At 37.3% G+C, this 72,089-nt stretch overlaps 1 protein-coding gene across 8 annotated transcripts; it reads right to left on the bottom strand.

The window, feature by feature from the left end:
- Positions 1-31,641: 31,641 nt before the first annotated feature.
- On the bottom strand, positions 31,642-59,042 carry LOC135651925 (uncharacterized). Of its 8 annotated transcripts, XM_065172564.1 has the most exons (8): positions 58,690-59,042; positions 57,962-58,043; positions 57,507-57,871; positions 56,731-56,954; positions 55,616-55,762; positions 49,855-50,079; positions 32,253-32,543; positions 31,642-32,150 (listed from the first exon to the last, which is right to left on the bottom strand). In XM_065172564.1, the coding sequence occupies exons 1-7, from the start codon at positions 58,963-58,965 to the stop codon at positions 32,300-32,302; spliced, it is 1,563 nt and encodes a 520-aa protein (XP_065028636.1). In that variant the 5' UTR covers positions 58,966-59,042; the 3' UTR covers positions 31,642-32,150; positions 32,253-32,299. The 8 variants fall into 8 exon arrangements, 6 of the variants coding, with proteins under 6 accessions (XP_065028636.1, XP_065028634.1, XP_065028635.1 ...); XR_010501995.1 differs by having other exon boundaries at positions 32,250-32,543; positions 57,507-58,043; XM_065172562.1 differs by having other exon boundaries at positions 57,507-58,043.
- Between the last annotated feature and the right edge of the window lie 13,047 nt (positions 59,043-72,089).

The following is a 72,089-nucleotide window of genomic DNA, read 5'->3' as shown; positions in this document are numbered from 1 at the left end:
CGGAAAGTGTTAAACATGAGGCAGCGAAGATGAATAGAACTTCTAAAGGATTACGATTATGCCATTCATTATCACTCGGGCAAAGCCAATGTTGTAGCTGATGCACTTAATAGAAGATCTAAAAATTTTATGGCTAGTCTGGTCGTGAAGCAATGAAAGTTATTAGAAGAAAATTTTGATTTGAATGCTATGAGGAAAGAGCAAGACTTAATGATATTGATGGCCTCCATTCAAGTACAATCTGATATTAATAAATTAAGGAAGGACAATTACGAGATCCACGTTTAATCTACTTGAGGAATGAAATAGAAAGGAAATTGAAGCAAAAATTTCAAGTTTCAAATGATGGCCTATTGAGATTTGGGGATAGAGCATGTGTACCAAATGAACTAGATATCAAGAATCAAATCCTAAAGAAAAGTCATACTTCAAAGTACACCATGCATCCTGGGAGCACTAAGATGTATAGAGATCTCCAAAGTCATTATTGGTGGGAAGACATGAAGAAAGAAATTGCAATATATATTTCAAAATGTTTGACTTGTCAGCAAATCAAAGGAGAACACCAAAGACCTGGAGGGTTGTTGCAACCTTTAGATATTCTTGAATGGAAATGGGAATGTTTTACCATGAATTTTGTTTCAAGACTACCCAAAACCTCTCGAAAGCATAATGCTATTTGGGTTATCATTGATAGGTTAACAAAATCTGCACATTTCCTACCGATTAATATATACTTATTCACTTGACAGACTTGCAGATTTATATGTCAATGAAATAGTAAGACTTCATGGTATTCCAAAGGAGATCATCTCTGATAGAGACTCCAGATTTCTCTCTAGATTTTGGAGAAGATTACATGAATCTATGGGCACTAAAGTCAAGTTTAACACTGCATATCATCCTCAGACTGATGGTTAGTCAGAAAGAACAATTCAAACACTTAAGGATTTGCTTAGAGCCTATATTATGGATTAAAAAGGTGAATGAGATAAAGATATTTCACTTATTGAGTTCACTTATAATAATAGTTATCATTCAAGTATTCATATGGCTCCTTATGAAGCTTTATATGGGTGAAAGTGCATAACACCTATATGTTGGGAGGAAGTTGGTGATAGAAAGTTGTTTGCACCAGACAAAGTACAAGAAACTACCGAGAAAATTTAAGTTATAAGGAAAAGGTTGAAAACTGCTCAGAGTCATCAAAAGAGTTATGTTAACAATAGAAGATGAGATATTGAGTTTGAAATCGGAGATTTTGTATTCTTAAAAGTCTCCCCTTCCAAAGGCAATGTACGGTTTGGGAAGAAAGGAAAGTTAAGACCAAGATTTATTGGACCTTTTGAGGTCCTTGAGAGGGTTGGTTCTGTCGCTTACAAGATTGTCTTGCCACTATCGTTGTACCATATCCATAATATATTTCATGTTTCGAAGATTAGAAAGTATATACCTGATCTTTCTCATATCATTAAGTATGAGCTGATGGAGATCAATAAAGATTTATCTTATATGGAAGAGCCCACTCAGATTGTTGATAAGAAGGAAAAGATTCTAAGGAATCGGGTTATCCCTCTGGTTAAAGTAATTTGGAGACATCATTCTAGAGAGGAAACAACCTGAGAGCTAGAGGAGGAAATGAAAAAGGTTTATCCTCATCTTTTCATCGATAGAATTATGATAAATTTAGAGGACTAAAATTTTCTTTTAAGGGGGGGAGAGTGTAACATCCCTCATTTCTAAATTTTCGTATAAATTTCTAATTGTAATATAAGAATCCATTTCAAATTTGATAAAAGGGCCAAAGTATAAATCTGAGAACTTATTCATAAGATTTGGGGATCTGTTCAAAGAGAAAAAAAAAATGAGGACCTAATCGTAAATATAATAATACAAGGACTAAACTAAAAAATATACAAAATTACAAATCCCACTGCTTAAGCCTTTCTGCCTTCGTTCTGAAGGAACTAGAGAAGGCAGCTGGGTGGAAGAATAGAGGAAGAGAGAAAGAAGAAGGAAAAAAAAGGGGGGGGTGGGAAGAAGAAGAAGAGAAATTTGGGGTTTTGGGGGTTTTCTTTGCTCAAATCATCCCATTTATGGTCATAATTCTCAAAGGCAAGTGTCCTGATCTTTTCTCCTGCAAGTATTATCTTTTCTATTGCAAGTGTTATCTTTTCTATTGCAAGTGTTCTGATCATTTCTATTACAAGTGTTCTGATCCTTCCTATTGCAAGTTTTCTAATCTTTCCTATTGCAAATGGTCCTGATCTTCCCTTACTACAATTTTATCTCTACATTTGCTTTGAATATGAGGAACTTTGAATTATTCTAGCCTTGCATTTGATATATCTCTTGTTTAGACATAACGATTGGAATCTGTGAAACTTCCGAGATTCTGACCTTTCTACCTTGTTATGGTTATAAGTTTATGCACTAACGTCTGATTTGGACAAAACTTATTTGATCTGAATATAGACTCATAAATCATTCTTTTGATAGCTTATTTTTAGAATTCAGAGTAAGTTTGCCTGTCCAAACTGTTAGGATCGAAGCGACACTAAGAGGGGGGGGTGAATTATTGTAGCGGATTAAAACTCATAAGTTTGAAAACGATTTCATAAATGCATAGAGATTTCGATTCGATAATGAATAACTTGGTGAAAATAGCTCGAGTAAAGTGAGAAAATAAAAATCGAAAGCTTGCTGCTATGTAAATAATGGTTTAAAAAAGGTAAACACTCACACATTTAAGGAACACACCAATTTAAAATGGTACGGTCAAAATGACCTACATCCACTTGCGAAGCCTTCTTCGATGAGGCTCCCAACTTCCACTAGCAAATCACTTTGAAGAGGAAGAACAAATACCCCCCTTACAACATTTTACAAGTGGTTCACACTCTTACAAATTTTCAATGAGAAAAAAGGAGGTGAACACTCAAGCAATTGAAAACAAGACTTGCTAAAAACTTTGCTAAAGCTTTATCTCAAACTCTAACTTCTCAAAGGTTGTATTCTCTGCTGAGAATTGAGGGGTATTTATAGGCCCCAAGAGGAATCAAATTTGGGCTCCAAATTTTGAATTCTCTTGGGTTCCCGATGCTGGCGATGCCACCGCCTGTCAGTGTCGATGCCACCACCTATCAGTGTCTGACACTGACAGTGTACTGGCGGTGCCACCGCCCAGCCCGACGGTGCCACCACCCGACCTCTCGGGTGCTGGACGGTGCTACCGCTCAGTCCAACGGTACCACAGCCCGATCCTCGGGTTCTGGGCGATGCCACCACCCAGTCCGGTGATTCCACCACCCGACCTTTACCAATCATTGGTTAGGCTTTAAATCCGGCCCAAAACAAGTCATATTCGGGCCTAATTGACCCCTAACCAGGATATAGGATTATCCCTTAATCCTAACCCTAATTACATGCAAACTATGCAACTGAAAACATAGTCCTAAGCAAGCTTTCAACTGGTAAACGTCAAGTCTCCTTCTAGTGAGCCTTCCGACGATCTTCCGGCGGACTTCCGATACACGTTTAGATTTCTTTCGGCGGACTCCCAACAGTAGCCAAGCCTTCTCGGTGATTTCTGCGAGCCTCCGATGATCTCTTCGGCGGACTTCCGAAAACTCCAACAAGTCCCCAATTTCTTCTCGGTTGGTTCCTGCAGCATCTCTGACAAATCTTTAGACTCTCGAACACCCATGGAACTCGACTCTGGTACTTGCTTTCTGTCTTCAAGCTATCGTAGTTAATCCTACACACTTAAAATAAAACTTCGATCAAGACAATTAATCTTAAGCAATTAATCAAGTTGTCCGGCATGTCATTGGTCCCTCGACGCTTCGTCCAATTCTTCGGCACATCATCCTCTCTTGCGGCCTATTACCCAATCGGATAGTTGACTCTGTAACTCCGATATCCTTAGCACAATCTCCACTCTTCTTGGCCCGATGCCCGAATCTATGGCCCGAAGCCTTCTATCGATACGTCGACCGATCCACTAGCCCGACGTCCAATCTTCTAACATGTTCCTCCAGCGCAACATGATTTTTCTACTTTAATTGTCTCATCCTAATTGAAGTAGGATCACTCAAAACACAGATTAAATTATTAACACATATCAAGTGGTTTCATCATCAAAATACGAGATTCAACAATCTCCCTCTTTTTTATGATGACAACCACTTGATGACGGAGTTAAACTTAACTCCTAAAGTTTAAACAAACTCCCCCTATCAATATGCCATATTGATAGAACCTTGAATTCAAACCGAATTCAAGTCATTGCAAATATTCATCATGCAAGTTGTAAGCTTGAAAATTTAGCAAGTGTTATATCGTGCTTAGAACATTCAAGCTATCAAGTTGTAGATATGAAAGTTTTACAACATACAAGCTAGCAAATTTAAAGATGTGCAGGTTGGCATATTTGCTTTTCTTTGTGATGTGCAAGATAGCATTTCTTTGTAATGTTCAAGATAACAAGTTCTACGTCATGCTAGCTAGCAAATTAGAGATGTTCACGAACGCAACTCTTGCTTCTTGAAATATGCAAGTTACAAGCTAGCAAATTTTTGCTTCCTTTGCAATGTTTGAGCTAGCAATTTTCCTTCCATTGTAGAGTGCAAGTTAGCATGCTTTGTATCTTGAGATAGGCAAGATTGCACTTTTGGTATGCAAATTTATAGTATGCAAGTTATCAAGTTTTACACATAAAAAGTTAGCAAAAAGAAGTAAAAGATGGACTATTTTGCCTCTTTTCGAAATGTGTAACTTGGCACATATTACTTCTTTTGAAATTCGCAAGATAGCATTTTTGCTTCTTGTTGAAGTATGCAAGCTAGCTAGCAAGCTAGCAAAATTTGCTCCCCCTATGTCATTGTCAAATAGAAGGGAATAACAATACAATCATGTAATTCATTTCCCTTTACTATAATCTTCAAATCATGACAAGGGTAAATAACAAAGATGAAAAATGAATGTCAAAAGACATATATCATTTTTGACAAATTTCTTCTTTTATAAATAGAAAGCATGATAGGAAACAATCTTAATTCAAAGAGAAAACTTAAGTTATAAATTATCAAGATGTCAAGTAGCATATCATGGTTTATAAGAACAAGTTTCTTGTTAGTAAATAGCAAAAATAATTGTAGGAGAACAAAATCTCAATTCATACATATAAAATCTTATGATTCACATAGAAGATTCCTCTTTTATAAAACGAGAGAATCATGATGAAGAATCTTGATTTACATAAAGTTTCAAAACATAATTATCAAGATCATGAATACTAAAAGACCATGAAACATTTTGACAAATCTCCTTTTAAATAGAAAACAATCTTGATTCATTCAATAGAAAATTTAAATTATAATTATGAGAAATCAAGATCATGATTTCAATAAAACCCATTAAATTCAAATCATTTTCATAATCCATGAGATTCATAAAAATAATACAAATGGATTCATCAAAATCAATAAGATAGAGAAAAATAATTTTCAAGAAAAATGTTCTTCTCTTTTAGTTGTTTCAATTCATGCAATTTATTTCATTCAAGCATGCCCTTTTTATTTATGTCAAATAAAAACATGTATCATATTTAAAGTCAAAAGTGCGAGATTTATTACGACAAGGATCAATAAGGCACTTTCATTATGGTAAAAATCGATAATCCGTAAATCACAAGATTCATCATGCATAATTTCAAAAATCTCATGCATAGAACAAAATCATCAATCATGATATCAAAACATTTATCATTTAAAGCATTCATGATACACATCATATGCAATACATTACATACATTATCATAATAAAAAGCATAAGTATTGCATGCATCATTCCAAATCATAAATATTTCAAGTCATGATGGTATTAATTTGTCAAAATGCATCCTCCCATGCATGATCATAACTTTTCATCTGTATGCATCAAAATAATATCAAGAGTATTTCATGCATAATTTTATATCACCATATAAGGAATATCAAGAAGAAAATAATTGGTTGATGAGATAAACATTTCATGAATATAAGGAATTGCATAAAAATCATATCATGAAATCTTAGAACATGTGAATACCAAAAGGCATGATTTCTTTTTGAAAAACCTACTCATAAATAATCAAAAGAAAATCTTAGGAGATCGATTAATGAAAAAATCTTGATTCATAATAAATCTTAATTTATAAATATCATGGAATCAAGATCATGATTTTGGATAAAACTCATTCAAATTCAAATCGTCCAAATCATCAAAATCTCAACATTTCTTTCAAGAGATTCAAAATGGCATAAATAATTTTATTAGTCTCTTAGGTAGAAATCAATAAGGTAGAGAAAAAGAAAATTTTTAATAAAAAATTCTTTCCTCCTTTTGTTTCAACTTATTGATTGATTCCATACATGTATGTCCTTTTCTTTCAAATCCATGCATCATCGTTTAAAATGGAAAAATAAAAAATCATCAAGATAAAAAAAGAGTGCAACACATAATTCAAAAAAAATTTCAACTCATTACTTCAAGTCAAACATGATTTCATTTAATGAAAATCGAATAAATTCAAGAGCAATAAATCATCATGTATAATAATCATCAATATGATTCAAACTTTTTAAAACATTTATCATGATAAGGCATATAAGCCAAAGAAACTATTAAACATAAAACATATTCATCAATGATGGTTTCATTGGGCATAAGGTATTTTCAACCAAAATCATTTTATTATTTTTTGTAGTCATGCATTTTTCTTTTTAGATTAATCTATCTTTATATGCTTAGTTTTCGATACAAAAGCCATGCATCATCATTAAGCATAATGTTAAATTTTTTAATATTTTCTTTAAGACATCAAGCATGGTTTCAATCAAAATCGAAAATCATCAAGATACACATTTTTTCTTTTTAAGAAAAACATGCATATGATCATTAGATTTAAATCTAACATTTTATTCCATTAACATAAAATATGTAATTTTTAAGAAAAATAATTATTCAAAAAAAATAAAATACATCATGAAAAACATCAAGTAATTTCAAAATAAATTAAGGGGGTTTCGATTACCTCATCATTGAATATCGTTGAGGTGTAGTTTGCCACATCAGCTTTCTTGATTTTCTCCTCATCTTCGAACGAGCTCGATTCATCATAATTTGTGTTCTTCTTCTTGCGTTCAAAGCAAATAGTTCCGTTCTTTTTTACTTTTAATTTTTGTTTCATTTGTAGTTTAAGTTCACCATCACTTGAGCTTATGCTCGAGTGGTCTTCAAATGTTCTATATCCCAAATCCTTCCTATTCTTGGGAAGGTGGTTCTCAAGTTCTTCACGTGCATTGCACGTTATTTTGTAGGGCATTAGAGACCTAAAAAGTTCTTTGAGAGGAAATGTTTTAAGGTCCTTAGCCTCTTGGATCCCAACTCTTTGGAAGGGATTTTAAAATTTTAGTTACTAGTTTAAAGTTAAAAAAATCTTTACCAAGAGCTTTAAGTCCATTGATGACATTCGTGAAACAGGTGTACATGTCTCTGATGGACTCACTTGGTTTCATCCGGAAAAGTTCGTAAGAATGTACAAGAATATTGATTTTGGACTGTTTCACTCGGCTAGTGCCTTCATGAGTGACCTCAAGAGTTCTCCAAATATAAAAAGTCGAATCACAATTCGAAATATGATTAAATTTATTTTTGTTAAGTGCACAGTATAAGGCATTCATAACCGTTGCATTTAGAGAAAACATCTTCTTCTCCAAATCATTACAATGGTTCATTGGAAGAGAAGATATTTCAAATCTATTTTCGACTATGTGCCATAAATTCAAATCAAAAGAAAGTAAGAAAACTCTCATTCGAGTTTTCTAATAAGTATAGTACATCCCATTGAAAAAGGGAGGACGAATGAGAGAACACCCCTCTTGAAGGCCGAAAAGAGCCATTTTTATTTGGGTGTTAAACCAAAGTAGAAAACCGTGCTCTGATACCAATTGTTAGGATCAGAGCGGCACTAATAGGGGGGGGTGAATTAGTGCAGTGGATTAAAACTCGTAAGTTTGAAAATGATTTCGTAAATGTGTAGAGATTTCGATTCGACAATGAATGACTTGGTGAAAGTAGCTCGAGTTAAGTGAGAAAATAAAAACCGAAAGCTTGCTGCTATGTAAATAATGGTTTAAGAAATGTAAACACTCACACATTTAAGGAACACACCAATTTAAAGTGGTTCGGTCAAAATGACCTATATCCACTTGCGAAGCCTTCTTCGATGAGGCTCCCAACTTCCTCTAGTAAATCACTTTGAAGAGAAAGGACAAATACCCCTCTTACAACCATTTACAAGTGGTTCACACTCTTACAAATTTTCAATGAGAAAGAAGGAGGTGAACACTCAAGCAATTGAAAACAAGACTTGCTAAAGACTTTGCTAAGGCTTTATCTCAATCTCTAACTTCTCAAATGTTGTATTCTCGACTGAGAATTGAGGGGTATTTATAGGCCCTAAGAGGATTCAAATTTATGTTCCAAATTTTGAATTCTCTTGGGTTCCCGATGCTAGCGGTGCCACCGCCTGTCAGTGTCTGACACTGACAGTTTACTGGCGGTGCCACCGCCCGATCCTCGGGTTCTCGGAGCTTCCGGCGGACTTCCGATACACCTTCGGATTTCTTCCGGTGGACTCCCAGTAGGTTTCTGATCTTGTGGCGAGTTCAGTGAGTAGCCGAGCCTTCTCGGTGATCTTCGCAAACCTCCGACGATCTCTTCGGCGGACTTCCGAAAACTTCGACAAGTCCCCGATTTCTTCTTGGTTGGTTCCGGTAGCATCTCCGATGAATTTTCAGACTCTCGAACACCCATCGAATTTGACTCCGATATACTTTCTTTATGTCTTCAAGCTTTCGTAGTTAATCCTGCATACTTAAAATAAAACTTCAATCGAGACAATTAATCGTAAGCAATTAATCAAGTTGTCCGGCATGTCATTGGTCCCTCAACGCTTCGTCCGATTCTTCGGCACATCGTCATCTCTTGCGGCCTATTGCCCAATCGGATAGTTGACTCTGCAACTTTGATATCCTTGGCACAATTTCTGCTCTTCTTGGCCCGATGCCCGAATCCACGGCCCGAAGCCTTCTGTCGATACGTCGACCGATCCACTGGCCCGACGTCCAATCTTCTGACATGTTCCTCCAGCGCAACATTATTTTCCTACTTTAATTGTCTCATCCTGATCAAAGTATCCTGCATCACAAAAAACGTAGATTAAATTATAAACACATATCAAATGGTTTCATCATCAAAATACGAGATTCAACACAAACTTCTATTTCAAATGAGCCTACAAATTCTGAAAAATAGGGATCGTAATTTTTGACCTTTTGATACTGAACTGCCTATAAGTCCCTATTGGAAATTTTGATTTATTCAAAGCTTATTTCATTGAAAACTAGACTCGTAGATCTTTCTTTTAATACTTGGATTGAAAGATTTAGAGTCCAAATGTTTGCTCGGTTATCTATTGAATCCGACCATATGGATTCTGCAAAACAATGATTTTGTTTTCTGACCTTTGGTTACTAAATCGATTGTAACTCTTTGTTGGAAAGTTCAATTCATACGAGACTTATTTTATCTAAAAATAGATTGAAATGTCTCTCACAATAGCTTTCTTAAGTATATTAGAGCATGATTGATAGTTTGAATCATTTGTTCAATGTGCCTCTTGAATTCTGTTAGAAATCGAGCTTTGGTCGATTTCGCATATTCTGGTTTCATTCCTTTGGAAATTGATTTCATTTAGCTTTCTTATTCAATTGAGCTTTATATTACTACTTTAAATTCTTGTATGCTCTTGTCCTTAAAATTATTTATATTCTTAAAAACTATTGTGCAACGTTTATGCTATATCATATTGACTCATATAGGCACATGTATATCCCATTGTTTCGTATTTGCTTTCGATGTGTGCCTATTCCAGTTTCATTCCTTTGGATATTGAATTCATCTAACCTTCTTATTTGAATTGAGTTATATGTGATTACTTGGAATCCTTGTTTGCTCTTGCTTTCATTTCCTTTCAAATATGAATACATTTGTGAAAGATTATGCTTGTATCGTATTATCTCGTAAAGGCACATGTACATTTTGTTATTCCATATATACTTCCGATATATGCAAATTTTATTGTTTATACTATCCTTTTGTACTATGGTGTTTGTGGGATAATGTGAACCTTTGCTAGAAATGGTAAAGGGAGTTATGCATAAAGTCTACGATGCTTTGTCAGCCCCCTCTTACTTCACCTAGACGTGGGTGGATGGAGCTCTCAGACGTGGGAAACTTTTGTCTGGTGGTTATTCAAAAATGGATGAATCACATTCTGTTTGTGGTCCAACTACACCTTTTGTATGTTTGATATGATATCTAGAGCTTTGGTTATGTGTTTCTATACATGCTTTGGATAATAATGATATAAATGCAACGTCAAATACGACGTTTGAGCTTTTGTTTGGTATTAGTTATTGATATGCTCCGAAATGTTCCAAACGTCGTTAATATGCTCTGGAACATTTTGTATGTCATTGATAAGCTCCGAAATGTTTCATCTATTATTGGTATGCTCCAAAATTTTTCATATACCATTGATATATTCCAAATGTTCCATTATTATTGATATGCTCTGAAATATTTTATTTGCCATTGATATGCTCCGAAATATTCTATATGCCATTGATATGCTCCAGAACATTTCATACGCTATTGATATTTTCCAATTACTCTGTGTACCATTTGTTATGAACCAAATATGTTCTGAATGAAATGACATTTGCGATTCTATATCTAATGAGATGATATCCTTGAATCTCTTGGATTATGTCTTGCATTATGATACCTTGTTTATTTGAAACTGTCCCTTTTCATTCTGGATATATTTTGTCACTTGTTAAGCTATTTTTAGCTCACTCCATTGTTATATAAATCTTTTAGGTCAACTTGTCACCCTATGATATGTTTGTATTAGGCTGAGGCAGTGGAAAGCTATTCAGAATCATGGGCAATCTTGTTGGTTATTATGTTATTATTGTATAAGTATATTTTGTATGTAATGAAATGTTGTTGATGAACCGAAATGGATATACCTTATAAAAGTGTTAGAATATCTCTCTTATTTGGAATTTTAGAATGTTAAGTCTAGTTTACGATGATATGAACTTATGGTAAATGGTTGGAGTTCTGATTATATAAATTACTTAGCTTGTGGATTTATAAATATTTTTCATGTTTGTTAAGTTTGCTTGGATTGCCATAAATGTGAATTATCGAGTGATGTGATATATGATTATAACTGCACAGGTTTTATAGATGTGAATTTGATAGAATGTTTTTCAGTGTCCTCAAATGTTAGTTTAGATCTTGGATTGGTTTGTGATGAAAATTTTAATATTATCGATATTTTTGTGGGGCGTGACATGCCTGCCTACGACCCACATGTTGTTGCCCACGGGTGGTCGGTTACTACCCACTAGCCACCTGCACACAGGTGGTTAGGCCTCAGCCAAGGTTGCAAGCAGCCATTGGCCAACCTATAAGGGTAGCAACAGTTACTGCCCTCTCTCACCTTTTGCGTCAATGATTTTTTATGACAAAAATCTTTCTAGAACACAACATACGTAGTTCAAAACTAATCTTTCATATGAACAACCTGGCTCTGATACCACTATAGGAAAATCTAGGGGCGACATCACATGCATAGTGGAAGAACAGAAAAAAAAATCCCCAAATTTCTCATCAGTTAGAACAGAAAAAAAAATCCCCAAATTTCTCATCAGTTATATTCGTCGTTGTGCGAAGATTTGTGCACAAAATTTACAAAATCAAAACTGCGTATATGAAAGATTATGTTTTACCTAGGAAAATCGTATATCCTTGAATCCCTATAGATCTGTAGTAGAGGATGAAAGAAGTCAAGTGCCCTCCTCTCTTGTGGTGATCCATATAGTAGGGCTACAAAGATGCTCTTAAAATCTCTAAGTCTACTATCTAAGGAGGAGAAGGGGAGGGGTGAATAGGAGGTGGCAACCAAAAGAAGCTCTAGCCTATAAACTATTAGGATCGAGTCGGCACTAAGAGGAAGGGGGTGAATTAGTGCAGTGGATAAGAACGTCGGTTTAAAAATCTTCGTACGTTAAAAAACCAATCTCAAAAGATTGCTTGAATGTGTGTTTGTTCGTAAGGGTAGTGAAAGCCAAGAAAGGAGGAAGTGAAGCAATTGCAAAGTAAGTAAATGATAATAATAGAAATACAAACCTAAATTTATAGTGGTTCGGTCGTTGTGACATACATCCACTTCTGATTCCTCCTCCGTCTTGGTTACCGGTGTCCACTAATGGTCTTTCTTCAATAGGCGAAGACCAACCACCTCTTTACAGTGCTTTTTCCTTTTCATGGATTTAGGAGGTGACCCTTATAAGTCTCACACCTCTCTTGAATGATCACAACACTGGAAAGGGAGGAGAAGGACTCTTTGCACTTTTACAATACTTTTAACACCCCAAGAACTCAAGATATTGTTCACACTTTCATATCCTTTCATACAGAAAAGGATGGGTATTTATAGGCCCCAATAGCTTCAGAATTAGAGCCAAAAAGTGTCATATCCTTAGATTTCGGGGTACTGGCGGTACCACCACCATTATTAGGCGGTACTACCACCTGTAGACTAACATTAAGTGGTACCATTGCCCAGTCTGGGCGGTACGACTACTTGATAGAGATCGAAGACCGAGCTCTGGCGGTACCACCGCCTGACAAGGGCGGTACCACCATCCAGACCACCTAGGAGACTGAGTCACAAGGCAGTGACACCGTCGGCCGTGACTTCAAGTGTTGAATGGGTTGTTCAACCGGCCTAATTCAGCCCTATTAAGGGCCCAGTTGACCCCTAACTAAGTTAGTGGGATTACCTCCCAATCCTAACTCAAATTAAGGTATAGCTATGATAATTAAGATATTTAAATAGGTAATCTCTATCCGATATGTCGATTGTTCTTTCAGCGGTCTTCCGAAGAACTTCTCGGCGAACATCCGGTGAACTTCCGATGAACTCCCGACGAACTCTCAGCGAACTCTCAATGACCTCTTAGCGAGCTCTCGATGAACTCTTGGTGAGCTTTCGGCAAACTTTCGGCACATCATCTGAATCTTCGACATATCATCCGATCTTTGACTCCGATCCAACATTTGCTTTATGCCTTATTGCTTTCGTAGTTAATTTTGCACACTCATCTCAATATATAGATTAGATCAAATAATTTACCAATTGATTTCATCATCAAAATCCGATTCAACAATCTCCCCCTTTTTTATGATGACAATCAATTGATAACGGAAGTAACCTTAACTACCCCTATCTATATGTCATACTTGAGAAAAGATACTCTTGAATTCAAGGCCTTTGAATTCAAGCATTAAATTAATAAGTTATATTCATTTAAACTTATTAACATGAACTTCATGATACTTATCATGATTTACCAATTCAAAATACGATACCATGTTTTTATCAATAAAAAATGATGTCAAGGCTTGACATCCATTTTCAAGTCCAATGATGATAGACAATCATCATTTTCAAGTATAATATGAATTTCAAATATGAAATTTAGCAAGGTGACAATTCTTGATAAAAGATAGCAATTCATCATTCCGAGGCATGATATCAATTATAAATAGCAAGTTAAGCTTATGATGCCTAATTATCATAATGATAGATAATTATCAAGCATTCATGAAATATTTCAAGTATCTCCAATGCATATGAAAGACATTTTGATATGTTTCAAGCATTTGTGATATGTTGCGATGTATTTGACAATTCCAATTATATTTTTAACATTCACAAAACATACAAGCATTTACGATAAGATACATTTTAAATATTTACAATACCAATTTGTCATCAATTTATCATATTTTGGTATCATTTCTCCCTCATCAACAAAAAGAAGGAACCATTCAACAAAAAGGAGGAACCATTCAAGTGTGGTAAACAAAATTAAGCAAGTTTCACACCAATTTATCTAAGCCATAAAGGAAGGTAAGCAAAAATGTTGCAACCTTTTTTTGGATAAACTAATATTTTTACTCAAGAGCTTTTTGATTCTTCTTTAGATGTGCATGTTTCTTTCTTCTTTTTTTCGTAGAAATAAGAAGAAGAGAAAGAAAGGTAAGGAAAGAATCCATTAAGAACCAAATTCATGAAATGATTTGAATCAAGTCAAATTCAAAAAAATAAATGAGTTTCATTAAATCATGTTTCAATTTTAACAAAGAGAAGACATTCATGAAAAGGATCAAGATATCCATGTGAAATCAAATCACCATTCTTGCAAATAATCATCACACACTAAAATTCATCTTTCAAGGATCAAGATATCTATGTTAATTCATAAAATTCATCTTTCATGAGAGGAGTAACAAAGAAATCATGGGAAGGGAGCATCATATGAAAAATAAATTCATGAATAAAACTTCATAAATCAAATCCATAAAAAATTTTACAATAGTGAAATCCGTGAGAGATGCATTTATCAATAAATTCCATGAGTGAAGTGATTAAGTGTATCAAAAATCGTTAAGTGATGGAGCAAGGGTATGAAGTAAATTTGATACCAACTTAAGAGGAAGAGAAATTCATGAAAGCTTCATTCATGAGATGAATTAAGAGGAAGATAATCCGGAAAAGAAATACAATAAACTCATACATTCAGACAATGTAACATCCCTAACTCTTTTCTAATAAAATCAAATTGTTCTTCATTTAAAGGTTTGGTAAAGATCTCAGCTAATTGATGTTTCATATCAATAAACTCTAAAGATATATCATGGTTATTAACATTTTCTCTTATGAAATGATGTCTAATGTCAATATGTTTAGTTCTAGAGTGTTGAATTGGATTTTTTGTTAAACATATTACACTCGTGATATCACAATTTATGGGAATATTCTTAAGGTGAATCTTAAAATCTTCTAATGTACTTTTCATCCATACAACTTATGCACAATATGCACTAGCTGCTATGTATTCGACTTCGATTGTAGATAGTATAACCAAATTTTGTTTCTTGGAAGACCAAGAGATAAGTGCATGACCTAAGAATTGATATGTTCTGGATGTGTTTTTTCTATCTATTCTACATCCAGTAAAATCCACATCAGCATAAGCAATTAATTCAAAGTTTTTAGATTTTGGATACCATAATCTTATATTAGTGATTCTTTTAAGATATCTAAGAATTCGTTTAATTGCTTTAAGATTAGATAGCTTAGGATTAGATTGAAACTTAGCATAAAGTCCTACACTAAACATGATGTCCAGTCTAGTTGCTGTGAGGTACAGTAAACTACCAATCATACCCCTATATGCTTTTTGATCCAAGCTTTCTTCACTTTCGTTAATGTCTAACTTAGTGGAGGTACTCATAGGAGTAATGGTAACCTTTGAACTATCCATATTAAACTATTTTAGTAAGTCTAATGCATATTTTGTTTGACTAAGAAAAATACACTAAGTTGTTTGATTTGTAAGCCTAAAAAGAAAGTTAGTTCACCCATTGAACTCATTGCAAACTCTTGGCTCATACTCTTGGCAAATGATTCGCATAAGGATTCATATGTAGAACAAAATATAATATCATTAACATAAATTTGAACAATAAGAAAATTATTTTCAAAATTTTTAATAAACAATGTAGTATCCACCTTGTATTTAGAGAAATTATTTTGGATAAGAAAGGAGATAAATCTCTCATACCAAGCCCTTGAAGCTTGCTTTAATCTATAGAGAGCTTTAGTCAATTGAAACACATGAGTAGGAAAATTATCATTCTCAAATCTGGGAGGTTGTTCAACATAAACTTCTTCGGAAATAAAACCATTAAGAAAAGCACTTTTGACATCCATTTGAAATAGCTTAAAATTATTACTACTAGCATAGGCAAGGAGCATCCTTATGGCTTCTAATCGTACCACAAGAGCGAAGGTTTCGTCATAATCGATATATTCTTCTTAGTTGAAACTCTTCCACTAATCTAGCCTTGTTTCTAACCACGATACCAAATTTATTTTTCTTATTTCTTAAAACCCATTTAGTCCATAGAGAGCTTTAGTCAATTGAAACACATGATTTGGAAAATTATCATTCTCAAATCCGGGATGTTGTTCAACATAAACTTCTTTGGAAATAAAGCCATTAAAAAAAGTACTTTTGGCATTCATTTGAAATAACTTAAAATTATTACTACTAGCATAGGTAAGGAGCATCCTTATGGCTTCTAATCATACCATAAGAGCGAAGGTTTCGTCATAATCGATATATTCTTCTTAGTTGAAACCCTTTCACTAAACTAGCCTTGTTTCTAATCACGATACCAAATTTATTTTTCTTGTTTCTTACAACCAATTTAATATCAATAACTAAATGGTCATTTGGCCTAGGAACAAGCTTCCATACTTCATTTCTCTCAAATTGGTATAACTCTTCTTGCATTACGATAACTCATGAATCATCTTTTAAGGTCTTGTCAATACATTTAGGTACAATTTGTGAAAGAAAAGCTGTGTTGGCACAAAAATATTTAAGATAAGAACGAGTTTGAACCCCTTTTGATGCATCTTCTATGATTAGCTCCTTAAAATGAGCATCTACATACTTCCATTCCTTAGGTAAGGATGTTTCGGAAGAAGATATATCCAAGTTGCTAGTTGGAGGAAGGGTTCATTTAAATTTAAAGTATTAATATTAAGATCATCATCAAACTCATTTTTCTTAAATTCAGGAACTTCATTAAAGATAACATGAATAGACTCTTCTATAACCAAAGTTCTTTTGTTGAAGATATGAAAAGCTTTAGAAATAGAAGAATAGATAAGAAAAATTCTTTCATCTGATTTAGTATCAAACTTTCCTAAGGCATCTTTTTCATTCAAGATAAAACATTTACAACTGAAAACTTTAAAGTATGAAATGTTGAGTTTTTTGTTATTCCATAATTCATAAGGAGTTTTGAAAAGTAATGGTCTTACTAGAATCCTATTCATGACATAACATGTCGTATTAATGTCTTCGACCCAAAAAAATTAGGGTAGGCTATGTTCGTTCAACATAGTTCTTGTCATTTCTTGTAAATTTCTATTTTTTCTTTCTACTACTCTATTTTGTTGAAGATTTCTCAGAGTAGAAAAATTATGGTTATATCCATTAGATTCACAAAAATTTTGGAAATCATGGTTTTGAAATTCACCATCGTGATCACTCCGAATTAATGAAATCATAAAGCCTTTTTCATTTTGAACAAGTTTACAAAACTTAAAAAAATACCTAAAGCAATCACTTTTATGTGCCAAGAAGTATGTCCAAGTGTATCTATTATAATCATCTAGAATGACAAAGGCATATTTGCTACCTCCTAGGCTTGATGTATCAATTGGTCCAAACAAATCCATATAGATCAATTGCAATGGTCTAGATGTGCTTATTTGATTCTTCAATTTAAAACTACCTTTTAATTGTTTTCCACAAGGTTTCATAACTCAAAATCCATTGAAATTAGAAAGATCCTCATTTTAGTCTTCCAAAATGTGTAATCTGTCCCTTTGAATATGGGTTGATGTGTAATTGAATGACCCTCTTGATTGTCGGCAAAAGCTATCACTCTTGGGTTTTAAACCAAATCGAGAGTAACCGTGCTATGATACCAATTGTAAGGATCGATTTGGCACTAAGAGGGGGGGTGAATTAGTGCAACGGATAAAAATGTCGGTTTAAAAATCTTCGTATGTTAAAAAATCGATCTTAGAAGATTGCTTAAAAGCGTGTTTGTTTATAAAGGTAGTGGAAGCCAAGTAAGGAGGAAGTGAAGCAATTGCAAAGTAAGTAAATGATAATAAGAGAAATGCAAACTAGAATTTATAGTGGTTCGGTCGTTGTAACCTACATCTACTTTTGATTCCTCTTCCGTCGAGGTCACCGGCATTGACTAATGGTCTTCCTTCAATAGATGAAGACCAACCACCTCTTTATAGTGCTTTCTCCCTTTAATGGGTTTAGGAGTTAACCCTTACAAGTCTCACACCTCTCTTGAATTATCACGACACTAGAAAGGGAGAAAGAGGACTCTTTGCACTTTTACAATACTAAACCTTCTAAGATGTATCGTCAAAGGCAAGGTGTTGACTACGACGAAACCTTCTCACTAGTAGCAATGCTAAAATCCATCAGAATTCTATTGGCTATTGTAGCACACTATGATTATGAGATCTGGCAGATGGATATGAAAACCGCATTCCTCAATAAGAACCTCAAGGAGGAGGTATATATGATGCAACCTGAGGGATTCGTGTCCAAGAACTGCCTAGATAAGGTGTGTAGGTTACTTAGATCCATTTATGGACTAAAGCAAGCTTCCCGAAGTTGGAACATAAGATTTGATGAGGCAATCAGATCTTATGACTTCGTTAAGAATGAAGATGAGCCTTGTGTGTACAGGAAGGTAAGTGGGAGTGCTATCACCTTTTTGGTGTTATATGTAGATGACATCCTCATCATTGGGAACAACATAGGAATGCTATCCACAGTAAAGGCTTGGTTATCTAGACACTTCTCCATGAAGGACTTAGGGGAAGCATCCTATATCTTGGGGATTAGAATCTATAGAGATAGATCCAAGAGGATGCTTGTCTTGTCCCAGTTCAGGTACATAGAAACCATTGTCAAAAGGTTTGGCATGGAAAATTCCAAGAGAGGTCTCATACTGATGAGGCATGGGATATCGCTTTCTACGAGTATGTCCCCAAAGACTCTAGAAGAAAGGGCGAACATGAATATGATACCTTATGCCTCAGCAATAGGGTCTATCATATATTCCATGCTATGTACTAGGCCTGATATAGCGCATGCTCTGAGTGTCACGAGCAGGTATCAGGCGGATCCAGGCTTGGAGCACTGGAAAGCAGTAAAGTGTATCCTTAAGTACTTGAGAAGGACTAAGGATCTTTTACTAGTATATGGAGGTAATAGCCTTAAGGTTGAAGGCTACACTGACTCAAGTTTTCAGTCTGATGTCGATGATAGCAAGTCGAATTCAGGGTATGTGTACACCTTGAATGGAGGAGCAGTGTGCTGGAAGAGTTCCAAGCAAGATACCACTACTGACTCGACCACAGAGGCGGAGTACATTGCTGCATCAGATGCAGCAAAGGAGGGAGTCTGGTTGAAGAAGTTCATTACAGATTTGGGAGTCGTTCCGGATAGCGAGAAGTCGACTTCCTTATATTGCGACAACTATGGGGCGATTACTCAAATAAGGGAACCCGGGTCTCATCAGAAATGTTCTGAGGAGGTTCCACCTTATCAGAGAGATCGTAACCCGAGGAGATGTAGCAGTGGAAAGAGTTCCATCCGAAGATAACATTGCAGATCCACTGACAAAGCCGTTGTCTCAGATTGTCTTTGAGCGTCACAGGGGTCTGATGGGGATCAGACACATAGGTGATTGGCTTTAGGTCAAGTGGGAGATTGCTAGTCATATGTGCCCAGCAAGCCAATCACGTGAGTGATGGCACGTGTGACTTGATACAAAATCTTTTTGCTTATTATATTTTGGCGTATATCACTTTATAATTATTGCATATATGCATATATATATTGTGATGTCCTTGGATTTGTGCAATGGGAATCGGATCATGATGAGATCATGATAATGAGATCGATTCACCTTTAAACACATATACTAAATAATCCCGGTCATAGGTTACTCGAGAGGGACATCGTGATAACCGGACAGACTAGTGTGCTGTATACCCGTCCATATGATGGATGCAGCTGGTCTCATAGCTGCTCGTGTAGGGACACTAGGGATACAGTACAGCTGGAGAATGAGTTCACTGATTGATCCGCTTACGGAATGCTGGATGGTTGATGATGCCTTATTGTCAGACAACGATTCCGTAGTCCTAGTGGTGTATCTGGTCCTTAGACTTGAGACACCAAGGATGTCCTGTATGAGTGCTCCACTCTTTGATACCAGACTTATAGGTTTGGCTGTCCCAGATCTAGTACAGCTAGTGATTGGGAGTGGTAGTCGACATTACGAGGGCTATTGAGTGTCGATAGAGGATCATCCACTCTCGGTGTCATGAGAGGAATATCACATGTGTTCTTGCTCAGACAAATCCCTGGCCAAGGTCATTCGGGTTGAGAGAGAATGAGTTCTCCGAGAGAATCCGATTAGAGCGAGACTCGAGTAGAAACTATATGGGTCTGACAACACCATGCTCGATATATGGTCTCTGGGATATTAGATGGATGAGGGACTATAGGTACACGGTAACTGAGGACAGACGGGTCCAATGGATTGGATTCCCCTGTATCGTTTGGGGACTACGGCGTAGTGGCCTAGTACTTCCGTAGTCGATGAGTCAAGTGAATTATTACAGAGATAATAATTCACTGAGTTAGAAGGAGTTCTGAGAGGTATGACTCACGGCCAGCTCGATATTGGGCCTAGAGGGTCACACACATATGGTAGGCATTGCGATGAGTAGAGGTTCAGATATGAGATATCCGACGGAGCCCTTGTCTTATTGGATGCAGATCCAATCCCCACTAGGGGAGGACCCATTAGGGTTTGACAGGGGATCTCTATAAATAGGAGGGATTCAGAGCCTCATAGGCTAGAGCCTTTACTTGCCTTTCCTATTCTCCTCTTCCTCTCCACCTCAGAGCAGGCCTGGAGTTTTGAGGAGCGTCGTCGTAACCCTGCTGTGTGGATCACCGCTAGAGAGGAGGACGCTTGACCTTCTTCACCCTCTCCTAAGGATCTATAAGGAAACAAGGATATACGATCTCCCTAGGTAACACAACCTACTCTATAAGCAGTTTTAAGTTTTGCAGATTTTGCGCATCAATCTTCGCACGACGACGAACATCTCTTTGGGAATCGGGGATTTTATTTTTCTTATTCTTCCGCTACGCATATGATGTCACCCCCAAGATTTCCCAACAGGGTATTTATAGGCCCCAATGGCTTCAGAATTTGAGCCAAAAAGTGTCATATCCCTGGATTTCAGGGTACTAGTGGTACCACTGCCATTATTGATCGGTACTACCGCTTGCAGATTGACACTGTGTGGTATCACCACCCAAACCACCTGGGAGACTAAGCCACCAGGTGGTGCCACCGCCAGCCCTAGCGGTGCCACCATCGACCGTGGCTTCAGGTGCTGAATTAGCTGTTCAACCGGCCCAATTCAACCCTATTAAGGGCCCAATTGGCACTTAACTAAGTTAGTGGGATTACCTCTCAATCCTAACTCAACTTAAGGTCTAAGAATCTTTTATATAGGTAATACTTCAACTAAAAGTAATGAATGGCAGTTTATAGTAAAGATAAATTGTAAGAATGAAATGCAAACCGAGTTGTAGTGGTTCGATCGTCATGACCTACATCCACTCCACCGATTCCTTTTCCATCGAGGCCATCGGCATCCACTAATGATCTTTGTTCAATGGGCAAAGATCAAGTACCCTTACAACTCAATTCTCCTTTTGACAAGTTCAGGAGAGAATCTTTACAACCCCCACAACCTCCTCTCTTAAGCTTCTCTAACACTTAGAGTTTGAGAGGAGTTCACACAAGATTACAATAGCATTTTCTTTCTTTTTCACTCTCAATTCTTGTGTCGGTTAACCAAGGATGAGAGGGGTATTTATAGGCTTCAAGTGGATTCAAACTTGGAGCCTAAAAGAGTCTCATCCCAGGTTTCCTAGGTCCTGGCGGTACCACCACCTATGCTGGGCGGTACCACCGCCTGCAACACTGACACTAGGCAGTACCATCGCCTAGTTTGGTGGTACCATCACCTAGGAAACTGTGTTTGGGTAGTACCATCACCTAGGAAACTATGTTTGGGTAGTAACACTGCCTGACACTGACACTAGGTAGTACCACCATCCAGTCTACCGGTACCACCACTTGACAAAGTCTTGGAGATTGTGCCACGATGGTGCCACCTGTTAGGTCACTGTTTGGGCCTTTTACTTAGCCCAACATAGTCCATACATGGGCGCAACTAGCCATTAATTGGGTTGGCCCAATTCTAACCCAATTATGTGCTAACTACGAAATTTAAGGCATACACTAAGCTAAATAAGTCTGGTAAGTCTAGGTTTCTTCCAACGAACTTTCGATGATCTCTTGGCAATGTTCCAGCGGACTCCTGGCAAGCTCCTGGACTTCATAACGATCTTCTTGGCGAGTTCCGACAAGCTTTTATGGTAAGCTCCTAGACTTCTCGGTCAATTTTGATAGAACTTCCGATGAACATCCGAACTTCCAACGAACTCTCGAACTCCCAACGAAGTCTCGTTCTTGACTCCGAGACTTGATTTTGCTTTATATCTTGTTTACTATCATAGTTAATCCTGCATAAATAAAACCTACTTTGATCTAGACAATTATTATAAAGCTTGAATCATGTTGTTTGGCATGTCATTGGTTCATCGACACTTCGTCTGATTCTTCGGTGCATCGTCCTCTCCTATGGCCTATTGCCCAATTGGCTAGTTGACCTTCGCATCTCTAATTTTCTTGGTGTAATTTTTGCTCTTCCTAGCCCGATGCCCGAACTCATGGCCCGAAGCCTTCTATTGATACGTCGATCGATCCTCCAGCTCAACGTCCAATCTTCTGACATGTTCCACTTTGACCCAACATAATTCTTCCTGGGTTTTAATTATCTCTCCCTGATCGAAGCTTCATGTGTCACTCAAAACGTGGATTAGATAAACACTATCAATTGGGTTATCTTAGTTTGTGCATTAGTTTGTGGATGATGTGAGCTGCTAAAATTTAAAGAAGTACCTAGCTTCCTCCAAAGAGTTCTCCGAAAATGATTAGAAAATTTTAAATCTCGATCAGATACCATAGTTCTTAAAATACCATGCAATCTGACAATCTTCTTAAAATACAAATCAGTAATATCATATGCATCATTTGATTTATTACAAGAAACAAAGTGAGACATATTTGAAAATCTGTCAACAATAATCATGATAGAATCCTTATTTCTTTGAGTTCTTGGCAATCCTAAAATGAAATTAAGACTCACTTCATCCCATGAAGCATTAGGCACTCGCAGTGGAGTGTATAAATCAGAATTTTGACATCTTGTTTTTGCTAAATGACACACTCGGCATTTCTTTACAAGTCTCTCTATATCTCTGAACATCTTAGGCCAATAAAAATTTGATTGAATAAGAGTGAGAGTCCTATCCCTACCGAAATGTCCTCACAAAACACTATAATGAGTAGCTAGAATTACTTGTCTCAAAGAATAAGATGGAACACATAAGGTATTAGCTCAAAAAAGAAAATCATAAAAGATAAAAAATTACTGAAAAGAACTTGATTTATAATTCTATCATATTGAGCCAAAATCCACATCATTCTTATAGAGATTTTTTAATTTCTCAAATCTAACCACTTTGACTTCCCCATTGCATATAATAAAGAATGTTTTTTGGTCAATGCATCAGCAATTACGTATTGAACATCAGATTTGCACTTGATTGTAAAGCTATAAGATTGCAAGAACTCTACCCAAGCTGCATACCTCTTGTTTAGCTTGTGCTGGTGATTAATGAACTTCAATGCTTCATGATCAGAATATAGGACAAATGACTCTAATAAGATAAAGCTCGATAAATGACATAGAACTTCTTATCATGGATAGAATATCTCCTTCTTATATCATTCAGCTTCTCACTAAAAAAGGCAATAGGCTTTCTGTCTTGACTCAAAATAGTATCAATTCCCATATTAGAGGCATCACATTCAACCTCAAACACCTTGTCAAAATTAGGCAAAACTAAGATAGGAGCTTTGGTCACATTTCTATTCAACAGTTCAAAAGCATAATCAGCCTCACTAGTCCACATGAATTTATCACCTTTCAAGCTGTGATTAGAGTAACAATAGAGCTAAAACCCTTGATGAATCTTTTGCAAAAGGAATAAGTCATGAAACTCCTCACATCATGCAATAAAGTAGGTGTTGGCCAATTAAGAATAACATCTACCTTACTTTGATCCATCATGATTCCATCTTTTAAAATAATATATCCCAAAAACACCACACTAGGAGTAAAGTAAATCACAATTAGCATAAAGCTTTTGTTGCCTCAAAATAAGAAATATTTCCTTAAGATGATTCATATGCTCCTCCTCACTCTTACTGTACACTAATATGTCATCAAAGTAAACCACTACAAAAGTCCCAATGCATGCTTAAGTATGTGATTCATAAATCTCATGAAAGTGCTAGAAGCATTACATAGCCCAAATGGCATAACTAACTATTCATATAAGCCTTCTCTAATTTTAAATATTATTTTTCACTCATCTCTAGACCTCATTCTTATTTAGTGATATTCTCCAAGAACTATCCTTCTTAGGCACCAACAAAGCTAGAATCGTACAAGGACTCATACTCTCCCGAATCAACCCCTTTTCCACCAAACTCATCCACTTGCCTTTGAAGTTCTTTATGCTCCTTGGGACTCATTCTGTATGCTGCCCTATTAGGTAGGATAGCCTTCGGAATAAGATTAACATGATATTAAATGTTTTTAAAAGATGAAAAGTCATATGGAATCTCTTACGATATAACATATTATATTGAAACTCCTCTAGAATTGGTTTCATGATTATTGGTGTCTCCTTTTGTTGTTCATTCTCCTCTACTACTACTAGAGCCAAAATATGACCACCTTTTTCTAATTCACCTTTGCATTCACTATAGGACATAAAAGCACTAACTTCCTTTTTTAGTATACTAATTTCATAATATTGTAATGGAGTTAAAATAATTTTCTTTTCATTCATCTTAAAAAAAATAAGCATGTTTGTAGCTATCATACAACACCCTCATATCATAATGTCAAGGTCTACCCAGTAATAAATGACAAGAATCCATATGAGCAACATCACACCATATCTCATCTTTATAATACTTGCTAATAGAAAACGGAACTAAACATCCTTTAGTTGCCTTGTTGTCATTTCCTTTTTGTATCCAGCATAATTGGTAAGGATGTGGAAGAGGGATTGTGTCCAACTCTAGCTTCTACACTATCTCCAAAGATACCATATTCTCAAAACTGCCACTATCAATAATCGTCAAGCATATCTTGCCATGAGAAGCACATTTGATGTGAAACACGTTCTTTCTCACCCAACTTTCATCCTTAGTCATATAGGACACTTGTAAGCTACATTGTAACATAATAGACAAACCATCATCAGCATAAGTAACATCTTTCTCATCATCATCATATTTTAGTTCGTCAATGGCTTCATCTTCTTCTCAATCACTATGATCTTCAACTAAAGTAACAATCCTCTTATTTTGACAATCTAAAGCAATATGCCCAAAACCATGACATTTAAAGTATTTTTGGCCACTTGGGGTAGAAAAATTATGTGTTTATTTGTTGCCAGCAAATATTTCACCCTTGTCTTGCACCTTCGATACCACCTTGCTCTGGAAAGTAGGCTTGGAATTTTCTCCTTTCATATAGCCTTCTTTACACCTATATCGAGAACTCTTTTCAAACTTATGTTGCTTCTCAACTTCTAAAGCCAACTTGCTTACATCATTCAAAGACCAATATAGTTAGAGTTGAACCACTTTAGGAATCTCATATTTCAAACCTCCTAAGAATCTTGCAATGATTTTCTCTGGTTCCACAAGCTCTCCTTTTAACATGAGATTATTGAACTCTACTGTATACTCCTCCATACTAAGTGTTGAATCTCGTATTTTGATGATGAAACCACTTGATATATGTTTATAATTTAAACTGCATTTTGAGTGATGCAGGTCTACTCGATCAGGATTAGACAGTTGACGCAGGAGGAATTGATATTGCGCCGGAGGATATCACGTCAGGATATTGGACGGCAGAAGGCTTCGGACGTCGGGCATCGGGCCAAGGAGAGCGGAATTGCACCAAGGATATCGGGGTTGCGGAGGTCAATCGCTGATTGGGTAACAAGCCGCAAGAGAGGACGATGCGCTGAAGAATCGGACGAAGCGCCAACCAATGACGTGCCGGGCAACAGAATGTCAATTCGTGTTATAATAATTGTCTAGATCGGAGTAGAGTTTTAGCTTGTGTGTGCAGGATTAACTACGATAACGATGAAGACATAAAGCGAAACAAAGTGTCGGAGTCAAGCGCGAAGGATTTGTTGCGAGTTCGAGAGTTCGACGGAAGTCCGAAGGTTCGTCGGGAATGCTGCCGGAACTAGCCGAGAATGAGTAGGGAGCTTGCCGAAGGGTTTTTCGGAAGCTCACCGGAAGGTTCGTTGGAAGTTCGCGGAGCTCACCGAGAAAGATCGGAGCTTGCCAAAGAAGCTCATCGGAACTCGCCAAGATCAAATCGTGAAGTCTAGGAGCTTGCCGGGAGTCCGCAGAATGGTTTCCGAGAGTTTATCGGAAGACCGTCGGAAGTTCGCCGGAAGCTCGCTGGAAGAAGTCTTGACTTACGGACTTTGTAATAGCTTAGAAAATGTCTTTAAATTCATAGTTAGCACATTAATTAGGGTTAGGATTAGGTGTTAATCCTATAACCCAAGTAGGGGCCAATTGGGCCCGAGTTCGGACTGGTTTGGGCCAAGTTTGGAGCCCAATCAGTGAGCTGAATTGGCCTAGGCGGTGGCACCGCCCAGCACCCGAGATCTGGGCGGTGGCACCGCTTGATTGGGCGGTGGCACTGCCCAGCACTGTCAATGTCTGACAGTGACAAGCGGTGGCACCGCCAGCCTCGGAAACCCAAGAAAATTCAAATTTTGGAGCCCAAATTTGAATCCTCTTGGGGCCTATAAATACCCCTCAATTCTTAGCAGTGGATACAACCTTTTGAGAAGCTAGAAGTTGAGAAAAGCTTTAGGAAAAGTCTTGTTTTCAATAGCTTGAGTATTCACCTCCTTTCTTTTCATTGAAATCTTTGTAAAAGGGTGAACCACTTGTAAAAGGTTGTAAGAGGGGTGTAAGAAGGAGGTTGATCTTTGCCTAGTAAAGGAAGATCATTAGTGAATGCCTGTGCCCTCGACGGAAGAGGAATCGGAGGAGTGGATGTAGGTCACGATTGACCGAACCACTATAAACTGTCGTCTTCTCTGGTTTGCTTTTTATTCTTGCCATTTACATACTGCAAACTACTTTACTTAGTCATTACGCTTCCATACGCTTCTAAGTTATTAAGCTTTTCAAGTTCGGTTTTTTATCATATGAAAGATTTGTCAAAACCGACGTTTTAATCCGCTGCACTAATTCACCCCCCCCCCCCCCCCCCCCTCTTAGTGCCACTCCGATCCTAACACTAAGATCTTTTTACTTGAAATTATGGATTTTAAGAAAGATCTCTTGCCTATAGTTGTTAGGTAAGTATTTCCACTTTAACTCCCTTTTCATTTTCTTCCAAGTCACGATCTTACTCTTCGCCTTATGTTCTCTTTGCTTCTTTAGGTTTTCCCACCAAAAAGATGCATTCTATCTGAGTTTAAGTGTTATAAACTTTACCTTCTTTTATTTTGGTGGTTCATGAAAATTAAATATTTTTTCCACTGTATTAAGCCAATTAATAAAGTCATTAATATTGATTTTACCTTCATACTCCGGAAAATCTAATCTTGGGTTGTATTTGTTCTACCACTCGTCCTGGACTCTATGTCTTGCCTGAAATCTTTCCAACTCCCTTGAGTGAGGAGAAATATCATCATTAGAAATATACTTTTGGGCATCATCTTCATGTTGATTGTTTCTACTTTGAAGTTCTTCAATGATTTCATTTTTTCTTATAGACTATGTAGCAATCTCCATAGCTACAGCTTCAATGACTCAACAACATCTTCATGGCCACTACCTTCACCAACTATATCTTTATCATTCTGCTTTGTAATGATCTCTAAACGTTAGCTATCATACCAAACTGATATTGGGGTAATGTAGAATATATTTTGAAAGAAAGCCAATAGTACAATTATAATTGCTGGAATAAGTTCTTCGAATTGAAAAGTGATATCGGGGTAATGCAAAATATATTTTGAAAGAAAGTCGATAGTACAGTTGTAATTGCTAGAATTAGCTCTTTGGATTGAAAAGGAACGAACTCATGATAAAACTTTAATAAAATCGATAAATAGATCATCACCAAGTTTAAAATCACAAAGGGATATAGAAAGTTCACCACCCCAAGAATAATAAACAATGATACAGAACTGAAAATAAAAGAATCACTACTCAAGAAAGCATCCAAGAGATACAGAGTTTAAGAGAGAACTCCAAGAGAGGTTTTGCTAATATTATCAGTTTCTAAACTTCTTTCTAACCCTTAAATACCAAAATAAGTACTAGTGCATGAAATAAGAATTATGATATTAAGTGTTTTACAACTGATAACTAACCCCTTTAATGCATTCCTTGGTCATGAAGAAAAACACCTTAAAATAGCTTTAACTTTATCTAAGGAATATGCTCATGCGTCGTCTATTTGAGTGGGCTGGGTTAAAGGCTCTGAGATAATATTATAGGCTGTAGAGAATATCATAAGATTAGCAAAATCCACACGAGCTGATTGTAGCAAATTAGGCACTCCCATGTCACTCATTGAACCCACAACCATCACTCAAGCCCAAAAATCTCCACACTAGCATAAAGTCATATATGAATAATATGATGCCCTACTTCATATTTCTACATGGACCCTTATACCCTTTCATCACATATAAAATATCATTGTGTGTAAGTGGGTCTTTCGAATTATATGGAACCCATATGGATACATTGCTAGATATAAAGCACATCTAGTGGGCAAAGGGTTTCACTAATGACCTGATATTGACTTCACAAAGACATTCAATCATATTGTTAAGCCGATAATAATCCGACTTATCCTGAGTTTGGTCATCTCAAAAGACTAGTATTTATAACAACTGAAAGTTAATAATGCTTTTTTACAAATGACTTTAATTGAAGATGTCTTTATGTAGCAATCTCCTGGCTTCATCCATTCTCAGTATCCAAGACATATTTGTAAACTATAAAAAGTTATTTATGGACTTTGTCAAGCTCCAAGAGCCTAATACACCGAACTTGACTCATTTTTTACATCAACTAGCTTTATTAACTCTAAGTCTAATACTACGTTATTTCTATGATAACAAAATGGAGGTATAATATATCTACTAGTGTATGTGAATAAATTATCATCACATGCAATAACCCTATGGAGATTAAGAAATTCCTCAAGAAATTGGCAAATCAATTCTCCATCAAAGATTTAGGAACATTGAGCTAATTTTTGGGAGTGGAAGCAATATTCACATCTTCAAGACCCTTTTTATCTTAAAGAAAGTACATTCAAGATCTATTATCAAAGACGAATATGCAGAATGTCAAAGAGGTTGTCATTCCACTCTCTACTATTGAATCACTCAAATTATATGATGGCAACTCTACTACAGATCCTATACAATACCAATAAATACTTGGCTCCTTACAGTACTTATCTTTCACACATCCAGACGTCTCGTTTGCAATCAATGAATTATTACAATTCATACAATAGCCATCCACTATGTATTAGTCTATAGTAAAATGAGTCCTGTAATATCTCAAAGGAACCCTTAATCATGGACTCTTTCTCCGTAAACACTCACTACTTCATCTTCATGTCTTTGCTGATGCTGATTGGGTAGAGAATTTTGATGATAGAACATCTACGTTGTTGGGGTATATTGTCTTCCTTAGAGCTAATATAATCAGTAGGTATTCAAAGAAGCAGAAGACAATCATAAGGTCTACAATTGAAGCTGAATACCTAGCCATCACCACCGCTACTACAGAACTCAATTGGTCATGAATCTACTAAAGGAACTTGACATCAACTCCACCCTAACTCCTATAATATATTGTGATAATGTTAGAACCACCTACTTATGAGCCAATCGAGTGTTCCACTCACATATGAAATATATTGTCATCTATTTTCACTTTGTCTAAGATCAAGTTGTCAAATATCAACTGCATGTTTCTCACGTATATACGATTGATCAACTAGTAGACTCTCTCACAAAGCCTCTCGCTCGCAAAATATTTTCATTGTATTTATCCAAGATCAGCATCCATAACAAGAGCTCAATCTTGTGGGGGCATAATAGAAGATAATATTTTCACAATTGCTTGAGGAAATCTCTCGTAATTAACTAATCTTGATAGAGGAAATCCTTCCCTCTAACCTCTATAAATAAAGTTTATGTTAATGAAACTTTTTCAGTTTTTCTCATCACATCTTAATCTATTACTCTATTCTCCCCCACCTGTTGTTCCCCACCTTTGCTGGTGTTCTAGCTACCGCCGTTAGTAGTTCTCCTATTCGGGTTTTTGTTCTCCATCTCTCTCACTACCCCTTGCTCGACAACGAGTGCATCCTCTTCTCAAAGGCGAAGTGTTGAGAGGAAGGGAGCATGGCACTAGGAGGTAGAGCAGACGAGGTAGGCGAGGCTAGCGTGGCTCCTAACATGGGCAGTAATACAAGGAAAGTTGAAGGCATGGGAGCACTCCACCATAAAGAGTGGCATCTTCTAGCTTGCCTTCATAGAGTTGATTAGGCAGTCGATCCACGTTTTCAAATCTACATATTATCCTTTTTTAACTTAAATTATACATGTCATTATATTAATAGTTTATTATGAATCAACATGCAACGTAAGCAGACTCTAATATCTATTAACTCAGACTTGATATGAGGGGCTTATATGCTACGTTTTTTAAAATGTATAGGTTCTTTTACACATGAGTTAATCATAAGGACTTAAGAGGTTCATGGCCAAAACCAAAGGAGCTAAAATAGACCTTAACCTTTTTTTTAAAACTTAAATTACATATGTCATTATATTAATAATTTATTATAAGTCGACATGTCACGTAAGCATACTCTAACATTTGTTAACTCAGACTTGACAAGAGGAACTTACATGCTACGTTTTTAAAATATATGAATCATTTTATATACGAATAAAATATGAGTTAAGAGGTCCATAGTCAAAATCACATGAATTAAAATGAACCTTAATTCTATTTTTTAATATGTTCTATGAATAAATGTAACTTAGATGTAATTCAAATATAATGACTTTTCTAGATAATTTAAAATTATTTTTATATAAAATTAATATATTTTTAATATATTCTATGAATGAATATGGTTCGAGTGCAATGATAATGAATATAGCTCGAGTGCAATAAGTTTTCCAAGTAAATTGTAAAGAGGAGGTAAAAGAGGGGAGAGGGAGAGAGCAATGGCTAAAAACATAGAAGCAAGGGAGAAAGAGGATAGAAATTTGACCTCCATCAATCGAAGTCACGCATCAGGATCAGCCACTTCCATCAATCGAAGTCACACGTCGCAGACATCTTTTGACAGAGGTCAGCATATCGGACGTAACTTTTGATTCTAAAGGTTACCGGATTTCAATTGCGCACACATTATATACAGAGCAAGAAATCAACTATATCTGATTGGCGACACATCAGAACAATACTTCCATTAGAGACTGACAAGCTACATGCTCTTTCTTACATTCACAGAAGCTTTTGAGCCAACAGGGACCATCACTAGCATAATTCCGCTGGTCATAGTGTACCAGACTCATATCTTAAGTTGGCCTGAGATTGTATCTCATCTTAACCACTTTAATTTGCAGAAATATATATATATATATATATATATATATATATATATATATATATATATATATATATATATATATATATATATCACACCGCTATCACAAGCAAAGACAAGAACTGATCCAACAATCATATATATATATATATATATATATATATATATATATATATATATATATATATCACACCGCTATCACAAGCAAAGACGAACTGATCCAACAACCCACTTGGGTTGTCCAAACCTTCTAAATCTGACACACCTGCTCCGGCTGCTGCTGCTGCAAGGCGACAGGTTCTCAATATCTTTAGTTTTCTCATGGAGCAAGAGCAAACATCTACAACAAAGAAAAGGCAAAAGAAAGTACGGTGTTAGGAAAGTTTCAGATTATCATATACAAATAAGAGCAACATCAGAGAGGAACTAAACAAATTACCACCTGGGAGCATACAGTGAACCTGACATGATGCATGAAAAGTTTGCTGACTAATTGTGGTAAAGTTGCTGCTCTAGTAATTCATTTTCCTTCCTGATAGAATCAAGATCTGCTTGGAGTTTCTGAATGTCAAAATTACGGGAGGAAATGGCTGCAAGCTTCTTCTCTTGCTCAGCACCTTCCTTTCTAGCTTTGTCAGTTGAACGAATCTTCTCCACGATTTGTTCAAAGATATCGTGGATGCTAGTTAGAAGCCTATATGCCTGTCGCCCGACTGGATCATTTTTTGCATCCCTATGTTATGAAAAAAATGCTTAGTACATATGTGCCTGCAGCAAACAGACCAGGCCATTTTAAGAAAAACAACCGAACATAGCCTGGCCTACACATACATTTCCATTGACAAGAAGGAAAAGAAACAAACGGAAATCGGACCTCCAAGCTAAATGTGAAGCTAAAGACTCCACTATTTCATCAAGGATATGGAATGAACTTATATAGGAAAACAAAGAAAGAGAACTAGGTGTAAACATGGACATGTATGGCATCTAAAAAGCACAGACATGACAACACGGATACGGCGACACATCGTTTTTAAAAAAATTAGGACACGAACATGGCATGGACACACACACACACACACATATAACATGAATTTTATAATATTTATATATTTAAATTTTACACTCAATAAACAATAATAGGTTAATAATATGTTAACAGTTTAATCAGTAGCAAAAAACACAGATCAATAAACAAAAAAAATAAAATATATTAATAATATGTTAATAATCAAAATAAATGTTTATAGCTTAAAAAATCTAAATAAAATTAATTTGCCTTCGTTGGATGCCAGACGCCGCTAAGTAAGATGCTCATTGGATGTCGGTGAAGTCGTCGGACGCTGTTGAGGGAGATTTTCGATGGCCGCCAAGTCAAAGGTGGGTCGCTCGGGGCAGAGGGTCCGATAACATGACGACAATGCAATCACAGCAAAGGGGGGGCTTAGGGTGGAGATCTTGAGAGTGCGGCAGCACATGATGGCAAAGAGGGAGGTTCGGGACATATGGCTTGAAGCAGGTGCAGGCTTCACTGGACGGGATGCATGCGGTAGGTGCGGCAAAGCTTGCCTCCTCCACAAGTGGGGCTGGGCAAAGGCTTCGATGGTGAGGAAGAACGAAAACCAATAAGGAAGAAGGGTTTAATCAGGTCCTGAGGTATTTAACGCCAACGATAAGAAACCCTTAATCCGTGAGGAAGGATTCCAGGCTTTCGCAGTCCGCTCGCGATGAGGAATCCCAATTTCACAACACCTCTGCTGTTATGAGGAATCTCGACTCCGACACACTAGGCCGTATCCAATGCAATAAAAAAAATTAAAAAAAAAAGACACAACTGAACACAAGTACGCCACTTAATCCGTGGCAAATAACGAATCCATGTCTGACATGCCAATCGATGATGAATCCGTGTCCGACACATGGCAAACACGGCTATGCCACTTAATCTGGCATGTCCGTGCTTCATAGTGCAGCATAACGGTTAAAATAAATAGAGAAAAGAGAGATTGATATAGGACGAGAAGCAACATATTTCTTTTAATGATAGAGAGGTGGAGAGAGAATAAAAAAAGATAATAATAGGAAGATAATAGAAAATGAAAGGATAACCACCAGACTCGCTCTGGCTCAAGGAGCGAACTCCCAGTCTGAAAGCCTCACACCTCGGCATGTCTTGCACGTGAACGATGGAATCAAACCATCAGAAACATAACTGTGGCCTTGCATCCCTCACACATAAGGTGGGAAAAGAACACAATTCATTGATTCATCTCTAATTTATGCATTACAATATTCTAGCCCCTTTTTATAAGCTAAGTACAAGAATATATATATATATATATATATATATATATATATATATATATATATATATATATATAAGTGAAAATTTTACAATTACATTAAATCATATGATTTGATTTTCCCTTCGAAGGAGATAATATTCTTGATTGATATGCTTTCATCCTCACAGAGATTGATCTTTATAAAACCTTTCATTATGATTTAGAATCTTCAATGACAATCATAATTTGATTTTTTCTCAAATTCTTTCCATATTTTCTTCTTCCTTGAGTAAATTAGGAAACTAGATCAGAATTATTTAGTATGTTGCCATATGACAACTTATCCTATGCGAAATAAACCCTAAACTAATCAAATTTATTTAAATAAAAGATAGATAAGATTGGTTCCACGTCATATGCTTTCACTATGTTGGAACTTGCCCCGAGTTCATATAAGAGATTGAATCAGCCTTGATGATATAACATCTTGGCTAAACCAAAGGCTCTGATACCAAATATGATGTAAGACGAGAAGCAGCAGATTCTTTTGATGATAAAGGGGTAGAGAGAGAATAGAAAAGAGATAATAAAAGGAAGATAATAGAAAAAAAAGATAAGGTTAGGGTTTCCGATCTTTGTGCATGCTCATATAGCTATAGTTGTGCTATTCATAATAGTCATTGCAGTAGTTATTATTTACTGTTTTTACACTTTATTTGTTGCTGTTTATTGTTGGTATCAAAGCAATCAATAGTTAGGATTAAAATTTTCAATATAGATCGCTTATCTTATTTGGATTTAGAAATTAAAAAGCAAACAAAAATAAAAAGTAATTTAGAAAGAGGGTAGAAATTAAACTATCAAATACCTGAAGAACATAAAGTACATAGTCGATAAAAGACAAGGTTCACCTATAAAAAATCTGATAAAAGATTGTATTATAAATCTCTCAGAAAGTCTCCGAGAACAAGAGAAGACTAATAAAGAAATTTCAGAACTTATTGATCTAGCTAGAGAGTCAAGTCATAATAATCAAACCTTACTAGGAAATATAGACCATATAAGTGAACAAATCAGAGAAGCAGTGGAAGTTATCAAATAAAGTCCAAAAAAAGAGAATTGAATAAGGCAGTAGAAACAAAGTCCAAATAAAAGTGAATTGAAAAAGGCACTAGAAGCAATAAATATCTCAGATCCTAAAGTAATAGAACAAGAAACTAAAGAACTAGTGATAAAATTACAAACTGAAGTAGAAAATATCAAATAAATAATTAAAAATCTACAAATACAAATAAAAAAGATAAATAAAATTATGCATGAGTAAGGAAGATAGAACTTTAACAAAAGTCATACAAAAACCATTAAAAAAAAATACCTGCAACTGATTTTGATATAGCCTGATATGAGAAAAATAGTAATCAAAATTAAGAAGCTATCCTGAATACAATACTAGAATATTTAATCCAAACCAAAATAGAACTTATAGGAAAAATACAAAAGTTAGAACAATTGCAATTAGAAAAACTAAAAATCCCTTCAGGAACATCAAGACTAACTAAACATAAGAAACTAGACTTTTCACATATAGAATTTAAAGCATCCAGTGGATCAAAAGATGGAAACCCAATTTAAAGAAATCAATACTCAAAAGACAATGGAAAAACTGTTAAGGGGAGGTTCTAAGAAAGGAAAGGAATCAGCATTAGATAACCTAGGAGACACCCAAGCATACATTGAAAATAATCTTAAAAGACAGATAAAGAAAGAAGTTTCACCATATAAGACAAGATCTTTTGAAGGAAAAATAATAATAAGACAAGTAAAGAAATAAGATATAGCATGCGTAGAAAAAGCAGTCATAACAGACTTCAATACAGATGAACTACAAAAATCATTAGCAGAATACTCAAAGTTCCATATAAGACTAATAGTTACAAGGTATAAAATTTCGAATAATACCGCCCAATCACGGACTTAGCTGGTTTTGCCTAAGTCGTACGGCACCCTTGCGTGTCCGTCCGCAAAGGTCAGCCTCTCCGAAGCCTCCCATGGTCCCTTAGGACCTACAAAAGAGGAAACGGGTTATAGAGAAAACGCCTCACTCGGGATCCACAAGCAAACATTTCCGAAAACACTTCATAGACAATGCAAATTACAAACAGACTTTACAAGCTCTGAACGGTTGCACAATAAAGGGTCAAAATGGTCCACTACATACCGAATATCTCTCACAAGTATCCACATGACACAACCTTTATTACAAGTCTAAGAAGGCAACCAAACCCAACTAAAATGGGGCTTTTAAACCTTCGACCGTCCCTCTACATGCTGTGCAAAACATAAACAAACCAAAAGACACGGACATAAATAAATATTACATCAAACATCCTATTTAGAACTTTGTCCGTGGCATTCTCCCCGACTTATTCCTTCGACGTCCTCGTCGAAGCCTTTTGCCGACACTGCAACTCCTCGTCTTTGCTGAGTCTTCAATCTTTTGCTCCAGTTGCTCTCCGCTGCTGTTATTGAGTAGTCAAATTTTTGATCCGCTATGATGTTTCAACTCGCCAATGACTTTGACTCTAGTGTGGGGTTGGCTAAGTTGTGTTGATCCTTGTTGATTCCTGCGGATCCTCCAGATGAAGGAAAAGACCATCCTTACTATGCGTCAGTCTCTCAAATGTCTCATGCTGCTTGAATTGGGTGGATGCTTGTTGGAGCTTTAATGAGCATCGCCTTACAAACTTTCAAAGTTTTGGGTCCTTCCTCCACAAAATGTCGATCGACTCTTCTTTCATTTAGTTGTCACTTCCAAGTAGATTCGCATCACTTCCGCTTTCGATTGGCATTCTATTGGGAAATGAAGCGGATAATCTACTCTCAGTAGCACTGATCACCATTGATAAGGATTTAACAACTATTGTCTTCCATTATCTTCGAAGGGTATTTGAACCTGTGCAACGCTCCTCTGCTGAATAGATAAGAGAATTGGGGTACTCGGTTTCACCCATTCTCTTAAGAGTTGAGAAGGCAATGGTTACTTGACTTCGCTCGCCTCCTCAATGGTTGTACTCCAAGCATCGAGCTGGTTACTGAACTTCGCCTGCTCTTTGCTCACACTTCTAAAGCACTCGAAGTGTTTGCACTCCTTGTATTGAGTTAACTACTGTGATTCACCTTCTCAATGCCATCGAACTTTCAGAATGCAGGAAGTTTTCACCCCAACTTGGAGTAATTCTCTAATAGATTTGGTCGCCTCTGGGATTGTACCATCTTCTCCATCAACCTTACCGCCTACTCCATTGAGTAGCAAAGGTACAACATCAAGTACTGCTTGCTTCGTTCCTTGGTCGTGCACTCTTGCATGACCAAAAGTCCTTCACTTTCGGCTATCTTGATAAGAAGCTCGTTGACACCGGTCTTACAAAGTTCCTTGGCCTCTACCCTTCAGCCTTGTCTCGGTACTTGGAGTTTGCCTCTGCATGCTCTACCTCCTCGGCCCCTTTCACGACCAAGCGCTCTCCCTCCATGAGAGCAAGGGATCAATGACTTTCACGGAAGTCCCGCCTCTGCGGTACCATGGTGCTGCCATGCCCATAGCCCTACTATCTGTCGCTTTGCATCTGCATCCCTTTTCTTCACGATCAGTAGATATGTCTCTGTGACACTCCTCCGAGTCCACCTCTATTCTAACTGATGCTTGATTTTGGGTAGCTAAGTCCCTCTGGACTCGTCGTCGCTTCCTCACCCCTTTCGACCCCCTGCTTCAACACCTCTGTGTTCTCCAAGCAGCTCCCTTTGGTCAATGGAAAGACAGACTACAACTCTCATGCATGGCCTCTACCGTCACGTTGTAGGGTTTGCACCGATTCTGTTCTCCTTAGCTTCCTTGGTAGCAACGTTTGCTTACTCGACCTTGTCCTCTGACTTGCCGGGCTCCCTTAAGCGAATATGGTCTCTAGAGTAGTCCAACTCTCCAACTGCTTCGATCATATACCTCTGCATGATCGAGTCCCTCCCATGGGACTCGCTGGTACTTGCATTTGAACTTTTTCCTTGGTGGAACACAGCCCCCATATGCTGATGACCAAGGCTTTCATTCGATGCAAAATTCGATGCACGCATGGAAGACCCGCCTCTGTAGTACCATGGCCTTCACTCGAATCCATAGCCCATCTTGTTGTTGTGTTGTTCACCGAAGTGGAGCTTCCAGTAGCTCCCGATCATACCTCCGTATGATACAGTCCCTCACGGGACTATGTCGTGTGTATCGTGTTGCCACGAACTGTTCCACCACGATCCGTTGCACCATGTCGCCTCCTGGTGACATCTCTATTGCATTCTGATCCTTGTGGGATGAACTCGAATTGTGATCCCTCCATGTGTGGCCTCTGCCAATACATCGCAAGGTCTCTTCCACCTTCGATTTTGTTCGCTCCTTTGGCAATCGACCTTTATCCACCCGCTCTTGGGTCACACCTAGACGAAGCACCACTCTAGGACAGTCCGTCGCCTAGTAGCTCCCGAAGTCCACCGACTTCGCTGAAAATGGTGTACCATTGACTGGATCCTGGGCCTCTACCCCTACCAGCACAATCTCCGCTGCGCACCGCTTCCTTCATGGCAACTTGAATGGCAACACTGTGGCATATTCTTCAAGAGTACCCACCTCCGCGTCCTCTTGCCCTATGCCAAGGCCTTCTGAACCCAACTTCGCCTCCGCAAGTTGAGTCGCCTTAGTTCCTCCATAAATGCTTCTCCGAGATAAGGTGCATGTGCCCAAACGCTCCCTTCATCTTTGGCACCATGCAAGATGAGTCCACTCTATCAGAATGAAAGACCCATGGAACAACATGATCCTGCTCTTGCCTCTGCAAGAGTTCATGTCCTTGACCTCTGTCCAAGGAAAGCTTTGTGCCTCCGCTCCATGTTCCATCTTCTATGCCGGCTCACTTTATGCGGCTTGGGTACTTCGCCAAGTTACACCCAAGTTGCTCCGCTCCTCGTTTTGCATTGATTGATGGTGGCCCTCGCACCCACCATTCCATGGGTCAGCCATCACTTGAGTCTGATCTTCATATCGACTCCAAGTGTGCCTTCATTTGTGTTGCTTTGGGTCGCTCCCCACTTGATCTCGCAATACATCCACCAATGCATTCTCTCAAGAGAGATCACGCGACGACTCCTCGCTGCTCGCTCGGTCCATTGAGCTTTGTGGAGTTGTTGTTTTTGAGGTACTCTTCAACATGTACAGTCTGTTGCACATGATTCTTCCTCTGGAGAACTAGGATCTATCCCTCCTGGATAACTATCCCGCTGGAGCAACATCTCTCTTCGTTTCGGAGAGCACCATCCCCTTGGACTACTCTGATTTGCTGAACAAACTATGCATTGTTCTACCACCTGCAAACGCACTTGCTAGATTACGACTCCACATAAATACAGCCCCCGCTGCACCACTGAAGGCCTAGCAACATATTGAACTCACTACACACTTTAGCCTCCTACGGACATATCCTTCTCATGCCGAAGAAAAAGTTCCAATGCTCCATGGCGCCGAGTTCCGGTCGCCTTGGGATGGCCGCGAACATTCCATCATCCGCATACAAGCCCTTGCATGATTACTGAATTCTTCGAGTTAGCAATTCCCCTCACCTTTGTGAGCTTTGCAAAACTCTTTCGGTCGCTAAGCAACTCATTCCACCTTGCATGGTCTCACCCTTTACCAAGCGTCTCGCTTGCCTAGAGCACTATCAAGTGTAGTTGTCAACATCGAGCCGTAGCTCGAACTCAGCCATCCCAACCTTTGTGCGCTACGCATTCTTCCAAGCTTGCTTGTTCTCGTGGTGCCTCTTGCGCAAAGGGTTGGCTATTCCTCTGAATGCCAATCTCAGATGATCGCTCCTCCAAGCGACTCCTTTTCCCTACATCTCCATGCCTGTTTTCCCTCAAACGGTCGCGCGTGTACTGACTGCCCTCAACGCAGCCCCGTTAGGTCCCCAACATTTGCATGCCAAGTGTTTCTATGAGTACTTGTCCCGCTCTGATACCATCTGTCACAAACTTAGCTGGTTTTGCCTAAGTCGTACGACACCCTTGCGTGTCCGTCCGCAAAAGTCAGCCTCCCCGAAGCCTCCCATTGTCCCTTAGGACCTACAAAAGAGAAAATGGGTTATAGAGAAAATGTCTCACTCGGGATCCACAAGCAAACATTTCTGAAAATACTTCATAGACAATGCAAATTACAAACAGACTTTACAAGTTCTGAACGGTTGCACAACAAAAGGTCAAAATGGTCCACTACAGATCGAATATCTCTCACAAGTGTCCACATGACACAACATTTATTTACAAGCCTAAGAAAGCCACCAAACCTAACTAAAATGGGGCTTTTAAGTCTTCGATCGTCCCTCTATATGTTGTGTAAAGCATGAACAAACAAAAAGACATGGACATACATAAGTATTACATCAAACATCCTGTTTAGAACTTTGTCCGTGACAGCCCGGTACAGGCAGTACATACTGGTCCGTCAGCTGACCGATACACGGACCGTCCCTTACCGGACGGAATGAAATATATATGTATATATATATATATACATATATATATATATACATATATATATATATACATATATATACATATATATTTATTTATTTATTTATTTATTTATTTATTTATAAATATTTTTATAAAAGGCGACGTTGCATCGCCTTTTTCGACAACGTCGCCTTTTATAAGAATATATATATATATATATATATATATATATGAGGCGACGTCACGTCACCTCGACGACGTCGCCCCGCATGGGAGAAGGAAAAGGCGACGTCGCCTTTTATAAATATATATATATATAAATATATATAATCTTTTATATATATATTTATTAATTTATATATATATATAAACGAGACAATGTTGCCGAATTATATATATATATATATATATATATATATATATACCGAACGGTATACCGCTCGGAATACAATATCATACCGTACCGAGCGAACGTCGAAACTCCGGTACGGTATGATATTGCATACCTTGAATAGTTATAAGAATTGTAAACTTAGTCAGAAAGGGAGTAGGAGGAACATTTATGACATATTTTTTGTGACCAATTTAATAATCATGACCAAGCTCAAATAGCTATGCACTAGTGTAATATGAATGACAACTATGCTGTAATAGGATGTATACCAAATTTTTCCATGAACCTAGTAGAATTCTTAAGATATATTAAGATAATATTTAAAAGCAATAGTTATGACATGATTCTTGAAGCAATAATATTGCAGTCACCATAGGCTTAATAGGAACACTACATAATAAGTGTAGGATTTTTATTACAAATAGAAAAACTAGTGGAAAGTTTTGCAATTAGAGGTATAAATATGATCCTCGCAAAAATGATTGAGACTTTAAAATTTGAAGACTGGGATCTAGGAAGTATAAGTAAAAGGCAAGACATCGAACTAGAAGCAACCTCAAGACATGTATACACTAATGTCCAAGGATTTGCAGTAGCAAGATTTTCCAATTACATAGAAAAAATAACCTAGCTAGAAGATGAAAATATTATTAAAATAAATATGTTAAGTGAAATAAAGCCTAAAAATGATAATGAAATAAACTTTCATTAACTTTAGCTACTTTACCAAACAAGTAAATGAAGACATAAGAAATAACCCCATCAACTAGGAGATTTATATAGAAGAAAGAAAAGACCAATGAAATATAAAGGAAATAGTCTAGAATTTATGACATTAGAAGAAATTATCTTCAAAACAGAGAGAGGAGAAGAAGAAACAAATAATATAATAGAACAAATCAAAGGAGAAGATGTAGATAAAGCCAATAAAAATGTTATAGAAAACATCAAAATCTACAAGATGGACAATGAAACAAGTAATCATACAAGAATATATCATGAACCACAAAGAATAACAAGGATTATTGAAGATGAAAAAGATGAATTTGAGATCAATGTAATAACAGAGAGAGAGAGAGATTTCCACGACCTATTAGAAGAATCCTTGCTACCAGAAATATGATTACATATAATAGATGAAGGAAACATAAAAGAGGAATTTGAAAATAGAGGAGCCTGAGAAAGAAGATAATGAAATATATCAACTTGAATTCGGAAGCAAAGAAGAAGAATGTTTTGATGAAGTAATGATAAACAATGAAGAAGTAATGATGAATGATGGAGAAGCTAGTTCTAGTAGGGCAACCCAAGAAAAACAAGGAGAAGAAATGGAATACAGATACATATGTAGAGAAAAACTTACTACAAGCATAAATTTAGACACTATACTCATACAATACTAGGAAGAAGAACTAGAAGATTGGGGACAAAGACTAACATTTTCATTTTTACAATCAGAAGTAGACGACTCACTAGATTTTATAAATAGCTCCTTAAGAGGATCACTGAAAGATATATTTCATGCATATTATGCAAATAAACATACATCCTACTTAGAAGTCATCGAAAGGAAATATATACAATTATGGATACAGTTTGAAAAAGCCTTAGCAAAATACTTAAGAATACCTATGACACAATTGGTAAATGTGTCATAGGAGATACCAAAAAACAAAAGCAAAATACTTAGGATACCTAAAAAAGATAAGGTGCTGTAACCTAAGTTCATTAGAAGACTCCTCAAAAGCCCTTGTAAAATATTAAGCAAATCAGGACAGGCATCTAATCCATATTACATAGGAAAATATATAACTGGAATTAAAGAAAATTTAGGAGGAAGACTGCAGAAAGAATTGCTGGAATATATAAAAATCTCAAGCAGAATTTTCAGCAAACGATAGGCCATAAGATTTGCCAAAAATTTTTATGCCCAGATATGTGACAAAGTACGATTGCTAAAAGGAAGAAATCTCTTTAGAAATGATAAAAGAGGATTCGGACCAGGAGGATGCAAAAAAAATTGCATATCATGAACCTGATGAATTCGGGTGCCAAAGACCATCACCAAGACGAAGAAAATCATATAAAGAATATAAAAATTATAGATTAAAACCAGTAGGAAAAAGAATATTTAAGAAAAAGTATTATAGAAGATCAGATACAAAAAATTATAGAAAACCCAAAAGACACCAATATAGGAGAAAATGCGAAAAGAAATGCAAATGCTACTTGTGTGGAGCTGAAAGCCATATAAAACCCAATTGCCCAAAATTAGAAAAACCTCTAAAATATATAGAATTACATCAATTACATCTAGAAGAAGATGCAGATTCAGATAACTCTAGTATATATGAAATAGAGGAGATACGAGATTTAGAAGAAGTAAACCTTTTGGAATTAATAGACCCTAGAGACTATATAGAAATTGGTAATCTAAAACCAGTAAATAATGTAAGCACAAAAAGCATATATGTGACTTCAATTATAAAATTCAAAACGACAAATGTAGTTACTAAAGCTCTTATAGACAGAAGCCAGATCATGTGTAATACAGAAACATATAATCCCAATAGAATACCTTAAAAAGTTAGATAATCCAGGAAAAATTATAATGTTTGATAATATCCAATATGAGTTTGAATATTTCATATCAAATGTAACAATAGAAATACAAATACCATATTTTATCTACCAAGAACTCTAGTTGTCAAAATACCAGGTGTTGTACCAATCAAGATTCGCAATACCGTACCGTACCGGTATTTCGACCTGGGCTCGGTACCGGTATGGTACGGTATACCGAGCGGTACACCCAGGTGTATCGAGTACTGTAGCACTACTATAGTGCTACAGTGCACTCGGACCAGTAACAGGCAGTCCGCGTACCGACAACCTGTCGGACCGGTATATACCGCCCGTACAAGGCGGTACAGTTCGGTACGGCAGACCCTGGTACCAATAATATTAGGAATAAATTTCATACGTTCAAAAGGAGTCTTATATATAAGCAACAGGACAGTAACTTTGTTCCCTAGAGCAACCAACATGGTAGCCAAAATAGAACAAAGTGAAGACTTCACAGCAGACATTATAGAAGAAGCTAGAAGAGATTGGACATTTGGGATAAACCCAGCAATTAATTGGGAAAGGAATAATATAAAAGCAAAAATAGATTTAATAAATTCAGATATTACAATAATCACTTCAACTATAAAACCTTACCCCTTGGATATGGAGGAATTTAATACACAAATTAAAGAATTACTATAATTAGAAGTTATTAGAGAAAGTAGGAGTAAGCATAGATCTGCAGCTTTTATGGTTAGAAACCATTCCGAGATAAAAAGAGAAAAAGCAAGAATGGTAATAAACTACAAAAGATTAAATGATAATATTAGAGATGATACATATTTAATACCAAACAAAGATGCGATCCAAAGAATAGGAGAAGCAAAAACATTTAGGGTGCATTTGGAAATATTTTGGAGTATTATGAAAGGCATATGTTAATTCTCTGTATGACAGTATGATCATAGCAGAATATTTTGGAGTAACAAAGTTAAAAATCAAATATTCAGAAAGGCATGCATCAATATGGGACAAAATAAAAAAATGTAAAAGTTTGTCCTGCATTCTAGAAAGAGGATTAATTGAAGAAATTGATTTTTATTGTTCTTATCTCAACAATCTAGAAATAGAAGACATTCCCTATAGACTTAAAGTAGTCCTTCTTTATATACCAGGAAAGCATAATTTTATTCATTTGAAAATTGAATCCTACCTAGCAAAATGGACAAAGAATGGGCAGAAGATTCTAGGATATTCACAACTTTGATCTTATCGTCACACTATTACACATTTTTTCATTCTATCAGATCAATAGAAAAACCTACAAAGAAGTCCGTACATCTACACAAAACTAAATATATTATGGAGGATAAATGGCAAACTAGAAGAAAGCTTATTGCTTAAGGAGCTTGGTTCCTATACAGCTTTTATACACAGCTCATTCCTAGAAGCAAAGAGCTTCATCAATACCTCATGTATGAAATTAAGCAAAAGATGGACAGATAGGGATAGAATCTTTTGAACGAATCATGGAATGCTATGGATTAGCCTATTGGAGAATATGGCCATATGGAAAATCTATGTAGAATCTGATAAGGAAAAAAGAAATCTTCAACAGTTAAAAAATGTAAAAGAAAAGAATGCTGACGACCCTTTGGGAATGAATGAAACAGATGAAAGTATAGACCATATTATAAATAAACTTGATCAAGTTCACAGTAAATTGCAATCTCTGGCTCAGAAGATACTTGATCAGCAAATGACCGATGAAAGTCATACATAAGCTTCAGTATCCATGGGTAGGTGTCTGGTCCGCCGCCTCCGGATCCGGTTTACCGCCTCAAGATAAGAGCGTCACTTAGATAAAAACAACAATGTAGTGAAGATAAATTGAAGACGTCAGCAATGACATCTGCACAACACTGTTCAAATCGTCTCAACACGCCTACAAATATATCTAAAGTTTGTGTATGTGTGCTCTCAGGGTCCCTTAGCCTTCCAACCCTATAGTGTTCATCATGAGTCGCCTAAGAAATCAGACACAGTTCTTGTAAGTTTTCTGTTTTAGTTGTATCTTTCTAAAATATTCTTCATGCTGAATATTTGAATAATAGAGTTTCTTTGTAAATCGTTGTATTCTGAATAATATAATTTACTCGCTTTTAGAAGCTTTTTCTGCAATCTGTTCTATACCTATTTGCACTACATAAGTCCGTTGGCTCTTAGATAAGTAGAAATTGGGCAAATCAGGCAATAGTTTGGGTAAAGAACTAGAGCGAAGAGATATTTTCTAGTTAGCTAGATTCTTAACAATCATAATAATAGTTCTTAATAGTATAAAAAGGATAGAGACAGAAAGAATTATTTGTAGATCCAATGAAAAAGGTTAGAAGCATAATTTAGAAAAGGGCAAAAATACCAAAACTATTCACAAAGACAAACTTCGGATAGATTTTACATAAATAGGGAGTGTATTTATGGGCATGTCGAGGGGGTTTGAACAGTGTTGTGCGAATGTCATTGCTGACATCTTAAATTTATCTTCACTAAATTGTTGTTTCTATCCAGGCGACATTCTTATCCTACGGCGAACCGGATCTTAAGGCAGCGGACCGGACACCTGGCCATGGATTCTGTAGTTTATGTATGACTTCCATCGGTCATTTCCTGATCAAAAATCTTTTGAACCAGAGACTGTAGTTCATCGTGAACTTGATCAAGTTCATTTATTATATGGTCTATACTTTCATCTGTTTTATTTGTTTCCAACGGATCGTCGATATTCTTTTCTTCTACATTTTCCAACTATTGAAGATTTTCTTCTTCTCATCAAATTATACAAGTTCAATATGGTCATATTCTTCAACAAGTTAATTCATATCATTCCATAGTTCATTCCAAAGATTTTATTCTTGTCTATCCATCTTTTGCTTAGTTTCATACATAAATTGTTGATTAAACTCTTTGCTTCTAGGAATGAGCTATATAAAAACAATATAGGAATCAAAATATATTTCATATCAAGGTCCTTGGGCTATAAGCCTTCTTCTAGTCTATCATCTATTGTTCATAATATATTTAATTTTGTGTAAATGTACAAACTCCTCTACAGGTTTTTCTATGGATCCGATAGGATGAAAAGATGTGTAAAAGTTTGACGATGAGGTCAAAAATTATGAAAATTCTAAAAGCATATGCTCATTCTTCGTTTGTTCTACCAAGCAGAATTTTCAATCTTCAGGTGGATAAAATTATTCTTTCCCAATATATATAAAGGAGAGTTGCTTTAAGTCTATAGAGAATGCCTTCTCTTTTTAGACTATTGAAATGAGAACAACAAAAATCAATTTCTTCAATTAATCCTCTTTCTAGAAAGCAGTACAAGCTTCTACCTTTTCTGATTTTGTCCCATATTATTGTATGTCATTCCGAATATTATATTTTCAACATTTTTACTCCAAAATATTCTACTATGATCATACTATCATATAGAGGACTGACACAATGCCTTTCATAATATCACTTATGATCTTGATGAGTCATAGTCATCCATGATACTGGAATTCCTTGTGGTGACATATTAGGAACATTTTATACTAGAAAGAAGAGATCACAAAGCTTTTTTGGATTTCTAAGAGTTCCTTCCTATCTTTTGTCCTCATTATTTCATAAATATAATCTTGAACTTTTGTTGGCAGTTTTTTCATAAAAAACTTTTTCAGCTATTGCCTAACAATGTAGTTGATGATCTGTATTTCTTTTCTTTCATACATTTTCCTGTGCCATAGAGCTTCTTCTGCTAATTCATGATGTTCTTCCAAGCAGGATTTACGGTTCTTATTTCCCTCTTCTAATTCAGCTATTCTACTTGTTATATACTGATTTTAGCTAATATCTTGGTCCATATATTGCAGAACCTCTAACAGACATCCATTTATTGTATTTTGTGCTGATATCAAACTATTATTGTAACTGTCTATCCTTTCTGCCATTCTATGTAGACCTCTTATTACCAATTTATACTGCTTATAATAAGAAAAGTTGAAAATATCACTTAGAAGAATTTGATCTTCAGTAGGGAGAGTGCATTTGGTTTGAAATAGCCGAAAGCCTTTTGGACCTGGGAATTCTTTCGAGCTCATGTTCCTGAAGAAAACCAAACTTTATTCTGAAATTTGCATCTCGCCTTTATGTAACGATAGTTTATTTTTCATCTTATTCCTATTTATATTCCTCCTATCAGCGGATAGTATTGATTCATAAATTTTCTTTTGAAATATAAAAATTCAAGTCCAATATGTGCTTCTTTTATTTCAATTGCCTCTTTGCTACATGCATAAGGCATGTTGCTATATTGCATTGTATTCTATTATCGAATATTTGCCATATTTAGAAGTAGTTTACCTTTCGTACCTCTGGATTTCTATACAACTCGAAGTAGGTGAACATATTTTCATTTGGATCATAAAATATAGTTTCTTTTTCATGTCTAATCTGAAACAAAAGAATTTTATTGCATTACCTCTTTCAAAATGTATTCCAAATTCTATTGATTTCTCATAATCCAGTGAACCATGCCTGACAAGAGAAACTTTCTCTTTCAGCTAATACTTATTTGTCTTTGTCTAGAAATGTAAATAATTTATTTTGTTTTGTTCTGTTGCTTTGAAGGTGAAGATATTATATCCAAAGTTTTTCATTATGAATTGTTGTATTACTTCTAGAATGATATTATTTCTCATTGGTTTTATTAGTTCTCTACATAAATAATCTGCAATCTTATTATCCTTTCCTTTGATATGTTGGGATTGTTGCTTATAACCATTTCCAGTGATGTAGTCTACTAATCTATACCATCTTCTTTGTACTAATCTACTTTTATGTGTTTTATTATAATAAGCTACAATATTATGACAGCCAACTCTTAATGAATTCTTTGTCTAAGTATATTCTATAGGCATTAATTGCATTAATTATTACTTCTATTTCAGCATCTGTTGATGTTAATATAATATTTTTGATTATATTTTCCATTTCTATACCTATAAATTTCTTCTTTGACCTCGATTTTTTGTTATAGGATCGCTCCCCGTCTATTTTATGATGCATCTGTTTCTATAATTTTTGTGGCTTCTTGTCTAGGGATTCCTAATTGCAATAGATGCTTTATTTTTTCTTTTATTTTGTATACTAACTTTTTATCTTCTAGATTAAAATGTTTTTTTTCCAGTTTTCTTTAGTTTATTATATAAAGGTTGTGTTAACTAACTCACTTGCTGTGGCTTAAGAGACGAACTCTCAGGATGAAAGCCTCGCACCACTCACACACAAGGTAGGAAAAGCATACGATTCATTGATTCATCTCTAAATAATGCATTACAATGTTCTAGCCCCTTTTTATTATCTAAGTACAAAAAAAAATGTAAAAGTGAAAATTTTACAATTGCTCCAAATCAAATATATGATTTGATTTCCTTTCGAAGAAATAATTTTCAATTAGGATTTGGGATCATCCATTAGGATTTGGAATTTTCAATCACGATCATAATTTGATTTTTCTTAAATTCTTTCCACATTTTCTTCTTCCTTGAGTAATCTAAGAAACTAGGTCAAAATTATTCAGTATGTTGTCATGTGACAACTTATGATATGCAAAATAACCCCTAAACTAATCAAATTTATTTAAATAAGAGATAGATAAGATTGGTTCCACGTCAAAGATGATGGAAGTGTAGGAAGTCTCTCATGATATAGTAATATAGTACAAACTGCCAAGGAGCACAAAACGAAATAGCAAATGAAGACTTACATGAGGCCAAGGAAACAAGGATGTCATCCAAGAAAATACTTGAATTCCTTCTAAAATTTCAGCATGCAATAAAAAAAAAATTAACTCATTCTAGTTATCCTAGGCATATACTGAAACTACCAAGTCAAGACCTCCTGAATAGTAGACAACACCAACTGAATGCTGAGGCAAACAACAAATATAATCCTAAAAACTTAAGGAAAAGGACATTTAATTTGATTACATGACCAGTGAACATCTGTTGCACGGAACCATAGCAATAGCTATGTCTCATGAAACAAGGTCCAAAATAAGATCACATAAAAGAAGCATGCCAGAGTTCATCATTGAGCTGAATAGCATAATTTTCTGAAATTGCTCTATATGAACAAACATAAGCAAAATTTTCCTAAAGTTTAATAAAACCTTAACAACAAAAACAAGAGCAAGATGCAAAATCTTATACCTGAAAACTGTTTCTTCAACCACAGCATATGTCCTGTGAAGCCTTTCCTGTATGGAATTACTCTCTAGCTGAACTTCTCGAATCTCCTTTAATATTCGATGAAGGTCAGTGTCTTGTTTCCAGCTGTTCTTTGTTATTTCAGTCACACGATCAATGTAATATTTTCTAGAAGGAACTTTTGGCAATTTATCAAGCTCGACAATTAGTTCAGCATGTTCAACCTCCCTGAGAACAACAAAAAGTAAGCCAGGAGAAACAAATTTGACAATCGTAATGGAGATAAAACAAAATGAGCCTAAAAATTATTGATGTAGCACACGCCTTTTTCCTACAACTGATTTGTAACAGTTTACCTATTATTTCATTTCTGGAAAATTAGATCAAAGTTCTAGTTCACAAGTAAACTACAGCATTGGTACCCACACTATGATCTACATATAACCAAAGTCTTCAATTTCAAATAATACCACCCGTACCGGGCGGTACAAACCGGTACATGGACCGCCTGCTACTGAACGGTATATATATATATATATATATATATATATATATATATATATATATATAAAGGCGACGTCGCCTTGATTTTCTACTACGTCGCCCTGCTTGGGGAGAAGAGAGGCGACGTCATAGATTTTTTTTTTTTTACTTATATATATAGGCGATGTCGCCTTGTTTTTCTGTGACGTCGCCTCGGCAACATCGCCCCGCATGGGGAGAAGAGAGGCGACGTTGCAGATTTTTTTTTTTTTACTTTTATATATAAATATATATATAAATAAAAGATCTTTTTACTTATATATATATATATATATATATATATATATAGAGAGAGAGAGAGAGAGAGAGAGAGAGAGAGGCGATGTTGCCTCATTTTTCTGTGACGTCGCATCGCATGGGGAGAAGAGATTTTTTTTTACTTAATATATATGTATGTATATGTATATGTATATGTATATATACATATATATATATATGTATATATACATATATATATGTATATATACATATATATATGCATATATACATATATATACATATATATACACACCAAGCAGTATACCGAAACATACTGCTTTGTCACGGACTAAACTGGTTTTGCCTAAGTCGTGCGGCACCCTTGCGTGTCCGTCCGCAGAGGTCAGCCTCCCATGGTCCCTTAGGACCCACAAAAGAGAAAACGGGTTAGAGAAAACGCCTCACTCGAGATCCACAAGCAAACATTTCCGAAAACACTTCATAGACAATGCAAATTACAAACAGACTTTACAAGCTCTGAACAGTTGCACAACAAATGATCAAAATGGTCCATTACAGATCGAAAATCTCTCACAAGTGTCCACATGACACAATCTTTATTTACAAGCCTAAAGCGGCCACCAACCCAACTAAAATGGGACTATTAAGCCTTTGGCCGTCCCTCTACATGTTGTGCAAAGCATGAACATACCAAAAGACACAGACATACATAAGCATTACATCAAACATCCTATTTAGAAGTTTGTCCGTGACATTCTCCCCCACTTATTCCTTCGATGTCCTTGTCGAAGCCTTTGCCGACACTGCAACTCCTTGCCTTTGCTGAGTCTTCAATCTTCTGCTCCAGCTGCAATGCGCCTCCTAGCTCCCAACTGCTCTTCGTTGCTGTTTTTGAGTAGTCGAACCTTTGATCCGCCATGCTGCTTCAACTCGCCAATGACTCTGACTCTAGTGTGGGGTTGGCTGAGTTGTGTTAATCCCTGTTGGTTCCTGCGGATCCTCCAGATGAAGGAAAAGACCATCCTTACTATACGCCAGTCTCTCAAATGCCTCATGCTGCATGAAATGGGTGGATGCTTGTTGGAGCTTTAACGAGCATCGCCTTGCAAGCTTCTGAAGTTTTGGGTCCTTCCTCCACAAAATTTGCCCATTGACTCTTCCTTCACTTAGTTGTCACTTCCAAGTAGATTCGCATCACTTCCGCTTTCGAATGGCATTTCGTTGGAAAATGAAGCGGACAATCTACTCTCAGTAGCACTGATCATCGTTGGTGAGGATTTGACAACTATTGTCTTCTATTATCTTCGAAGGGTCTTTGAACTTGTGCAGAGCTCCTATGCTAGATAGATAAGAGAATTGGGGCACTCGGTTTCGCCCATTCTCTTAAGAGTTGAGAAGGCAAAGGTTACTTGACTTCGCCCGCCTCCTCGAAGTTGTACTCCATGCATCGAGCTTGTTACTGGCCTTCGCTTGCTCTTTGCTCACACTTCTGAAGCACTTGAAGTGTTTGCACTTCTTGCATTGAGTTAGCTATTGCGATTCACCTTCTCAATGTCATTAAACTTCTGGAATGCAGAAAATTTTCACCCCAAATTGGAGTAAGTCTCTAATAGTTTTGGTTGCCTCTGGGATTGTATCATCTTCTCCATCAACCCGGTCGCCTACTCCACTGAGTAGCAAAGGTACAGCACCGCGTACTGCCTGCTTCGTTCCTTGGTCGTGTACTTTTGTATGACCCGAAGTCCTTCACTTTCCACTATCTTGATGAGAAGCTCGTTGACACCAGTCTTACGAAATTCCTTGGCCTCTGCCCTTCAGCCTTGTCTCGGTACTTGGAGTTTGCCTCTGCATGCTCCACCTCCTCGGCCACTTTCACGACCAAGCGCTCTCCCTCCATAAGAGCAAGGGATCAATGACTTTCACAGAAGTCCCGCCTCTGCGGTACCATGGCACTGCTATGCCCATGGCCCTACTATCCGTCGCCTCGCATCTGTATCCCTTGTCTTCACGATCAGTAGATATGTCTCTATGGCGCTCCTCCGAGTCCACCTTCATTCTAACTGATGCTTAATTTTGGGTAGCTAAGTCCCTCTGGACTCATCGTCGCTTCCTCACCCCTTTCAACCCCCTGCTTTAACACCTTTGTGTTCTCCAAGTAGCCCCCTTTAATCGATGGAAAGACAGACTGCAACTCCCATGTATGGCCTCTGCCATCACGTTGTAGGGTTTGCACTGATTCTATTCTCCTTAGCTTCCTTGGTAGCAACGTTCGCTTACTCGACCTCGTCCTCTGACTTGCCGGGCTCCCTTAAGCGAATATGGGCTCTGGAGCAGTCCAACTCTTCAGCTGCTTCGATCATACCTCTGCATGATCAAGTCCCTCCCATGGGACTCACTGGTACTTGCATTCAAACTTTTTCCTTGATGGAACATTGCCCCCATATGCCGATGACAAAGGCTTTCATCCAATGCAAAATTCGATGCACGCACGGAAGACCCGCCTCTGCGGTACCATGGCCTTCACTCCTTAAATCCATAGCCCTTCTTGTCGTCGTGTTATTCATCGAAGTGAAGCTTCTAGTAGCTCCCGATCATACCTCTGTATGATCTAGTCCCTCACGGGACAATGTCGTGTGTATCGTATTGCCACGAACTATTCCACCACGATCCGCTGCACCATATCGCCTCCTGGTGACATCTCTATTGCATTCTGATCCTTGTGGGATGAACTCGAATTGTGATCCCTCCATGTGTGGCCTCTGCCAATACATCGCAGGGTCTCTTCCACCTTCAATTTTGTTCGCTCCTTTGGCAATCGACCTTCATCCACCCACTCTTGGGTCACACCTAGATGAAGCACCGCTCTAGGACAGTCCATCGCTTAGTAGCTCCCGAAGTCCACCGACTTCGTTGAAAATGGTGCACCATTGTCTGGATCTTGGGCCTCTGCCCCTACCAGCACAATCTCCGCTGCGCACCGCTTCCTGCCTAGCAACTTGACTGGCAACACTGTGGCATATTCTTCAAGAGTACCCGCCTTCGCGTCCTCTTGCCCCGTGCCAAGGCCTTCTGAACCTAATTTCGCCTCCGCAAGTTGAGTTAGCTTAGTTCCTCCATCAAATGCTTCTCCGAGATAAGGTGCATATGCCCAGAAGCTCCCTTCGTCTTTGGCACCATGCAAGATGAGTCCACTCCGTCAGAATGAAGGACCCATGGAACAACATGATCCTGCTCTTGCCTTTGCAAGAGTTCATGTCCTTGGCCTCTGTCCAAGGAAAGCATTGTGCCTCCGCTCCATGTTCCATCTTCTATGCTGGCTCCTTTCATGCGGCTTGGGTACTTCACCAAGTTACACCCAAGTTGCTCCGCTCCTCGTTTTTGCATTGAGTTAATGGTGGCCGTCGTGCCCACCATTCCATGGGTCAGCCCTCCCTTGAGTCCGATCTCCATACCGACTCCAAGTGTGCTTTCATTTGTGTTGCTTTGGGTCGCTCCCCCACTTGATCTCGCAATGCATCCACCAATGCATTCTCTCAAGCGAGATCATGCGACGACTCCTCGCCGCTTACTCGATCCATTGAGCTTCGTGGAGTTGTTATTTGTTGAGGTACTCCTCCTCAACATGTGTAGTCCGTCCCACATTATTCTCCCTCTAGAGAGTCGTGACTTATCCCTCCTGGATAACTGTCCTGTTAGAGCAACATCTCTCTTCGTTTCGGAGACCACCATCCCCTTGGACTACTCCGATTTGCTGAACAAACTGTGCATTGTTCTGCCTCCTGCAAACGCACTTGCTAGATTGTGACTCCACGTCAATACAGCCCCCACTGCACCACTCAAGGCCTAGCAAAATGCTGAACTCGTTACACACTTCAGCCTCCTACGGACGTATCCTTCACATGCCGAAGAGAAAGTTTCAATGCTTCATGGCGCCGAGTTTCGGTTGCCTTGGGATGGCCACGAACATTCCATCGTCCGCATACAAGCCCATGCATGAGTATTGAATTCTTCGAGTTAGCAATTCCCCTTACCTCTATGAGCTTTGCACAACTCTTTCGGTCGCTAAGCAACTCATTCCACCTTGCATGGTCTCAACCTTTACCAAGCGCCTCGCTTGCCATAAGCACCATCAAGTATAGTTGTCAACGTTGGGTCGTAGCTCAAACTCAACCATCCCAACCTTTATGCACTCCGCATTCTTCCAAACTTGACTGTTCTTGTGATGTCTCTTGCGCGAAGGGTTGGTCATTCCTCTGAATGTCAATCTCAGATGCCCGCTTCTCCGAGCGACTCCTTTTCCCTACATCTCCATGCCCGTTTTCCCCGAAACGGTCGCGCGTGTGCTGACTGCCCTCAACGTAGTCCCGCTAGGTCCCCCACGTTTGCATGCTAAGTGTTTCTATGAGTGTTTGTCCCGCTCGGATACCATCTGTCATGGACTTAGCTGGTTTTGCCTAAGTCGAGCGACACCCTTGCGTGTCCGTCCGCAAAGGTCAGCCTCCCCGAAGCCTCCCATGATCCCTTAGGACCCACAAAAGAGAAAACGGGTTAGAGAAAATGCCTTACTCGGGATCCACAAGTAAACATTTCCGAAAACACTTCATAGACAATGCAAATTACAAACAGACTTTACAAGCTATGAACAGTTGCACAACAAAGGGTCAAAATGATCCATTACAGACCGAAAATCTCTCACAAGTGTCCACATAACACAACCTTTATTTACAAGCCTAAAGCGACCACCAACCCAACTAAAATGGGACTATTAAGCCTTCGGTCGTCCCTCTACATGCTGTGCAAAGCATGAACATACCAAAAGACACGGATATACATAAGCATTACATCAAACATCCTATTTAGAAGTTTGTCTGTGACAGCTTGGTATACAGTACCGTATCATACCGAGTGTATCTCGAAACTTCAGTATGGTACGATATTTCAATTCTTGCATATAACAATTATTCATTAACTAACAGTTGGCATTCTTATCAATAAGTTTTACCTTCTGTGAATTTCTGACATTGTGGCCTCTGTCACTTGTTTAATTTCTTTTAATTTCAAAAGCCTTTCTTGCAGTTCAGGTTTTTGAGCATGCATCGACTGCTCAAGCAATAGTGGTCTCACTTCTGCTGTTCCTTTTAGTGCATTCCTGCAATCAAATAGATAAAGCAGTGTGAAAGTTGTAGAGGAAAGTTGCAGTTGATTTGAGCCTCCATAACTTTCATCCTCTGGTACATTCACTGTCCAAAAGTACAGTAGCTTTAATAATGCTTTCAAGCAATCAGCATTTACTTGCCATGTTTAGCTAGATTGTGGTAAGATATACAATCAAGAATTAGCTACCATTATCTCATATGAATGAGCTGCAGACAGAGGAGAATTGGAGCTTGATTATTGTAAGGAAACATGATATGTACTGCAGAGAAGATTGTGTCTCAGAAAAGGCATATAAGAGTAAACAAAACATAAAGAAGCACAGAACTTGCAAGTCAATATGATGATCGAGAATGGATAACATGTTTAGCAGTTGCACCTAAAGAATGACATTGAAATCATTAAAGATCTTTACCAACATGGACATCCATCAACGTGGTGTGACATGATGTATCAATAAAACCTTACTAATATTTCAAAGAATAATGAACACAATGTAGTGCAAATGCCAAGTTCCTATGAAATGCATTGTTCAAGAAAAGAGGAGCTTGCAAGGTTTATAGTCTCTCTTTTTTTTCAGCTTTCATGATTCCACACGTGCAGCATAGTTTTTTTTGACAGCAAATCAAGTTCCTTTTTGTCTTTTTAATACCAGTGCAATGCGAGTTCCACTACCTGTTATGCTTTGGAGTCCAAAAAAGCTTGCACAACATTGAAGAAAACTTAACAGCAATAAATAATTCATTAATAAACCCAGAAAGCCATGCCATTCAATATTAATACCAAAAGTGCTACATTCCATGATTGAAAGCATAAAATTATGACAAATATTATTAGTAATCATTATGAATAGAATCAGAAATTCTTACAATACTGTGACTTCTAGTAGCAATATGTCAAAGTTCCAAGCATCAACTTATATTGAGATTTTGTTGTGATTGAAGATATACCACAATATCCTACCATTGCATTTCCAGTTTCACAAGATTGCCCCTTCTTGCTTCTGCTTGCTCATTGAGCTCTTTCAAACAGAGCTCAATAGAATGTTGATCATCAAATGCCATTTTCACAGCTGCTTTTAGGAGCTCATACTCAGCTTCTAGACCCTGAATTTCGAAGACTTTAGACTGTGTTTTCTCCTTCAATGACTTCTCTTGATCTTTCAAACACTCAGTCTCATTTCTTAGCTGAAGCAGATATTTGAGGCAAGTAACATCACATAAAGATAATAATCATATTCAAAAATAGACCTATATGAAAAAGGGTACCATCTATGTAAAACTCCAAAGAAAACCTTTTAGTAATAGCACATGGGTTAAAGGAAGACAAATTTATAGAAAGATAAAAATAACTCCAAAGTGAGAGGTCTGAATAATCTAGTACAGTTAATTCGAAGTCAAGCATTTGAAATGATTAATAATATCCATTTTCCTCTGAAAAAATGTTTGATCGCAGACAATTTCAGCGACACAAATTAAATGTTAGAAATTGTTTATTTAAACAAGAAGCAGATCATCTATAGCTTTGTGTTCATAGAGATATGTACTTAATGTCTAAGGTTCACTGTATACCCCACGCTCATATAAAAAGTTTTTGATGAAAGGTATGTCTGCAGAATTTCCTCAAAAAAATATATGTTTGTACAAATACATGCTTTTATCAAAAGGAATAAACAACAAGAAGCCTAGAAAGCATACAAAATAGACTCTAGTAAGAAAGATTGTGATTTCACAACTTACCTTCAATTTTTCCAACCGGAGAGAAGCCAGTGTCTGTTCAAGTTCAACAATACATTCACTATCTTCCTGCACAGTATGCTCTTTATTGGCACATACCTCTGTGGAATTCCTTGGTTGTTCTGAAACATATCCAACATTTCCCTCCTTGCAATGAATCTCTATATCACATTTCCGATGCCCGTATAACGATCCTGCATCATCTGACTCTTCCAGTGGCCCTGGAACTGCACTAGCACCAAGCAACCCATGTGTGTTTACTTCTGTAACATCTATATCAGATATCTCCCGTAATTCTTTGTATGATCTTCCGGAAGTACATGGAAAATCATGTAAATCTTGACTCTCATACATTTTATTAGGCCACTCTGTAAGCAATTTTGATGTATCGTTAGAACTATCACCACTAGCTAAGGTGCTGTCAGAAGCATGACTGGTTGTTGTATCATCTGATGCACCTGTATTCAAAATTGATTCAGATAGCCTCTCCACTAAAAACCTCAGCAACTTGTACGATTCCTCATTTGTTGGATATAGAAACTGGCAAAACCAATAGATTATTCTGCTTCTGAGAATATTTGTTAAACAATGATTAAATCATCAACAGAATCAGAAGAAGAAGAAGAAGACACCAAATATTAACACAAGGAAAGAGGATAATCTGAATTTAACTTTTGAAGCTTGGATATACAACCAAACAAGTTCTTCAGGAACATCAAGGTCAAACTAGTTTTAGAGCTCAAATGGTAATGATTAAGCATGAAGTTCAAAACCATAAAACAGGAACCCAATCATTAGTCTGGAAGACTGAAAGTTTTTCTCATTTTGTTTCCCTTACCTGATCTCATTTTCACACCATTTATGGTTATAGTTACAAGGAAAAAAGAGCAGATATTAACATCGACAATTAGGGACTTAAGTGAATTTATACGATTAGGGTTGATAAAAGATTCCACTTGATCCTATTCTAAATTATTGTTTGCAGTAACAGAAAATTCAGGGAAAGTTATTGTTTGCAGTAACAGAACAAACTCCTAATTCTAAATTCTTCCTCTCCTTATTCATAGTAGACTCTTTGATATGGATTCTTCGAATATAAAATAAAGGTCTTCTCACCCGAATCATCATTGTCGACAAGCGAACAGATTGGTCGCTTACGAACAAAAGAAAAAGGGGGAGCAACTACCTGGTGGAAGCTGAGATCGTCTTTATATCCGATCGACTTGATGACCGCGGCAACATCCGCGCAAACCTTGAACCGCTCCGCGGCGGCATCCGGGATCGAGGTCGGGAGGGACGCCGAGGCGGCGCCACGGATTAGGCGAAGAGATTGAGCGCAGACGGAGACGAGGGCGTCGGGGGAGAGACCTTTGATCGAAGAGGAGGAGGCGGAGAGGCCCGAAGGAAGCGAAACGCCGGAACTGCGCAGCGAACTCAGAAGGATCTCCTCCGCCTCGTCCATGGCGGCGTCTTCTCCCCGATAACAACCCCCCTGCCCTTGAGACTGTTAGCTATGTTATAAGTTATTTGCTTAGCCTCTCCGTGGGAATCTCTATAGAGAAGGCCTATGACTTCATTCTTTTAAACTGCGAATTCTCAAAAAGATTTGAAATTTTTAGGAAAACTTTGAATATGACACTTATGGATATATGTCACTCGTTTTTTATTTTTAAATTTTTTTTGATATTTTTATAAATTTTTAAGCGTCTAAACAATATGTCATTTTTCTATTTTTGTTCTTATTTTTATATTTCTAAAAAAATTATAAAGCATCCATACAATATTTTTTCACATTTGAGCTTCTAAATAAGTCAGCAATATATGTAGAAATTTTGGTGGAGCAAAACTTTTTCCTAATAGATGATGTATATTATTAAAAAAAATATAAAAAATTTTCTAAAAATAATCTCAAATTTTGAGGAAAGCTATAAATATGACACTTATTAAAATATGTCATTGTTTTTTGTATTTTTATGAATTTTTTAGCATCTAAAATGTATGTTTTTTTATTTTTTATTTCTAACAAATTATAATGCATCCATATAATATTTTTTTCACATTTAAGTTTCTAAATAGGTCCTCAATATATACAGAAAATTTGATCTAGAAAAAAAAATTCTAATAGGTGATGTGGGGGACTCTCTGGTGATCGCCGGACGGTTGCGTTGCCTGAGGCAAAGACATGGTGGAGGAGGAAGACCGGAGACTGCAGCTGAGCTACGAAGAAGAATTAGTGCATGCTTCCGTCCTTGTTCAGATCTGACAGGAGACTTGTAGTCGTTGGCATTGCTACAACCACAACCAGCAGTGTTTTTTGGCTTGTCCTGTTCAATTCGAACGATATTTTATTCGATGTTTCCTTACCTTCTACGATCCGTTTGCTTTCTTCATGTCTATGCCTTGCAAGCCGATATGAATTGGGTCTCACATGGATCAGAGCCGACAAAATAGGTTCTCAGTGTGTACAGTGGGACGAACCTTCCCGTTGAATTTTATTCTCCATCTTCACTGCTTCTTTGATTGAAATAGCGTGTAATAGTAATTACATATTAATTGGAACATCTCCTCTATGGTAATGCACTACCAGGATGATATACCATACTATAACATTGCTTGATAAAGTAAATTACTATGTTATTTTTTATATATGGAATAATTATTTAGCGTAATTCAAACTTAAAGCTGTCCAAATCTTAAAACATAAGACAGAAGCATCCAACTCTAAGGTCCCTAAAGATCAACAAATAAATGAACATAAGCTTAATCTAGACAAACTGAGATATAGCAAAAGCAGATCCAAGAGCTGCCACGAACACGGTGTTCTTGAAGGAAGTAGCAAAACCCACGGCTGCGCTGGAGATGGAGCTGCCACTGTGGCCTGGCTGAGGAGATGGAGCATCTCCTGAGATGACCACTTCCCAGTGCACCATCACGCGAATGATCAACCTCTCCCCTGCCTTGCAGTTGCCTGGTTCGCCACTGATGAAGTAGAAGTAGCCGTGGCGGTCGAACGTGAACGTCGTGTTGCCGCCTACGAACTTGAGGAGTGGCGCCTTCGTGTCGCATTCTTTGTACGCGTTCTTGTCCACCACTAGCACCGAGTCGTTCTCATACTTGAAATCTGACAGCTCATCAAGAAATGAACTATCGAATGTTATTCGTGCCAGCAAAACGATCTTAATACTATATAATGAGAGAGAAAGCTTACACAAGGAATCTCCAATATGGAAGCGGTTCTTCGTCGCCCAGTGGTTGTAGTTCTCCAACTCATCTCCCGTGGGTTTCGTCCAACCTCTCGGTCCTCCAACACGGAACTCGTAAGCCGATAAGGTGGAGGAGAGAAGAAGCGAAACCGAAAGGAAGAAGAAGAGGTGAGAAGCAGCAGCCATTGATGAGACTGGAAGGCCACAAAATCTCGACCTGCTAGTGTTGGACTCGTGGACGCTCTTCAGGTGAAAGTGCTGTAGCAGCAAAGAAGACCTTTAAAAGGAGGCAAGTATAGAGAGAGAAAGTAATGGGTAGTTAATGTTCGTTGGATTGGATCGAGCATGCAGTCTCGAGGGGGAGTGGGGTGTATGACGTGATTGATTCAAACAGGTGAGTTCATGTACGTGTTAAGATTCGATGTTTGACTGTGTGTGTGAGAGAGAGAGAGAGAGAGAGAATACCGGAGTTTTGTTTGTGACTACGTGTCGTTGAACGAGTCAAATCATGGCCGAACACGTCGCGTGTGGAGGACGTGGTGGCATTGACCAAGTCTAACAATCATGAACGGGACCCATCTATACTAAAAGTTCTTTTACTGGTTATTAAGGCAGGTGCTTTAGGTAAGTAGTGGCTTAAGCTGCCATATGTACGTAAATTAGTATTATCACATAACAGTACATGATATATCTTAAGCAGATAAGCCCCGTGCTAGGTGTGGATCACAAGTCTAAATTCTTTGTTCTGGTCCAGTCCACACGTCGCGTGACAAACCTATTCAGGATGGTGCACCTCAAGTGATATAACATTAACAAATAACAAATAGTTACTAATCCATATGTGAAAAATTATGTCAAATAGGTAACTACTTGGTTCTGTGAGGCCAAGTTGGTCGTCTGATCTACATGCAGTGTAAAGTGCAACTTATACGAGGATATATAATGTTGGACTCGTCAATTATTATTGTGCGCGAAGCCAAATAGTATTACTCATTCACTCTTATGTATAGTTAAAAGACATGCAAATGGAACGTATGTTCAAGTGCAATGAGAGTACTAAGTCTTGCTCATGTGCCTAAACCTGCAGGCCTAAGCTTGTCTTGGCTTGCATTTGAACTTAAGCCTGTGCATAAATGTTGGGTCACGTGACACCTGACTGTAGTGGTATTATCATTATTAAGTATAGGACAAACAGCTCTAATGCACAAAGCAACATGCGGTGGCATGAACTCAACTAATTTCAAGGTGCTTAGGTCGTTAATGCTGCTACTGTGACTTACGGCAACATGGTGGTTGTAGTTATAAGGGAAGCCAGGAGATTACCTAGTCATTTATAACCCTTAAACACGTTCTATACTTAGTCATGCATTATAATCTTATATATGATAGTTTCTCTCCAGCAAGATTCAATCATGAAATCATGAAAGAGGTTTACTAATGCATACTCTAATTATTGGATCACATAGAAAAGTGGGACCAAGCTTTAGGTCCCGAACCATGTAAATACTATTTCTATGGGAATCATAGGTTGCAGAGAAAGAGGGTTGGCATGGCATCAGCCTAATAAACTTGCACATCAAGCCGGGTGAGGGACGCCCGACTTGTAGCAGGTTGCATGCTAGCAGCAACCATGCGTTCTAACAGTCCACGTGCGCTGTCATGTTTGCAAGGGATTATGTGCTCTGGTGCGTTCTGGATTGTGTCATGCACTGTTACTGTGCTTATAAAGGATGGGCATGGTGTTACATAATTCCATACAAAGAGATCAATTGTCTAATCTAAGGTGATGCTATGCAGTAAACACAATCTGCAGTGTTCAACAACACCCTTGGAACCAATCGTGCTGCCGCCTTCAGGTATGCACCGAATTGCATTGTGTGGCTGTACGATGTAACTATGGTTTGTAGCTGCAATCATAGTGTGGACGTTACTATGGTGACCGAAACCATAGTATCACTGTAAGACATAAGTTATAGCAACTACGGCTCGTGGCAGCCGACAGTTGCTGCAGCCCGAGAGCCCGCCAACCCGTGGTGGTCATAGGGTTGGCTGCAGCAATCTCACAATATCTAATACGTAGCCCTGGAGTGGGCTGGTTTCCTATGATCTACGGCATGTCGGTGAGTACGTCAATATTTGTCCTTGATGAGTTGATCCACAACAGGAACCTCAACCATCTTTAATTCTCTTTTTATATCATAAGAAAGGATCACATACATCTCGATCCAATTACAAGTTTATGGATCATGAAAGATGAATAAATCAATTGAACAGTCAATTTAATTGATGTAAAGATAAGTTATTAATCAAAGAAATATAAGTGTAAACAAACGAACATCCCTATCAACAAAGGTGATATCCATGCCCTTTTTTCTCTCTCCCTCGTCAGCATCATCTCCATCGTCGACCTCACTCCTTTGACAACTTGGGAGAAAAAGGATCATGATATATTTATATGATGGATATCTATCTCTCCAAAGAACCCTAACCCAAATCTATTAGGAGCCCTAATTTAATTAACATGGCTTGATTTGCAATCCTAATCTAATTAGGATTTTTATTAAATCTCCACATTCACTTTTAATCAAAATATATATCCTTAACATAATTAGGAGGAGTATCTATTTATCAAAATATCTTTTATTAATTTTAACATAGATTTAGTTATAAAATTATCAAAATAATGTAAAATTTTGGGTATAACATTTAAATGTTACGATCCAATGGGATAATTGATTTATTAACTATGTTTGATCCAAACCACTAATTAAAGTACTTAGATTGAAATCAATAGTAGTATACTTATCAAACACTTATAAGTCTACTTAGTGGAGGTATTAGAGTTATTCTTCTAAAATAGATAAGAAAATATTACCTAAGACAAATAAGTAAGAATGTGAAATAAATCATTAACTAGGTTTTCAAAGAGGCACTATCCTTTTCTCCAAAATTTGTATCACTTAGTTCAACGTCGAATTCCACCATAATTTAATCAACTCCTCTCTCTTTAGTAAGCATCTAACCCCTTCTTAATAGTGGTAGTCAGTTCATTGTAAAGACTTCTTCTTCCTTTAATAAATCTATCCTTGAAGGAGACCAGATCCGGTACGAGAAAACCAAGACCCTTCTCATTTATTTGCTAAAAAGAAGTATACATTTACATTCAATTTTGTTCATGCATCATCCAGGCAAATCCACTTTACCACCACAAAAGACTTGTTTCCCCTAATCCCCTTAGATTGAAATAATGATAAGTTAGAAAAGGACAAGACCCTATAGAAGATCATCATTTATGTTATCTTATTACCTTTAAAAATATCATTATTTGGGACCTTCTACACTACCGAGATTAAGCTACAAGTGCTATAAGGCTAGAGAATTACAATCATTCTCTTCTTTTGAGTCATTCCCTAAGTCAAGGATATATAAAATTAAATTAAAAACCTAATTTACTTTTACTAATCAGAAACCTATCTCATTTAGATATGAAATTGTGAACCTGAAATTTTTTGATATACTAATTTTTCTGTCTTGTCATACTTATGAGTCTCTGCACCGAATTCTGATTTGGACAAAGCTTGCTTCATCTAAAAGTAGACTCGTAGATCCATTACAAATATCATCAATATTGATAATGTATATATTATTTTATTTTAGGATAATCATAGATGTGTTTTTGTGTAGTTTTTCTATAATACAAGCATTAGATTCAAATCTAATAATATATCTTTTATCACATAATTGACTAATGCTCAAAAGATTGTGCTTTAAGCCATCAACCAACAAAATATCTTCAATAAAAAGGTTAGATTTGTTATCTATTGTTCCTTTGCCAATGATTTTACCCTTATTGTTGTCTCCAAATGTAACATATCCTTCGTCTAGGCTAATGAGCTTAGAGAATTAAGATGGATCTCTAGTCATATGCCTTGAGCATCTACTATCAAGGTACCATCTTTTGCTCCTAGCTTGTGATGGTAAACGTTTCTATAAAAAAGGATGATTTTTAAGTACCTATTTAATCTTGGGTGCCTCAAAAATATGACCCTTGTTAGCAATGATCATGTTCAAAGACTTGCTACCAACCTCAAATTTTTCTAAGGTTTCTTTCAGTAGCAAGTTTTTCTTTTGAAATATTTATAGTTCATCACATTTCGTACATACAACTAAACTATCATTGTGCTCAACTTTTAATTTATCAAAATTACTAACAAGAGAAGCATGCTCTTTTTTCAATAATTTATATTTTTTACTAATTAATTTATATTCATCAAATAAATTATGAAAAGCATTTAATAGTTCATCAAAGGATAAATTTGCATAAAGGAACTACTCACCTCATCTCTAATAGCTATTAGCGCATAGTGAGCAACTTGCTCGGTGTTGGTTGGTTCCTCGTCTTCGGATGCACTTGAGTTATCCCAAGTTACTTTAAGAGCCTTCTTCTTTTTCGGTTGCTTCCTCTTTGCTTGGGGACATTCACTCTTGAAGCGTTCCAACTTCTTGCATTCATAGCATATCACTTGTTCTTTCTTAGGTTTAAATTCATTTTTTGTATCATTTCTAAATTTATTCCTTTTTATGAATTTTTTAAACTTTCTTGTAAAGAGTGCCAAGTCATCATCAAGGTCCTCATCACTTGAATTTTCTTTCAAGTGGTCTTCGAGTTCTCAGTGACATATCCTTTTTGTTCTTTGGAAGGTTGTTCTCAAACTCTTCATGAGCATTATAAGTAATCTCATAGGTCATTAGTGATCCAATTAGTTCTTAGAGAGGAAAGTTATTTAAATCTTTGGCCTCTTGAATGACCGTGACTTTAGGGTCCCAACTCTTTGGAAGGGATCTTAAAATTTTATTAACAAGTTCAAAATTCGAGAAACTTTTACCAAGTCCTTTTAGACCATTGACGACATCCGTAAATCGGGTGTACATGTCTCCAATGGTCTCACTCAGTTTCATTAAAAACAACTCATAAATATGCACTAAAAGATTAATTTTTGACTCCTTCACTCTACTAGTGTCTTTATGAGTCACTTCGAGAGTGTGCCAAATACAAAAATGGTTTCACAAATAGACACACGATTGAACTCGTTTTTATCTAAAATACAAAACAAAGTATTCATAGCCTTAGCGTTTAAAACGAAAGTTTTCTTCTTTAACTCATTCCAATTGTTCATTAGAAGAGAAGACCTTTGAAACCCATTTTTAATAATATTTTATAATTTAAAATCCATTGAAATTAGGAAGATCCTCATTCTAGTCTTCTAATATGTGTAATTCGTCCTATTGAGCATGGACGAATGTGTAATTGAATGAACCTCTTGGTTGCTAGTAAATGCCATCTCTCTTGGGTTTTAAACCAAATGAGAGTGAACCTTACTCTGATAGCAATTGTTAGGATCAAGAGCGGCACTAAGACGCGAGGGGGAGGGGGGGGGGGGGTGAATTAGTACAACGAAAAATTCTTCGATTTCGTATAAAGTTTGTATCGATTCAAATCGTTTCAAAAAAATGTTGAACATAAAACTTTTGTAAGAATAGAGAAGCTCAAGGAGATTTACAGTAAAGTAAATTACACAAAAGAAAAAACAAACCAAAATTTAGAGTGGTTCGGTCAATGAAACATACGTCCACTTTGGATTCCTCCTCCGTCGAGATCACCGGCGTCTATAAAGGCCTTCCTTCAATAGACAAAGGCCAACTACCTTTTACAGTGCTTTCTCCTTTCGCCGGGTTTAGGAGACAACCCTTACAAGTCTCACTCCTCTTTCTTGGATGGTTATAAGGCTAAGAGAGGGAGGATGAGGACTCTTCTCACTTTTACAACACTTTTCACACCCCCAAACACTTAGAATTTTTCACATATATAATAACACTTTGTTACCCTTTCATACAAAAAAGGGTGGGGGATTTATAGGCCCCAATGACTTCAAAAGTTGGGGCCAAAAAATTTAAATCCTTAGATTTCAGGATGCTGGTGGTACCACCACCATTAACGGGCGGTACCACCGCCTGATAGAGCTCGGAGATCGAGCTCTAGAGGTACCACTGCTGGCAGCATTGACTACCAACGGTACCACCGCCCAGACCACCTGGGAGATTGGGTCTCCCAAGCGGTGCCACCGCCGGCCATGATTCTTGGGGGTGAATGAGTTATTCAATCCGGCCCAATTCAGCCCTATTAAGGGCCCAGTTGGCCCCTATCTGAGTTAGTGGAATTACCTCCCAATCCTAACTCAACTAATGTATTAACTATGATTAAAGCAAGCGATTAGTCTGGTATATCGATTTCTCTCAACGATCCTCTGACGAACTTCTTGGCGAGTCTTCTAGCGAACTCCCGATGATGTCTAGGTGATCTTCCGACAAGCTTTTGATAATCTTCCAATGAGCTTCCAGTGACGAACTCTCGGTGATCTTCCGACAAACTCTCGGCGATCTTCAGACGAGCTCTCGGCAAGCTCCCGGTATATTATCTGAATCTTCGATTTCGGCTCATCATTTGCTTTAAGCCTTACTGCTGTCGCAGTTAATCATATATACTTATCTCAACATATAGATTAGGTCAAACAATTTACCAATTGATTTCATCATCAAAATCTGAGATTCAATAGTACTGCCCAAACACAATCTCTGAGAGACTGTCAAGCGGTGTCAAGCGGTGGTACTGCCCAATGTTAGAGCTACAGGCAATGATACCACCCAACACAGGTGGTGGTACCGCCAGGACCCCGAAAACTAGGGATGAGATATTTTTAGGCTCCAAGTTTGAATCAACTTAAGTCCTATAAATGCCCCTCTTATCCCTGGTTAAACCACACATAACTGAGAGCAAAAAAAGGAAAGAAAACTCAGTTTTAATTGTGTGTGAACTCTTCTCAAAGCTTTAAGTGTTAGTATAGTTTGAGAGAGGAGTAAAGGGGGTTGTAAAGGTTCTCTTCTGAACATATCCAAAGGAGAATTGAGTTGTAAGGGTGGTTGATCTTCGCCCATTGAAGAAAAATCAATAGTGGATGCCAATGACCTCGACGGAAGAGGAATCGGTAGAGTGGATGTAGATCAAGACGACCGAACCATTATAAAAATCCAGTTTACATTTCTTTTGAGTAATTTATTTTAACTACAAACTGCCTTACTTGTTTTACATCCACTACATGCTCCCTTACACTTCCAAGTTAATATCTTTATGAAACAGTTTTCGTCAAAACTGGTTAATCGCAACGAGATTTTGAACTAACGTAATTTTATCGCACTAATTTACCACCGCCCCCCCACCCCCCTCCCCCCCCCTCCTTATTGCCAACTCATTCCTAACAATACAATCATGGGGTTCTGATGTGGAATTAATTTAAGAACGCACTATTGAATCGTTTCGGACCTACGAAGTATAAAAATATCGATGACCAATTCACAAAGATGTTGAATCTCAGATTTTAATGATGAAACCAATCGATAAGTATTTATGACTTAATCTACGTTTTGAGTGATGCAGGATGCTTTAATCAAGGAGAGATAATTAATGCAGGAAGAATCATGTTAGACCGAAGGAAAACGTGTCAGAAGATTGGACGTCGGGCCGGAGGATTAGTTGACGTATCGACAGAAGGCTTCGAGCTATGGATTTGGGCATCGGGCTAAGAAGAGCGGATATTGCACCAAGGATATCGGAGTTGCAGAGGTCAACTGACCAAAAGGGCAATAGACCGCAAGATTGGACTATCGTTGAAGAATCGGATGAAGCGTTGATTGACTAATGACATGTTGGACAACATGATTCATGCTTAGAAATAATTATCTAGATCGAAGTGTGTTTTTGTGTGTGTAGGATTAACTATGATAGTAAGACATAAGGCAAAATGAAGTCCCAGAGTCAATAACGTGATTTCGTTAGGAGTTCGAGAGTTCGTCGGAAGTCCGGACGTTCGTCAGAAGTTCTACCGGAACCAACCGAGAAGTCCAGGAGCTTATCAAAGAAGCTCGTCGGAACTCGCCAAGAAGATCATCATGAAGTCCAAGAGCTTGCCAAGAGTCCACCGGAACATTGCCAAGAGTTCGTCGGAAGATCGCCGAAAGCTCGCTAGAAGAAATCAGACTTATCTTGCTTAGAATATATCTTAGGAATCATAGTTAGCACATAATTAGAGTTGGGATTGGGAGGTAATCTCATCAACTCTATTAGGGGCCAACTGGGCCTGAACTTAGGCTGGTTTGGGCCAGATTCAAGGCCCAACCAGGGTGCTGAAACCCCGGTCGACGGTGGTACCACCCCTGTTCGACAATGGTACCGGCCTTGTTCGGCGGTAGTACTGCCCAATGGCAGATCCTGTGGTGGTAGTACTGCCCAAGAACGGTAGTGGTAGCGCTAGTACCTAGGAAACCTGGGATGATACCTTTTTAGGCTCCAAGTTTGAATCGATATGAAGCCTATAAATACCCCTCTCATCCCTGGTTAACTTACATAAACATAGAGAGTTTAAAAGTATGTAAAGGTTTTCTCCTAAACCTATGAAAAGGAGAAGAAGGGTGTAAGAAGGAGGTTGATCTTCGCCTATTAAAGGATGATCGATAATGGATGTCGATGGCCTCGACGGAAGAGGAATCGGCAGAGTGGATATATGTCACGACGATCGAACCACTATAAAAATCTAGTTTGCCTTTTCTTTTATGCAATTTATCTTACTGTAAACCTCCTTTCTTACTACTTTCAATACGTTTACGAATACGCTTTCAAGTTGAGCAAGTTTTTGAAATCGATTTTATCGTACAAAACGAAAGAAATTTTTAGAACTGACGTGATTTTACCGCTACACTAATTCACCCCCCCTCCCCCCCCCCCTAGTGCCGACTCTATTAGGATCAAGAGCGGCACTAAAAGGGGGGGTGAATTAGTGCAGCGGAAAACTTTCGCTATTTTAAAAAACTTATTTCGATTGAAACTGATTCCAATGAGAATGGTTTCAATTTAATCCATTTCGGAAGGAATTTAAACTTGAAACTTTTCATGAAAGTGCAAGAGAAGACTAAGGTGATTTGCAGCAATATAAATTACACAAATGAAAAGCGTCGGTTTCATAAAGTCTTCATACGATTAAAGCCGAACTTGGAAGATGTTTACGTGAAAGCATATGTAGACGTAGTTAAAGCACAGTAAGGAGGAGAGGCAATTTGCTATAAAAGAAAGTTGCTCAAAGTAAATGCAAACCGAGTTTTAGAGTGGTTCGGTCAAGTTGACCTACATCCACTTTCGGCTTCCTCCTCCAACGAGGTCACTGGCGTCCACTAGAAGCCTTCTTTCAATAGGCGAAGGCCAACCACCTTTTACAGCTTTTTTCCTTTTGCTGGGCTTAAGAGACAACCCTTATAAGTTTCACTCCTCTCTTGAATGATCTCAACACTTAGAAAAGAAGGAGGAGAACTCTAGCACTTTACAACTCTTTAACACTTTAAAGACTCAAGAATATATCAAGATATCGTTGGCCCTTTAATGTAGAAAAGGGTGGGGTATTTATAGACCCCAATGGCTCTAAAAAATGGAGCCAAGAAGTGTCTTATCCCAAATTTCTGGGGTACTGGCGGTACCACCGCCATTACTGGGCAGTACTACCACCTAACACCTGACATTGGGTAGTACTACCGCTTAGTCTGGGTGGTACCACTGCTTGACAGAGCTCGGAGACCGAGCTCTGGCAATGCCACCGCCTGACAGGGGCGGTACCACGACCCAGAATTCTTGGGAGACCGAGTCTCCCAGGCGGTGCCATTGTTGGCCAGGAATTTAGGGTCCTGGTTGGGCCTTGAATCCGACCCAAGCCAGCCCAACTTAGGGCCCAGTTGGCCCCTCATTAAGTTAGTGGGGTTACCTCCCAATCCTAACTTAATTTATGCTCTAACTACGATAATTAAGACATAATTACTGCACTTCATGTTCCGGTGCGTCAATTGCTCTTCCGGCGAGCTTCCGGTGTACTTCTGGCGAACATCCGATGAACTCTCGGTAATGCTTTGGCGGACTCCCAGCAAGCTCTTGGACTTTGCAATGATCTTCTTGGCGAGTTCCAATGAGATTCTATGGCAAGCTCCTCGACTTCTCGGTTGGTTCCCGCAGAACTTTCGATGAACGTTCGGACTTCCGTCGAACTCTTGAACTCTCAACGTGATCTCGATCTTGACTCCGGAACAACACCTACTTTATGTCTTACTGCCATCGTAGTTAATCCTACACACTTTTCTCAACATATAGATTATATCAAACAAATTACAATTAATTTCATTATCAAAATCCGAGATTCAACAATCTCCCCCTTTTTTATGATGACAATCAATTGATGATGGAGTTAACCTTAACTCCCTCTATCTATATGTCATACTTGAGAAAAGACATTTTTGAATTCATGGCTTTTGAATTCAAGAGAAATATTGATAAGTTAAGTTCATTTAAACTTATCAATACACACATCATGATTCCTATCATGATCCAACATTTTCAAAACGATGTCAAGGCATGACATCCATTTTCAAGTCTAATATTTCAAATATGAATGATGACAAATATAACAATTCATCATTCTATGGCAAGATATCAGTTTGTAAAATCACAAGTTAAGCTCTAGATATCTTATCATAATGAAGAAAATTTATCAAGCAAACATTTCAAGTATATATGATAAAATACATTGCATATATTTGTCATCAATTTACCACATTTTGGTATTATTTCTCTCCCTTTATCATCAACAAAAAGGAGAACAATTCAATAATGCAAGTGTGGTAAAAAATTATGTCACATTTCAATTTATTCCATCAAAAATTATTTCTCCTTCTTTGTCATAAAAACTTTCCATGTAGAGGGGAAGTCCATTAAGAACCAAATTTGAATGAAGTTAAAAATGATAAAAAAATTTCATTAAATCATGCTTCAATTTTCACAAGGATCAAAATATTCATGTGAAATCAAATCCTCATTTTTGCAAGTGTTCATCTCATAAAAAAAATCATAAAAATTCTTCCTTCATTAAGAAAGAATTCATGTGAAAGAGTCATCATACGAAGGATAAAAGAAATTCTGAGAATTAATCTTCATAATGAGCATCACATCAAATTCATTTCTCAATAAAAATTCACAAGAGAGAAATCTGAGAGATGCATTTGTTAATGAAATCCATGAATCAAACATCAAGATATGTATAAATACTTCATGCATTTATAAAATATTTTGTCATAGCTTTTCATCACTACTTGCATGAGGTAATATCATTAGTGTTTTGTAGTACTCAAAGATTAAGAATCCGATTTATGATTAAAACTTCTCAATATTCAATAGAAATCATAATCATCAAAGTAAACTTCATGCTATTGCATCATTGTATGATAACATGCTCATAAT

Source organism: Musa acuminata, chromosome BXJ3-10 (genome assembly GCF_036884655.1).
Source record: "Musa acuminata AAA Group cultivar baxijiao chromosome BXJ3-10, Cavendish_Baxijiao_AAA, whole genome shotgun sequence".
Taxonomy (NCBI): Eukaryota; Viridiplantae; Streptophyta; class Magnoliopsida; order Zingiberales; family Musaceae; genus Musa; species Musa acuminata.
The sequence above is the reverse complement of the archived record's forward strand: the minus strand, read 5'-3'. Positions and strand labels throughout refer to the sequence as shown.

Bases quoted from the DNA above. Each gene is read 5' to 3' on its own strand.
- LOC135651925 (XM_065172562.1), bottom strand. From the start codon at position 58,965: ATGGACGAGGCGGAGGAGATCCTTCTGAGTTCGCTGCGCAGTTCCGGC. The intron at 58,044-58,689 runs GTAGTTGCTCCC...TGGTTTTGCCAG, and splicing joins ACGATCTCAGCTTCCACCAG to TTTCTATATCCAACAAATGA. The intron at 56,955-57,506 runs GTAAGTTGTGAA...TATCTGCTTCAG, and splicing joins TCCGGTTGGAAAAATTGAAG to CTAAGAAATGAGACTGAGTG.